General features: G+C 43.3%; 1 protein-coding gene and 1 long non-coding RNA gene across 3 annotated transcripts; one reads left to right on the forward strand and one right to left on the reverse strand.

Annotated features, from left to right (window-relative positions):
* Nucleotides 1-8,221: 8,221 nt before the first annotated feature.
* Nucleotides 8,222-49,894, reverse strand: SLC35B4 (solute carrier family 35 member B4). Of its 2 annotated transcripts, XM_039243973.1 has the most exons (10): nt 49,670-49,894; nt 42,783-42,896; nt 23,896-23,998; nt 22,390-22,439; nt 19,519-19,600; nt 19,242-19,302; nt 17,550-17,659; nt 16,207-16,282; nt 12,977-13,052; nt 8,222-12,130 (listed from the first exon to the last, which is right to left on the reverse strand). In XM_039243973.1, exons 1-10 carry the CDS (start codon nt 49,744-49,746, stop codon nt 11,887-11,889), a joined length of 993 nt encoding a protein of 330 aa, XP_039099904.1. In that variant the 5' UTR covers nt 49,747-49,894; the 3' UTR covers nt 8,222-11,886. The 2 variants fall into 2 exon arrangements, with proteins under 2 accessions (XP_039099904.1, XP_039099913.1); XM_039243982.1 differs by lacking the exons at nt 22,390-22,439; nt 23,896-23,998.
* Nucleotides 49,895-63,342: 13,448 nt separating this feature from the next.
* LOC120239572 lies at nt 63,343-65,625 on the forward strand. The gene is made up of 3 exons (XR_005530465.1): nt 63,343-63,471; nt 63,671-63,798; nt 65,199-65,625. It is a non-coding gene; the product is annotated as an uncharacterized LOC120239572 (long non-coding RNA).
* Nucleotides 65,626-72,089: the final 6,464 nt, after the last annotated feature.

A 72,089-nucleotide genomic window follows, 5' to 3' on the forward strand; every position in this document is an offset into this window, starting at 1 on the left:
TCCAGAGATCTACATGTTTATTTTTGTGTCAGTATCATACTGCTTTGATTACTACAGGTTTGTAGTAGATCTTAAAATCTGGGATTGAGATACCACTAACTTTGTTGTTCTTTCTCAAGATTGCTTTGGCTATTCAGGGTTTTATGTGGATCCAAACAAATTTTACTATTATTTGTTCTAGTTTTGTGAAAGATGCTATTGGTATTTTGATAAAGATTATATTAAGTCAGTATATTGCTTTGGGCAGTATGGACATTTTAACAATACTGGTTCTTCCATTTCATCAGCATGGAATATCTTTCCATTTGTTTATAGCATCTTTAATATTTTCATCAATATTTTATAGTGTTCAGTTACCAAGCTTTCACCTCCTTGGTTAAGTTTATTCCTAGGTATTTTACTCCTCCTGATACAATTGTAAATGGGGTTGTTTTAATTTCTCTTTCTATTTCACTATTAGTGTACAGAAATGAAAGATTTCTGTATATTAATTTTATATACTGAGACATTACTGAATCTTTGATGGAGTCTTTTTTTAAGTTTATTTATTTTGAGAGGGGGAGAGAGAGAGAGAGAGAGCTAGCACAAGCAGGGGAGGGGTAGAGAGAGAATTCCTAGCAGGCTCCACACTGTCAGTACAGAGCCCGATGCAGGGCTCAGTCTCACAAATCAAGAGATAATGACCTGAGCCAAAATCAAGAGTCAAATGCTTAACTGACTGAGCCACCCAGGTGCCCTAGGGTTGCCTATATATAGTATTGTGTCATCTACAAATAGTTTAAGTTTTACTTCTTCTTTACCAATTTGGATGTCTTTTCTTTTTTTCTTGTCCGATTGCTATGGCTAGGACCTTTAGTACTATATTGAGTAAAAGTGATTAGAGTAGATAGCCACCCTTGTCTTGCTCCTGACCTTAAAGGAAAAGCTGTTAGCTGAAAGTTTTTTCTCATTATTTTTCAATGTTAGTTTATTTTTTAGAGAAGGGGTAGGGGTGTCAAAGGATCCAAAGCAGGCTCTGTGCTGACAGCAGACAGCCCAGTGCAGGACTTGAACTCATGAACTGAGTGACCATGACCTGAGCTGAAGTCAGATGCTTAACCAACTGAGCCAGCCAGGTGCCCCAACGCTGAGTATAATGTTATGTGTTTGTCATAATGGCTTTTTTTATACTAAGATAGGTTTCCTCTAAACCCACTCTGTTAAATCTCGTCAAACAAATACTTTTTCCCCCATCTCTTGAGATGGTCATATGGTTTTTATTCTTCATTTTGTTGAGGTCATGTATCACATTGACTGATTTGCAGATATTGAACCATACTTGCATCCTGGAATAAATTCCAGTTGATCATGAACGATTCTCTTAATGTATTGTTGAGTTTGGTTAATATTCTGTTGAGGCTTTTTTGTATGCTTTTTAGAGAGTGAGAGCATGCAAGGTGGGGAGAGGGGCAGAGAAAATCTTGATGTGTGACTCAATCCCACAACCCTGGGATCATGACATGAGCTGAAATCAAGAGTTGGACACTCAACTGACTGAGCCATCGGGTGCCCCTTTTGTTGAGAATTTTTGAATCTATGTTTATCAAGGATATTTGCCTACAGTTTTCTTGTAGCATCTGTGTCTGCTGGCATCAGGGTAATCCTGGCCTTGTAAAGTAAATTTGGAAGCTTTCTTTCCTCTTCTTTTTTTTTTTTGATTAGCTTGAGGAGAACTGGTATTAACTCTTCTTTAAATGTTTGCCAGAATTTACCTGTGAAGCTATCAGTTCCTGGATTTTTGAGAATTTTTTGGTTACCCCTTCAATTTCATGACTAGAAATTGGTCTGTTCAGATTTTCTATTTCTTCTAATGGACTTTTGGAAGACTATACTTCTAGGAATTTATCCATTTCTTCTAGGTTGTCCAACTTGCTGGTATAGATTTTTTGTAGCCTCTTATAATCCTTTGTAATTTTGTGATGTCATTTGTTACTTCTTCATTTCCGATTTTATTTAGGTTTTTTTTGATGAATGTGGCTAATGGTTTATCAATTATGTGTATCTCTTCAAAGAACCATCTCTTGGTTTCCTTAATCTTTTTTTATCTATTTAGTCTGAATTTCACTTATTTCCACTATGACCTTTATTATTTTCTTCATTCTACTAACTTTGGGCTTTGTTAATGTTCTTTTTGTAGTTCTTCAGGTGTTAGGTTAGATTTATTAATTTGAAATTTTTCTTGTTTCTTGAGGTAAGCTTCTAATGCTAAACCTCCCTTTTAGAAGTGTTTTCACTGTGTCCTAAAGATTTTGGGCTGTTGTGCTTTCATTTTCTCCATTTTTTAAATTTCAGTTTTGATTTCTTCACTGACCCACTGGTTAGTAAGTAACATGTTTAGGCTTCGTGTGCTTATGTTTTTTGCCATTCTTGTAATTTCTAGTTTCATACTGTTTCAGTCAGGAGTTGCTTGATATGATTTCAGTCTTCTTAAATGTATTGAGACGTTTGGTGGTGTAGTGTGATCTATTCTGGAGAATGTTCTATGTGTACTTAAAAAGTATATTGTTGTTTTTGGATGGACTGTTCTGTTCCTATGTGTAAAATCCATCTGGTCTAATGAGTCATTCAAAGCCACTTTTCCTGATTGATTTTCTGTCTGGATGATCTACTGAAGTAATTGGGATATTGTTCCCTACTCTTATTATTGTCAATTTCTTCCCTCTATGTCTGTTAATATTCGTTTTATTTATTTAGGTGCTCCCATGGTGTGTGAATAGTTATAAATGCCATACCCTCTTATTGGAGTGATCCTTTTATCATTATATAATGCCGGTCTCTTGTCCAGTCTTTGTTTTAAAGTCTATTTTGTCTAAATATTGCTATCCGTTCCCCCCCCCCATTTCATTTGCATGGAATATCCTTTTCCATCCCTTCACTTTCAGTCTGTAAGTGGTCTGAATTAAGTCTCTCGTAGGCAGCACTAGATGGGTCTGGTTGTTTTATCCATTCTGTCATCCTGTGTCTTTTGGTTGGAGCATTTATATTTAAGATAATTATTAACAGGTATGCACTTATTGCCATTTTGTTCATTGTTTTCTGGGTGTAGTTCTTTTTCCTTGTGATTGATGACTTTCTTTAGTGTTATGCTTGGCTTCCTTTTTATTTTGTGTATCTATTATAGATTTTGGTTTATGGTCACCATGAGGCTCAGATATAACATCCTAAGTATCTAAGTCATAATAACATCCTAAGTATTAAGTTGATGGTTGCTTAGGTTCAGACATATTCTAAAAGAACTTGTTTTATACCCCCTCCATGTTTTATGTATATATTGCCATATTTTACATCTTTTTCTAAGTCCCTATTTAGACATCATTTAACTCTTAGATATAATTGATTTTATGTATGTATTGTCATATTTTACATCTTTTTTAAAATTTGAGTCCCTATTTAGATTTAACTATTAGATATAATTGATTTTACTACTTTTGTCTTTTAATTTTACTCGCTTTATAAGTGATTATATACTATTACTGTATATTTGCTTTTACTTGTGTTTTCCCTTTCATAATTTTCTTCTAATTATGGTCTTTTCTTTCACACTTGAAGAATTCCCTTTAACATTTCTTGTAAGGCCAATTTAGTGGTGAAAATCTCCTTTACCTTTTGTCTGGGAATTTTTTTCTTTCCTCTCTTTCAATTTTGGGTGACAGTCTTGCCAACTGGAGTACTCTTGGTTGCAGATTTTTTCTTTTCAGCACTTTGAATGTAAATTTTCTGCTGAAAACAATCAGCCTTATGGGGGTTCTCTTGTACAGAACTCGTTGCTTCTCTCTGGCTCCTTTTAAGATTCTCTATCTGTAATCTTTGACATTTTAGTTATGTGTCTTGTATACTTCCTCAGGCTCATCTTGTTTGGGGCTCTGTGCCCCTTGGATCTGGATGTCTGTTCTCTTCTCCAGGTTAGGTAAGTTTTCTGACCCTTTCTGAGGGCCCCAATAATGTGAATGTTAGTATGCTTCATGTTGTTCCACATACCCTTTATCTAACCTCAAATTTTTTTTTTTTTTTTTTGCTGTCCAAGTTGGGTGACTTCCATTAGCCTGTCTTCTAGATCACTGATCCATTCTCCTACATTCTCTAACTTGCTGCTGATTCCTTCTAGTATATTTTTCATTTGTTATTGTATTCTTCCACTCTGATTGGTTCTTTATATTTTCTCTTTGTTGAACTTCTCACCGAGTTCATCCACTCTTCTGTCTAGTCCACTGAACATTTCTTTGAATTCCTTACCAGGTAGATTGTTTATCTCCAATTTCATTTAGCTCTTTTTCTGATGCTTTCATTTAGAGCATGTTCCTCATTTTATTTCTATGAATTAGGTAGAAGAGCTACTTCTTTTCTAAACTTGAAGAAATTGCCTCACATAGGGATATCCAGTATAGACTATGTGTCTGGCCATTCTGGTTGGCTGGAGCTGTAGCCACACCATAGGTGTGGATGAGGGCTCTGCAGGACGCAGTGCAAAGTCCCACAGCAGTACCTGCAAGGGGTGCCCCAGGAGTCATGTTCTCCCAGGATGTCCTGCCCCTGTGTTACCTTGAACTGTAGTCAGTGCTGTCTGGGTCTACCCAGTGTGTGCTGAGGGCCAGGGCCCACTGGAGCCAGGATCCTAGCCCTGTCTGCACTATCAAAATGGAGGAGTGTAAACAAACAGTGGCAGGCCCCCTACTGCTTGGTGGAGACCTAGTTCCCCTATATTGTAGTTGCCCTTTTAAATCACTGCTTTTTATCTACATCCCAGATAAATCTGCTCACAGCCCCTCAATTTTATCTGTTGACAGTTAGGGATGGGGGTTCCCAGTTGTTATCGTGTGTCTCTCTCTCTCTCTCGCTGTTCTGTGTGTTCCCTCCACCCTCTGTTGTGCAGACGCTGTCTAGTCAGCCCTCAGTTCTCCAGGAGGAACTGCTCTATATGTAGATACAGATTCACTGTGTCCTGGCAGAAGGTGAGATCAAGGTTTGCCTATTTCACAAACTTCACTATTTAGGTAACACTTTAGTGCTAAGTGAAAATCCAAATTAATGAGCTAAAGTTACCCAAGATAAGGGAAACAATTCTGTGTACAAGGAAATTGTTTTCAGTAAGGAAATGGTATGAGGAATGGAAATACATGTTTGCTGAAGGACAAAACCTTAATGTACAAAAGATGGTTGTAGGTTTTTAGAAAAGAATAAAAATTTTGTTTATTACGGGTACCTTAGTTAAACATGTGACTTTGGCTCAGGTCGTGATTTCATGGTTTGTGAGTTTGAGCCCCATGTTGGGTTCTGTGCTAACAGCTGGGAGCCTGCTTCAGATTCTGTGTCTCCCTCTTGCTCTCAAAAATAAACATTATCAACATTAAAAACAAGTTTTTATAATTTTTTATGAAAAGCAAACCAATAATTAGAAAAATGGTCTTCAATGTCAAGAGAGAAGTTTTGCTCACAATTATGTAACCTTCTGTATTGGCCTATAAAATCTTTCATTGTCACTTTGGTTAAACATTTCATAGTAATCTGTGGTCCTATTTAATAAAATGTACAAACTTCCCCAAACCAAATTCTAAAAAGTCTTTTCATCACAATCTAACCAAAATATACCAGACAGCCCATGGCATATCTCAAAACATTTAGTTACTAAACCCTCTCAGATCACATTTATGAAACTCCTAGAAACCAGGTTATGTCCTATTATGTTATGATCTTGAAATGCTGTGTGTCACAGAAATAACCAAATTTGTCAACTGCATTGTAATGAACTCTAATCAGATCTTTAGCCATGAGCATTTTTAAGTCTTCTGTCATTTACAATACCTATAACTTAGATGTGGTTATAAAGTCTCCTGCAAATGTGTTTCATCTGCACTGATACTCCTGGAAAGCAGTCTGAGTACAGGTTTCTGATAAGATCACACAAATGAACTGGATAAGAATTTCCAGAACTAATGAAAAGACTAGATTTAAGCAAAACAAGAGTAACATGAGACTGAATGAACTGAAGATTATAATTTTTAAGACTTCTGTTGAAACATTTTTTTAAAAAAATGGTTTTTCCAGATTAAAAGATTTTTTTCTCTTAAGATAACTATAACTTACAGTAATTTGATAAAGTATACCTTTGTGAAACAAAACATTTATCTTTTTCTCCCTACTGATCCCTTCAAAAGTCAAAAATACTCTGTATTCTTTTATTTTCTTAATACAGTAAAACCTTGGATTGTGAGTGACTTGTTCTGTGAGTGTTCCGCAAGGCAGGCAAACATTTCCTATAAATTTTAACTTGAAAAATGAGTGACGTCTTACAATACAAGGAGTACATGACACCTAACGTCACAACCCAGCCGACGGTTCTTGGAATTCGCCTTAACATACAAGTGCTTTGGATTACAAGCATGTTTCTGGAATGAATTATGCTCGCAAACCAAGGTTTTACTGTACATTCACCTGCATAAGTTGAAGAAGAATACCAGGACACAATTAGAAACACTGGTTATATGACCAAGGCTTTGACTGGAATGTCATATTTGAAGGAGACCTGCCTAAATCAGATATAAGCAGATCGCGTCACCGACCATGATTGGCTATATGGACCAATAAAGCCCCTTGGAAAAACAGCCTGATACCTTGCTTACAGGGTTCTCATCAGACTTACCAGGTGAACAGAGAAGGTCACTTCTGGGCAGGTTCAAGGACCTGCACCTTGAGAAATTAACCCAAATCTACATGTGCTACAGGCAAAGACTGTGGCAATGACCTTGAGAGGCTGTTAAAGTTCAGTCTGCAAAGAGTGTTTAGGATTAATTGCTATTCTTGATGCACTTATGTAAATAATCAGACCAAGTTTTTAAAAACTATACTTATTTGGCAAACAACTAAATTTTAATTGGGCTACCTTTGGTAAAAAAGAATGGGATTATAAAGAGAAAAATAGTTTTAACATACCTTTGTGAATATTATATTCTAATACTTTTCATTATAAACTGGACGAGGTCCTGATTTCTCCTGGTTTTCTCTAATACCTGGCTACTACTCTCCAAATCAACATTTTTGGTTTTTTCCCCCTCATCTTTTTACTTGGAATAATTTGATACCTAAAACTGCCCTTTCTCTGGAAGCCCTGCAAACTGAATATAAACAACTTCATGTAAACTTCAGAAAATCACAACAGCTCATATGTAGACATTCTCCATGCCTGGTGCTCTGTGGGCTACTCAAAAAAAAAAAAAAGTCACAGACACTGAAGTAAAAACCAAGAATATATGTCAGTCTGCCACTGCCTGCCATCCAGAAGTCCACTTGACTGGCTACCCTCAGAAACTGGTTTATGATCTGATCTAATCATTAACCATTGCTTTGGTTCCAGAGAAATGGCTTTTATTCATTACCTGATTTGAACCACAAGACTACCTTTGAGAATACATCACCACCTCCTGAAATGAATTTAACTAAACTGACCTATTGTCAAGAACTCAAAGACTGAACAGCCTACCAGCTCAACTTTTATTTTTTTTGAGAGAGAAAGAGAAAATCTTAAGCAGGCTCCATGTCCAGCACAGAGCTTGATCTCATGACCATGAATGAGATCATGACCTGAGCTGAAGTCAAGACCTGGACGTCAACTGAGCCACCCAGGTGCCCCACCTCCCCAATTCAACTTTTAATGTGTGAAACTTCCCAGGAAGTTTCAGGAGGGAAATGTAGGGGCCAAGAACAGGCCACCTTAATGTCCCCCAATGGCATACTGGTCATTGTGAATTGAAGCTACGTGGGAAACAGTCAGGGCAAGGACACTCAGACCCTCCTCTGCCCTTTTGAAAGAAATTTCTCACATGAAAGATACCCTTCCTGCTCTAAGAACTAAAATGACATCTTTATTTAAAGTTTATTTATTTACTTTGAGAGGCAGAGGGGTGAGAGAATCCCAAGCAGACTCCACACTGTCAGCACAGAGCCCACTGCAGGGCTCAAACTCATGAACTGTGAGGCCATGACTTGAGCCAAAATCAAGAGTCAAATGCTTAACCAACAAGCCACCCAGGCACCTCAAAAGACAAGCCAAGATGGGTGCCTGGGTGATTCAGTCAGTTGAGCATTCAACTTTGGCCTAGGTCATGATCTTGCAGTTCGTGGGTTCAAGCACTGTGTCGGGCTCTGTGCTGACAGCTAAGAGCCTGCTTCGGATTCTGTGTCTCCCTCTCTACCTCTCCCTGCTCGGACTCTTTCTCTCTCAAAAATAATAAAAATTAAGGAAAAAAAAAAACAAGCTGTAGAAACAAACCTTGTTATATTTTTACTAATCTACAACTGCATCCTCAAACCTTCCTAATGCTCCCAAACATTCATTCTCTTTTCCTATAGATTCCTGACAGTTACCGTCTAAAATGTATATATTTTTAAATGCCTGCTTTGGCCTTTTGTTCTTATTGGTACCGTGCGCACAAAACAAAACTGATTTTTCTCCTGTTAATCTGTCTCACGTAAATTTAATTTCTAGTCCAGCTGGAAGAACCTTGGACAGAGGAAAATTTCTTCCTCCCCTTCACTCTAACAGACCAACTGGTCCACCCATGGGCAGGCCCACCACACTAACTCAAGGGCTTTGAATAACTCCTGAGGTGTCCTACCTCCCCCTCCCCACAGGCATTTGGCACTGCTGAATAACGTCAGCTCAAGGTGGGGTGAAAAGAGCAGGCAAAGTTATTTTCCAAACGTAGAAGGGAATGGTAGTTAAGATTCTCAGTCCCAGTTCGAGGTAATAAAATACAGAAACATTTTTACATTAACCCTTATGTTCAGACTTAACTATTCATGTACTCACATAGGGGCCAGATATTTTCACACTCCAAGTATCAATGCTGCTAACAATGTTTAACAAAATACATGTTACACAGATACAAACACCTTGTAAAAATCCACAAAAACATCTGAGAGGCCCCAGAGAATAGAGGCATAAACAGATACAAGTATTGCTCAGGAGAAAATTACACAAGTGAACAGAGGCTGGAAAAACAGGGCAGAAGAAGTGCTCAAGAAATGACCCCAAGATATAAGAATCCTTTAAAAATGTCAGTTAATCTTCCCAGAAGAATACAACACTGTAGCATTTCATTTGGGATAACCGGTCAGGAAGAAAGGGGGAGAGAATGAGATTATGTTCCAATACTTTAAAACTTGATAGAAACTTACCAAGTACATTAACGGTTGTTTTTGTTGGATGAAAAGGTAAATAAAGGATCAAAAATAAATAAGAAATGAAAAAGACCGCACTTACAATGTGACAACAGAATTGTGGTAAAGGTTACACAGACACTGCATTAATCTAATTCAGATATCTACCATTTCCTTTTACTTTATATACCAGTCAAGGCGTTAAATGGGTACCTAGGTAGGTGTGTGCACGCGCGCACGCGTACGTACACACACACACACACACACTACACTTTCTCACTAGTGTCATCCTGTTTGATCTTTGCTCTAACAGAGATTTCGATGTTTTAAACACCAATCTCTTTTGTAAACAAACTATCTGTGGGGCACAAAGTTACACAGTCTTAACCCAGAGAAAGAAGCATTTAAATAGACACTTCTCCAGTCACATTGGTCTGGTTGCCCCCTTAATACAAGTTGAAATTAATTTCAACCTGGATTGAAAAGCCAGTTATCTAATGGAAATAAATGGTCAAAAAGAAAGTTTCTAATGAAAGTAGTAACTAGTGTCCATTAGACCTATTTTTTACACTCCGGCCACAAAAAAATCAACTCACAGGGCATTTCAGACGTTCTGTTCTTATAGGTGTTCTGTTCTACTGCGTGAGTGCCCTAATCTGTCCATTTATAACCCCTTGTTAATAAAACCAGCAGAGGGGTTCGGGCTGAGAGGAACATACACTTTCTAAAACCAGAATCTAAAACACAACAGACCCAGTTTTAAATGCTCTCTGGGTCCACCAATACATTTCAATTACTAAAAATCTCCATCAACATAGAAAGGATGAACTAAGGTTCCAGGCTGTTAGGAATCCAGATACAATACAAGCAATCCAATCGCCCCAGGGGCAGGTTCTTCTATTAAGTGATTTTTTTTTAATTTTAGTTTTTTGTTTTTTTGTTTTTTTTTTTTTACAAAAGTAGCTTTTATTTTTGTTTTTAAGAGGATATTTAACACATGCTGTTTATAGCACCGCCAGTCTGAGGAACTCTACGTATTTCAAAGAAAATGCCTTTTGATTCTATGAATAGGTTCATACCAAATTCACCATCTTTTAGAATAAACTATTATCAGCACTGGAAAGCCGTCCATGTCCAGAGCAACAAATCAGTCTGAAAACCCTGTGACTCAGATGGAGGAACAATATCCCATTTTATGGAACGAATGAGGCAGCTTAAGTTACTTCCCCAGAGCAACCCGGAGGTTCTAAAACACTCCTCTCAGGCCCCTCAGAGAACAGCTGCACAAAGAGAAGGAAAGACGCCACACCTCGGAGTGGGCCCAGGGGGCCCGGAGAGCCACATCGCAATCTACGAACACAATCTGCGTCCAGAAAAAAATGGAAGGCCTTTGTGTGCACAAAAGAGAGGAGCGTGTGCTCGCGTGATGTTAATGAAGGTCTGGGGCTGAGGGAAGAACAAGGAAATAAAAGCACACTTTCATGCTCTTCTCCTATATTATCACACAAACTACAGGAATGCGCACACCCCCCCACACATGCTACATTCACATCGTTCCTCTTCCTCAAAATTACCCCAGGGAGGAAAACGACACCTCTGATGTGATCAGCTGAAGGGGGGCACATTTCTACACAGTAGAACATGTTACCTCCCAAGCCTCCGCAAATGCCCATCAAGAACATTAAGGTACCTCACAGGAAAACAAAAAAAATTCACTTCAGTTGTGATTTGACCTGATTTATCCACCACACCCACCACATATTAGTCTACGGACCAGGCCTCTCTCAGACTGACCGGCAGAGCTGAGACTCTCTGGTGTAGATGCCTTTCACTGAAGGCCCCCGGCTCTGCCCGGAGGGGAGCGGTGGCTCTGTGGGAGCTGACCAGCGCCAGCTGCTCCCCACCGTCCTGGCGCCGCCATCACCTCTCTGAGCTAACGGGCTTCACACAGAAGGGTGATGGAGAATGTCTCTCCCTATTCATACACCTCTCCTTCTCATTAACTTTGTGCCACAGAGATATGCTGCAGGTCTGTCGTAAGCACAGAAAATAAGACTTTTGCGTAGGGGGGAAAAGTAAAAAGCTGTGGAAAAGGATTCCCCTCAGTCCCGCTCCGGTGCTGGCAGGGCTCCGCTCACCGGGACAACGGCTTCCTTCCCAGGCCAAAGTCGCGGCTCTCTCCATCCACGGGGCCACTCAGTTGTTCCTGGCGATGATCCCTGGAGCGTCTGACCGGCTTTACGCGCTGCTGGGGTTGGGAGCGGGGGAGGGGAAGCGTGACAGGAAGAACAGGGAGGAGGCCACAGGATCATCACGACTATGCGGCAGAGAATCATCGGAATAGCGACAGGGCAAAATCTCGCCTGAGACCACGGATATAAAACTAGTAGCTCTGGGGACTCGGAAGTCAATAAAGAAGTAGCAATACTAAATATTCTGGTAAACAAACAACAAACCAGCTGGCTGTTCAACAGCGGAGAACTGTTCTGATTTCTATTCCAGGGTTGTGGGGTCTCCATTCGGAGTCCACAAACGGTCGGCAGAGCCGTAAGAAATCGGAGAAGTCCCTCGTTCTGGGGATTCTCTGGTACATGGTTGGTTCAATACTTCAGCATGAATGCAAGCGAAGTGCTGGCCAGACCTTCACCAGACCCTGGCACATCCCGAGCCCGGTCTCTCTGTTCCAGGCGGACCTCAGTTCTTCTTGTCCCTCTGAGGCTGGCTTTTGGTGGTCCCCATGCTGTTCCACACCTCTGTGTACATCAGGGTCCCAATGAAGACAAACAGGGTACCCAGCCAGTGCCACAGAGTGAAAGGGTTCTGGAAGTACAAGATGGAAAAGATGAGGCTGACAAACTTGCGGAGGGTCACAACCAAGGTGACGGTGAGGGAGGCGCACTCTGTGGTGAGAATGAAGACACCCCGGATGCACACATACCTGGAGTGGCGGGTTAAGGCGGTTTTCTGTAGACTATCGAGAGAACAGCAGAGAGAACCTTCTGGCATGGTTTACATGTTCATATTCTAAGAACCAGAAAACGTGGGGAGGGTTATGGCTGCTCTGAGGCTCTTCCTTAGCCGAACAGCCTGCGGAATGAATGTCCTACCATCCGTTTGTGGATCCTAACTTCCAACTGCCTGAAGGCCTGAATCCTGGTTCTGAATTCTCCACACAGTTTAGTGAGGGTCCCCTCCCACGTAGTGACAGAAGGGAACACTTTCAGGAAAGGCCAACAAACCTACTTTACGGGACCTGGCCCCCGGCCCTCTACCCGCTCATCCAAAGAGGAACGCTGCGGGCACATCTCTGAGGTGACCTCAGAGGAATGAGACTGAGCTCCCTCTTTTCACGGTTTCAAAGACTTAACGATTTTTATAACGTACTTAAGGTCATTCAAGAGAGCCGTTTAAAAAATTAGGCTTTCATTAGTTTGAAATTTCATGCAGAACTGTGTGGCAGCTTGTGAAATATCCTAGGCTACTGACACCCCCGGGAGAAGTGAGAGCGTCCGTGTCACACACTAACACGTCACTCCCCATTCATTTCTCTGCTCCAGCCAGAGCAATTCCTGCCTGGCGCCCAGTGGCTGGCGGACCCCCCGCGGCGCTCCCGTCTCTTTGGCCTTCCCCAGGGGCACAGACTGGAGGGGCGTCTCTGTCTCCTGCAGTACAGGACAGATCCGGGCGGAAATGAAACGCATGTCACCGCACCCTGAGGGGAACAAGCCTTCTTGTGGCAAAATAACACCGAGAAGAGCGTGCGGCAGAGCGGGGCAAAGGATACTGAGTGACGACATTCATGAGGAGGTAGAACCACATGATGGGCACTGTCACACCAACGAATGGAACTTGGTACAATTCTGCAAAGATTAAAAGGGGACACAGTCATATTTTTGACAGCTTAAGTCTTCATCTTTTTGGACAAAGTAATACAAGACGGAATGTAATGGAGACAGCGACATTATTTCCCTGCAGACAGACTGGAACCGTACACCATTTTACTTGCCTTGATACCAGGCTACACCAGTCTCAGGGGTCATTACGTTGGTTTCTTAAATTATAATTTATTTTTTATTTGAGAGCAAGCAAGCATGCAGGTGAAGGGAGAGGAGGAGGGGAAGAGAGAGAATCTTAGGCATTAAATTATAATTATTTTAATTGTAAAATAAACTCTTTACCATTCACCCGAATAGGACCCCACTTTACAAAGAAAGACTGAAGTACGGAGAAGTTAACAATGATGTGGTCTCAACCGACCATCAACACAAGAATAAAGACAGCCAGTCTTTATTCAGATACCATTTGGAAATATAGTCAATCCTAGTAGTGATCAGAGAATTCAAAATTAAATAAGGCTCCACCATTTTATATTAAAACAGCGATTAAGAATTTATAAAATCCTGGGAGGCCTGGATGGCTTGGTCGGCTAAGCATCCGACTCTTGATTTTGGCTCAGGTCATGGTTTTGGGGTTGTGAGATCAAGCCCTGTGTCAGTTCTGCACGGAGTGTGGAGCCCACCTGGGATTCATTCTCAGTCTCAGTCTCATTCTCATTTTCTTTCTCTCTCTCTCTCTCTCCCCTTGTCTGTGCCCGTTTGCATGTGTGAACACCCTCTCTCTCTCAAAATAAACCACCATTAAGAAAAAGTGATAAATCCTCATCTGGAGAAGTGGCAGTGGAACTAGCAGCCACTGGGCTGGCAGCAGTAGCAATTGGTGCATTTTTTTTAAAAAAATCAATTTCATACTAATTCTTAAGGGACAATAAAAGTATTTATATGTATTCTTAGGAATTAATCCCCCTTAATTAAAAAGACGAAAAAAAGGTCTCCATTGAGTACAGTACTATTTATAATAAGGAAACACTGAATCAATCTAAATGGCCAATCTTAGAGCACGGGCTATGTACGGCCAAGGAGCTTTAACTAAATAAAGCATTACACATTCGATTAAAAAAAATCATGATTATATACAGTCATATAAAAAAGAAGGCAAGTGAAAAAGTATAAAATTATATCCACACAAGGATGACACTACGTAAGAATATATATAAACAATACCTGGAAGGAGACTGGGAAAATGAAATTAGCTGATGTGTCAGGCAATGGAATGGTAACTCTTCTTCCGTTAAATACATTCTTATGTTAGTTTTATGTATTGAGGTTTGCACAGTAAATATTTGGGAGGAAAAAAATAATCAAGATCAAAGAGTGTCTTTTTAAATTTCCAATTTTGTAGTTTAACATTTTTTAATGTTTTTATTTACTTTGAGAGAGACAGCAAGCAGGGGAGAGGCAGAGAAAGAGAGAGAGAGAAACCCAAGCAGGCTCTGTGCTGTCAGCATGGAGCCTGATGTGGGACTTGAACTCACAAACCTGAGCCAAAATCAGGAGCCGGACGCTTAACCGACTGAGTCACCCAGGTGCCCCTTCATCGCTTTTCTGAAACTGCTAAGTTGTTTGCAGGGTTTCAATTATACAGAATAACTTTGGAAATTCGAACAGCAATGTTGAGATCTGGTTAGTAAATGAACCTTTTCTTCCACAAAAAAAAAAAATAAAAAGCTGTATGTGTAAAGATAATTTGTTATAACTGGATGTCTGGACTAGCGGGAAATCCCCGTAATCTGGTATTCTACTACCTCTGAAACACTTAGTATGTACTGAAATGAAAAGAAAGTTAACAAGTATTATTACTGTTTAATAACTTCAGAGATTTGCTATATCAATTTGCTGGGAAAAGAGTCCATCAGTAGGACTTAAAATATTTAGGTGGATTTTTGGTTCTTAGCAAATCCAAGGATAACAGGCTCATCTGAGAAAAACTCAAAGCAGGCAAGAGGTAAAAGCATATACTTAACTCAGGTATGACTCTGAAGAAGCTGAAGGCAGACTCTAAAAACCCTTTTATATAAATACCCATCCCTGTGACTTCTAGAAGAGCGCTCCAAGAACTAAATCAAATCAAACCCAAGGAATTTAATAATATGTTTATTTTGATAGCTTTTTGCTGTGTGGGGACTCTCAAGAGACCTTAAAAATCATTGTGACAAAAATGGCTACATGTCAATTAGTATCTTCAAAAAAAAAGAAAAGTCAGAAGTGTTTAATTCAGAGCCTTAAAACCTTTGACACGTTGCCTTCATTACACACTTCTGTGGGCACGAGGGGCAGCCGAAAGGGCAAACTCAAACAGAAAGCAGTCACAGTCACAACTTCACGACGCACGTTCAGACTTCAGACCGCCAACGAGCCTACGAGGCGCACACTGCCACTCTACAAAATGTCCTTACCGCTTCAGGTAGGAGCCATGTAAAGCCTTGACTTTACAACTGTGTATCTGTTCCCGTGTGTTCATTTGTCTGTATAACGCCCTGTCTTTTAGTATTTACATCAGATAAGTAATTTCTTTCAAGTTAGTTGGCAATTTATAGCTAGTTTATTAAATAGCCACTTTAACAAGGAATAGCTAACTTACCCTGCAGACATTTGAACTAATTTTGCTTATTCCTGCTGCCTACCTTCCTTGTACCTTGGGAAAATGCCCCCTCATGGCTTTTGTTTCCCCTGGCTCCCAGGTGGCTAGGCGAGGGCCGGGTCTGCGAGCAGGTCCGCCTTCACCAGCAGAGAAAGGTGTGCAGGAACAGAGCTGGATTGTTGCCCGGTGCCTCACAGTCCCACTCCCACAGTGTGTTATTGCTGCATCTCTGTGTCCTCAAAACATCAAACATGCCATGTGCAAATGCAAACACACAAATTCCAAAGCAAAGCAGGAAGTTTGAAGATATTCTCTTACATCGTTTGCAAATAACGGAGAAGCACCTGTAAAAGCTTTTGCTGCTGCAGCTGCTCATGAACAGCACTATATTCCTGGAAGGCGGAACGGGGGTGGTTTCGAACAGGGTGGGGATTTGGAGAGAGGATCGTGAAAAGCAGCAGTGGTCAAGTCAACAGGAAAACTGAGAGCTGGTCCCAGAAACGGTCAAGCAATTCTCCTGGAGACCCCCTCACTCACCAGACTTATTGAACAGAACCGCATGGTCATAAATGTCGGAAGCCAGGAAGACGAAACCCGGGAGCGGAAGGGCGTGCTATGGGAAGGAAGATCTCGTGTAAATTGAAAAGCAAACACATCTCAGAACATTTAGAGCGGCTTTACAGTGACTTGAAGTTTTACAAGGTATTTGACAAGCAGTATCAAGAAAAGCAACTGGGGCTCGCTGAATTAAAATATTTGTACCCAGTGCCTCTGCCCATGTGACACTGAATGGCATGCTGTCAACCCCAAACCGCAGCTCTTGCCCTTATGGGAAGGAGTCAGATGATCATCAAGCACCAAACAAAAAACTGGAGCTGGCATCCTTCCCTCAACAAAAGGGAAATTTTAACTCACAGTCATCTTGTCCCTAGGATTTGCTACGTTTTGCTACTTTTGACAATGGCTGAGCAAATACAAGGATTTAAGGGTTATAAAGATCTTGCACAGGCAGATTGCAGGGAGTTTTGAGATTTGAGGACAATACAAGGCCAGGGGAAAATAAAATGAAGATAAGAATAGAAAGGGGTTGAATGGGACCCAACAGGTCAGCACAGCTGAACGCGCTTGACGAGAAGCCACCACAGTAAGGAATCATGGCTAACATTACAGGCACTTACTCTGAGCTGGGCACTATTCTGAGACAGAGATGTGAACTGGAGAGAATGTTCCTTATGTTTTAAATTCCCAGACGCATACTCCAGCTCCAGTTACATATCTCAAACTGACTGTCTGCAACTTTAGTACAGAAAGCTGGCAGTGAAGAAGGAATCTCTCAATACTGGCCCCGAAGGCGTCCCTACCAGCTGGAACCATGCGGGGCTGCACTTTGGATGCCATCTCCACAGCAGAGACGGTGGAGGAAGAGTACAGTCAGAGGGGGCGCAAGCTCAGCAGTTCCCCCCCACCCCACCGACAAAAAAAGCGGAAGCACAGAGAATTTGCTAATGAAACTCTGCATCAAGTAAAGAGAGCATTGGGAGGGACACCCCCCTGCCCCTCATTGCAAACATCCCCCCTGGCATGTTGTTTTGGGGACTCATTTTCCTGTTCCAAGTTTCCTTATTGCTTTTAATTTGATTTCACCCACATGAACGGCGGGGGGGTCGGGGGGGGGGGGTTCCTGGCTGGCACACAGGCTAGGTTCACACCAACTGACCGTGATCACCTCATGTAAAGAGCCGTGGCTCAGAACACCCGTGAGTAGCCTATTAAAAGTTCTTGGTCCTTCAACTACCATCAGAAAGATGTGTATTTCATTTGAAATGACATATTACAACTCAGTGCTTTTTAACCTTCCCCAGGTTCAAGATATTGCTTACATTATAAAACAAAGCCTCCTTGGAGTGCTTCCCAAATTGTTTGTACAGGGTCTCCTGGAAAATACCCATCCTCGCTGACATTAGAAGAGCAAACGTCAGCGCCCCAATACCTGAAAAACAAAAAGTGGGTTTTAAGAGATTGGATTTGCTCATTTCCAGACATCTTCCTAAGGAACACAGATTGTTTAGAGTTCTCCATATATTACAAACTAGTTGTAGAACACATACAAAATTTTTAAAAGAAATAAAAATCAACCACAATATTACCACCCAGTCCTTAACAGCTTGCTCTATCTCCCTATATCCATTTATGTATTTTATGCAAAAGCAGGATCATAATGAGTATTACAATTTTGTATCTTGCTTTCTTCATGATCTTTTTCTTGATTTTCCTTCAAGTCATTTATTAAAAATTTTTCAAAGGTATGAGTTAATGGCTCCACATTATTGTATCACATGAATGGACCATACTTGAATGTATTCTAACATGAGAATCATGAGCTTACTTCCAATTACTTTACCATTAAAATCAATGTCCATCTTTCTACATAAATCTATATTCCTGGAAGGCGGAACGGGGGTGGTTTCGAACAGGGTGGGGATAAATCTTTTAACAAAATATTGATTATTTCCTTAGGGTAAACTTTCCAAAATGGAATTACAGGCTCGAAAGTTGTAGAGAGTTTAAAAACTCAACACACATTTTTCTCGAAAGGCCGTGTCAGCTTCTACCATTAACAGGTTATACAAAAATGGTGGCCTTACCGCACCCTCAGCAGCAATGAGAATAATCATTTACTTATCCTGCCAATTCAATAGACCAAAAATTAAAAAGGACTGCATTTCGGTTACAATCAATTTGCATTTCTTTGATTCCAAGATTACTGAGGCCGAACAGACAAGGACCAGACACTAATTTTTTCCCTGTGAATTGTGTGTTCATATCCTTTGCAAATTTTTTCCTGTCGGATAGTGTTTTTCTAATAGGTCATAAAGATCTATGTTCAGAGCAACAACCTAAAGGGGTAGTGTTTCAAAGCTGAAGCAGGGAGAACAGAGTCCTTCCATTGCTGTTTCTCTTCCACTTGGTCTCAGTCCGGTACTGTGCCACGTGGCTAGGCAGGGAAGAGTTTCACCTCCGTGTCCTCCAACGTGAGGTCAGAGCTCTGCAGGGGTTGGCTCATCACTTCCACAAAGTGTATTACTTGTGTTTTTAATTCCCCGGGAGACTCTGCTCATCAGTCAGGTTTGGGAACGCTCATTAGGGAGCAGCTAACTTATGAAGAGCATGAATCTGAAATTCAGAAATGAGTCCCTTGGAAATTTCAAGAGTCAACTGCTGTAACATGCCCTTCATCTGTGGAAGTTTCTGTTCGGCAGACAGATCGTGAAGTAATGGAGGACACTGTAGGCAGTGGTCCCCGAGGGTGTGACAGGCAGCCAGAAACCATTCCGGTGGCAGCCATGGAAACACAGATCCATGTCGTAGAACATGCTACCCTGAACATGGACGTGGTCTTTTTTTCACGTTCTGAACACCAAAATTTAGAGATAGATGACCCCGGCTGCCTCTCTCCTCTGTGGCATAATCTGTTTAGCCAAAGCTTCTTGCCAAGAAACCTGTCCCTTAGGAGAAAACTCAGCAAACAAAGCTGCAGAGATAATTAGCTTTATTGTAATTACTGTACTTGCCTAGTAACCATCTTAGAAATGCCTGGAATCCATCATTCTCACTGGAGCTGGACTGGGAGGTCTAGGAAATAAGAAAAATACATGGTACAGAGACGAGAACTACATGCAAGGTGCCCTGGCACAAAGGAAGTATCTGTGTTACCCTCTCACCTCCACTCTGGCCTTGCAGACTCGGATCTTTCTATTGCATAAGCATTTAAATTTATTGCATCAATGATAAGTACCTGCGCCCCCACGGCAAGCAGTGAGTGTAAATGATTTGTGAAGTGATTCTTACCACCTGCTTTGCTGACATGAAAGTGCAAATGAATATCCCCACAGACACCAGGGCAATGGAGGTATATTTGAATATGCTGTACCTGCGGAAACAAGAACCAGAACACCTTAGGAAGAGAGCACAGAGCTGAATTTCCACACGATGTTCACAGTCAGGTGGGGCCTAAGAGTACAAATTACCAAAATAGGGCCGAGGGGATCCCTTCCCCGCAGACTTCCCATGTAAGTTAAGTCCATGTGTGAAAGAATCAGGATGCTGGCTGGTGTCTAAACAATACCCTATCTTAGTGCTGCTTAAAACAGTTTCCATTGGTTAGTGGACTGATAGATTGTTTCATCAGAAAACAGAAACAAAGACACAGACCAGACAGAACATTCCATTCTGTTCCAGAGTTCAAATGAAAGCCCAGCTGAGATCTTAACTGTCACCTGTTTCTCCTGTCTCCTGGGGGGCCCAGACCTGAGTGTCAAGAGACACACTACGTAAGAGGAAGAATGGATTATCAGCGCCAAGTAAGGGGGAGGGGGGGGGATGGGAGGGAGAGGGGGAGAGAGGAGAGGAAGGTGGGGGGAGAGGGGGCGAGAGGCAAAGAGGGGGGGCAAGGGACGAAGAGGGGGGCATGGGGCGAAGAGGGGGGAAGGGGAGGGGCGAGGAGTGGGGGAGTGGAGGGGGCGAGGAGGGGGGAATCTTAAGCAGCTAAGTATGGAGACTGACTCGGCTCAATTCCACAAGCCTGGGATCATGATCTGAGCCGAAATCAATATTTGGACACCCAACCGACTAAGTCACCCAGGTGCCCCTCAAATGTTTTTAAACACTGGCACAGCTGGATATAGGGAGGACTGTGACACTAACAGCACTACCAGCATAAGAACAGTGGCATTTCATATTAACTGGAACAACATCGTTAATATCCATCTTGGGCTCTTAGTGATAAAGCAAAAGGATTCGGGCAAGAATGAAAAGAAATTAAACTTACAGGAGGAACCATCAGAGGTTTTCTAGTCAAATACTTTGTACAGTTCTGGTCACATCACCCATAAATGGCCAAAGGTACTGGCTAAGAAGCAGCTCGAGGGGCCAAGGGCACATTGCTAGAGGGGAGGGCGGGGTGAGGAAATGGGTCCTGGAGGAGGCAGATGTAAAATTAAGGGAGCTCTTCAGTCTGGAAAGATCAAGATAGGGAAAGGTTTGGAACTGTGGCCTAAAAATTCATGAAAATTAATAAGTATAGGCTTGGTCTTCAACTCCTAGAAAGAGGAACACACTATGAACTTAAGAGGCTCTACTCAAGATAAACAAGAGGTGATACTAACTTACTAAGTCATGATATTAGATAGTTGCCTTGGGGAAATTCCTGCTGTCTGGGGAACACACACCAAGGAGTGCCAAAGAGGCTTACTTGGATAGATTCACGATGACAGACCCAGAATAAAGTCTTAAGGGAAACCGAGATGTAGGAGAAAGGCCCTTGACATTTCGGAGCACTGTCAGGAGAATACATTCCTTTTATAACGTGGCTTTTGTACCCCTGTTAAGAGCAAAATCAAAGATTGAAAGGACGGCAGGTCTGTCCCAACGTGAATTCTACACTGTCAGGAAGTATGGCAGTCACTTCAATGTAACGAACCCGACCAGTATACATGAATGTCTACCGGGAGAGAACAGAGAAATCAGTCACGATAATACCTTATCTGGGGGACATAGAAGCCTCAGAAGATAACGGTTCACGATATGGAGCCTATCACGACAGGACGACGATCCTTCTCGTGACACAGCCCTAATTACTTAAAAACCCCAGATTCCCATAGAGAGTTCTAATACTGGGGTCTCAGACAGAAAGGCTGGCATGAGCTCGTACAGTTGTGGTCTTAACAGCGAGGGTGAACTTTCCCTGAGAAATGTTCCAGACTGAATGTGCCGACTCACCCCAGTGCCCCTCCTCCTTGGGGGTTAAGGGGTAAGGCTCAGAACAAAAGTGGAAGACAAATACTTTGAGAAAGCATCCCAGGGCCTTCTGATACTTCCCAACCACATCCCAGAGAGAGCCGCTGGCAACAGCCACCTGGAACAGTCCTGAAACTTGCCATTCTAGCTTCTTGGCCATTTGGGCCTTTGTTAGGAATTTTCTTTTTTTTTTAAATGGTGATTTAATTTTGAGAGAGAGAGAGACAGACAGACACAGAGCAGGGGTGGGGGAAGGGCAGAGAGCGGGGGAGACACAGAATCTGAAACAGGCTCCAGGCTCTGAGCTGTCAGCACAGAGCCCAACACGGGGCTTGAACCCACAAACTGCAAGATCTGACCTGACCTGAAGTCGGACACTCAACAACTGAGCCGCCCAGGCACCCCAGGAATTTTCTTCCCAATACGGATGATCACACTGTACTTATAAACACCTTCTATGACACCAGTGTCCCATCACTTCCGGGAAGCTGAAAATGTTCTGTACTTGGGTTCTCCACCATGGTCACCACTGGCCACGCGGGGCAATAGGTACTTAAAATGTAACTACCGGGACCAAGACACTGAGTATTTCATTAAACATAAATGCAAAGAGACCCACGTAGCTAGCAGAGACCATGCAGGAGTGAAGTTCTAGATCAACAGGCTTTGTAGGTTACTCTGATACTAAAGACTCAATGACGACAAGAGTTCTACACAGAGAAAGTGCTGCTCCAAACCGACAGGTGGGGCCCTTACCTGGTCCACGGCCTCAAGATGCAGGTCACTGTCAGAGAGAGAGAGCTGAGAGACAGAGAAGATGATCAAGAGCTAACTTGTCATCGCTACGAGAAAAGGAATCCAGCTGATGGATGGGGCTCAGGACACACCCTTCCTACACATAGAATACGAAAGTGTATTGTTTACCTTTTCTTCAAAATGATAATTCCTAGGATCATGTTGGCAATTAGAGAGCCCTGTAAAAGGAGACAACAGAGTTTTAGTGCCCTGGGAAAGAAAATATTTCCAGATAAATATAAACATGGACACGCAAGCAAAAGAGCCAAGGAGGAAGAGATCAGGATGAACAGTTAATAAGGCTCACTTGTTCTTATAATAGCAAAGAGTACAAGCCACACAAATCTGTTATGTAAAATAATAAAACGTTTCAAAGATAACAACAAGAAAAATGATCAATTCTCTAAATATCGGTCAGAGCGGAAACTAAGGCTTAGCAGAAATCAATTATATTGTAGACTTACTTTTGTGAAATTTTCCATCTAAATTATGACAGTTTTAATAAGCTCTCCTCACCCTCAGTTTTAAATAATGAAAGAAGTCATGCAGGGATCTCTTTCTCTTCTTTGGAAAGAAGGTGATCAATCAGCAAGTCTTTACTAAAAGTCTATTACATGCCCAATGCTTTGAAGGTCACCTACATAATTATACTTAGTGCTGAAAAGTCCCTTTGGGGACAGCACCTTCGATCTCACAAAAATCTCAGACTACGCAGACATGTTAGAATTCCAATGATCACACATCTTGCATTTTTCTATAGTTCTTTTAATTATTTTTTGGTGTTTTATTTACTTCTGAGAGAGAGAGAGAGAGAGAGAGAGAGCGAGCGAGCGAGCAGGGGAGGGTCAGACAGGGAGGGAGATACAGAATCTGAAGCAGGCTCCAGGCTCTGAGGTAGCTGTCAGCACAGAGCCCGATGCAGGGCTTGAACCCACAAACCGTGAGATCATGACCTGACTAAACCACCCAGGCGCCTCGCATTTTTCTACAGTTCTAACTACACTCTCTTTGAAGTCTCTCCCGTTCTTCAGGGAGCATTCTTGTCTTATTTATATATGAACTACATGCAGATCTCCCACCAAACAGGAGAAAAAGAAAACATCTGCTGCTTTGGGAGAAACCCTACCTTCATCAAGAATTTTCCTTTATTTAGTTGTCTCAAATCTCTTGTTTAAAAATATAAATATATACATTTAAAATATTATATTTAAATATTAAAAAATATTTAATATTTAAAAAAATATATATCAGAAAAGGGAGGTATCTCTTTTATGTACTAAGAGTCAATGTAATTTTATGAAAGATACCAAAATTGATGAAAAATAAGTAACATTCATAGCAGGTCTGAATATAAAATCAACCAGATGAAAGAAATTAAACATAAAATCTGTGTCACAGGGACATTTTAGCTCCTTTTATTGATCATTCTTAAGACTTCAGAGGGTAAGAATGAATTGTCCGCCTTTTACCTTACTTCGCAGATGAAAGCCAGCCTTTGCTCACCTATCCAGGACACCTATTCTTGTAATCTAGACTTTTCTTACTACAAGACCTTTATAGTTCTGCCAAGTGTTTGGTCTCCCCTCTTGGCTTCATCTTCTGGAGGAGCATACGCGGGGAGCCGGCAGCACTTACGGATCTAAATATCATGTGCAGAGGCATGGCGATGTTGAGATTCAGGGCATAGTTGTTCACCACGCTGACCGTGAAGAACATGGTGACCATCACGGCGTAGTACCTGAAATGTGGAGATCACAGCACATCACACCAAATCTACTTTAAGGAGATCGAGTGTAGAAGGAAATAAATCTTTTTGGGTAGAAAGGTTTTGTTTTAGTTCCTCTTTGTTAAAAGACTGTATCACTACTACAATGTGAAGTCAATACTAAGTGCATATAAAAATACATCACCAAGCCAGACTAACACAGAAAAAGTGTGCATTACAGAGTATGTGTCAAGGGATACTGTTTTCATCTTTTTCTTTTTTTTTTTTTTTATGTTTTATTTATTTCTAGGAGAGAGAGAGACAGCGTGAGCAGGGGAGGGTCAGAGAGAGAGGGAGTCACAGACCGAAAGAGGCTCCAGGCTCTGAACTGGCAGTCAGCACAGAGCCCGACGCGGGGCCCGAACCCACAACCGCGAGATCATGACCTAAGCGAAAGTCGGACGCTTAACCGACTAAGCCACCCAGGCGCCCCATGTTTTCATCTTTTTCAAGGACACTAAGTATTTTTAAAGCAATTTAAAACTAGGGTTCAAAAAATTTTTATCTGATGGGGTGCCTGGGTCGCTTAGTTGGCTAGGCATCTGGCTGCTGATTTTGGCTCAGGTCTTGATCTCACAGTTCGTGGGTTCGAGCCCCATATCAGGCTCTGGGCTGACAGCACGGAGCCTGCTTGGGATCCTCTCTTCCTCTCTGCCATTCCTCTGCTTGAGTACACACACACTCAAAATAAGCATTTTAGAAAATGTTATCTGATAGACATCAATAGATTTTTTTTAAGTGAATGCATAATCATGATCAGTTCCTTGTATGTAATGGTCAATTTTCTCAACTGTTCCCTCTACACACTTGTTTCTATTATTAATTTTCACTACTCTTTTCTGAAGTAAAGATTTGCTAAATTAAGGACGACTGTTAAGATTATCTCACAATCCGAACCATTAATCCTCCAGATTAATGAGGATATTATTTGACTGGCATAGATCTGTATTTAAAATCAGGGTCTCTGTTTTTGACAGTTTATAGGTCTTTAAATAATAATAAAAGCAAAACCTAAAAAATAAAAGAAAAAAGTTCAATAACCCTAATCATGTAGAAAGATCAAGGGATAAATACAAACGAATGAAAATGAATGAATAAGTGAATTGAATTCAATGAAGAACTTTGCTCTTGTATGCCCTATTTTTATCTAGAAAATACTTCAAATGCCGTTCATCCACATCAGGTTAAGCCATATAAAACTGCCATTTTTTTGGTAGGTCAAAAGGGTTGAAAAGCAACAATTTCATATGATTCAACCTAATACATTCAAAAAGAAAATATTTAAAATAAATGACTACAGAATGCATGGCAAAGGAAAATAAGTGGTTCCCTATCTTCAGGGAATGTTGAAAGTCTGAGCACAGATCCCGCCCTTCTCATCCTTGCACGTGTGCGTTAAGAACCACGGCACGGAAGCCTCCAGGTATCTTGGACGGGAGTCTACTTGCTACAGGTTAGACACAGAGCTGTATGCCCTACAAGCAGCCGTGCCAGGGCTAAGTTAGCACAGTCTGGAGAGTTTTAGTTTCATGATGAATGCAGGACACAGTGTTGCGCACCCACAGTTACTGGGGATCAAACGATAACCATGGGCCCCCAATGGCGCCACATAGGATAAGGGCCCAAGTCGGTAAACCAAGACTTAATTCCTAACCCAACGGCAATTTTGATCCCCCAAGCATGTAACCTTTAACCAGTCAATGTGGAATTCCCTGGGATTCTACTCCCCTTCTACTCCCCTTAGGAGGCAACCTTGCCTAAACAGCACACATCTCGCTAATAAAGTCCTTTCTTTTTAAATTTTTATTTCTTTTTTAAAGTTTATTTTGAGAGAGCAAGAGTGCATAAGCGCGGGAGGGGCAGAGAAAGGGAGAGAGAGAATATCTCAAGTAGTCTCCACGCTGTCAGCACAGAGCCCTACATGGGGCTTGGATTCATGAGCTGGGAGATCATGACCTAAGTCAAAACCAAGAGTCGGATGCTTAACTGACTGAGGCACCCAAGCATCCCTTCTTTCTTTTTTTAAAATGCCCTCTCTCTGAGGGCACCTGGATGGCTCAATCGGTTAAGCATCTGACTCTTGATCTGGGCTCAGGTCACGATCTTGTGGTACATGGGACTGAGTCCCCTATTGGGCTCTGTAGTGACAGCTAGGCCTCCTCCACTCTCTGTCAAAATAAATAAATAAACTTTTTTTTTTTTAAAGAATGCCTTCTCTCTGCCTTTAAAAACCATTCTCTTGTTTACTTGGTGGAGCTCCCCTCTATCTGCTAGATAGAATGCCCATTCATGAAGAGTCTAAGAAAGCCTATTAAATCTTCAAATTTACTTGGTTAAATTCTTATTCTAAACACATTTGGTAGCAGCGTCAGGATCCAAAGGGAAATTCTGATAGTGTTCAGGGACAGGCAGAAACACAGGTATGGGGCCCTGAGAGCCCTTTTGAGTTTCCTCTTTCTCGCCATTTCCAGGGGCAATTGGTAAGTCCCTCTTGGTTTCAGCTCTGCTCTTTCTGCATTTGAGCTGCCAATCTAAGTAGCTTTCCAGTCCAGAGTTCACAGGTCTACACTGACAGGAGGATCTAACAGCGCACTAGTCCTTAGCGCTTGGTTCCATCTGCAATTCCACATTGCATTCCCTTCTCCGGTTCCTGTCCACACCCCCCATTTACCAGGGTTTGGGGGGTTCATCCTTTACTCATGTCCAGTCCATAGTCTCCCTGAATGGAGTCTGCTGGTTTGGTCCACGATGGGCATTGCTGGTAAGAGTAACATCTTTTGCTGACTCCTGGTGTGTTAAGGTACACGTCTTTGTCGTTTTGTATAAATAAAAGCTTAGACTGAGGTTCCTTAAATTCAACAGCCCACCACCTTCTGGCACACCTGCCTATATGAGGTCTAAAAACTATGGTGCTGGAAGCTGTGAAAAGCTACAAAAATGGCGATACTTAAGAATGGCCATGATGGAGAATGTTCCAATTAGATAAGGCTATTTAAGAAACGTACTTCAAAGAAACGATTCCCAAGTTAAACATAATGGGATATCTATTCTAAATGGCAAGCAGAAGCCTCCAAAAGGTTTCAAAATTCCAAACGTATCATTAAAAAGATTCAGTGTAAAAAGCTAGTGAAAGTGAGAAAAGGCACTTAAAACAAGGCTGTAAGACCAGTGTAACCCTACTGTTCCCCTCTATCCTTTGAGTATTCATTCTGGTCAGCCTCTCTATGAATTGCCTTTCACTCTAAAGAGACTATTAAGCAGTCACTTGTAGAATAAGACCAATTGAGGCTACCGGTGATACTTTCCAGGTATCTTTCACTCTGTGATCAAAGGCCAAACTGGGGCGCCTGGGTGGCTCAGTCGGTTAAGCATCCGACTTCGGCTCAGGTCATGATCTCACTGGTTTATGGCTTTGAGTCCCGTGTTGGGCTCTGTGCTGACTGCCAGCTCAGAGCCTGGAGACTGTTTCAGATTCTGTGTCTCCCTCTCTCTCTGGCCCTCCCCTGCTCATGCTATCTCTCTCTTGCTCTTGAAAATAAATTAAAAAAACATTTTTTTTAAAGGCCAAACTAAAGGCTATACTTGAATATTTTTTTAATGTTTATTTTTGAGAGAGAGACAAAAAGCGGGGGAGGGGCAAAGAGAGAGACAGAGACAGAATCTGAAGCAGGTTCCAGGCTCTGAGCTGTCAGCACAGAGCCTGATGCAGAGCTTGAACTCATCAACTGCAAGATCGTGACCTGTGCCAAAGTCAGATGCTTAACCAACTGAGCCACTCAGGTGACCCTTTACTTGAATAATTTCTTATTCTGGGGAGGATCCTCAAGAGCTTTTGTAAGTTTATTACTTTCTGAGCCCAGGTGGGAGAGGAAAATAAAAATCTGATTGTTTCTTCCTTTCCAAATTCAGTTCCATTGGTTACCAATCCTTTCTCCTGGATCCTTTCTCCAGTAAAAACAGCTATTTTCCCTACTGGTCTCCTTTTACATCCTAAGAACTTGACCTGGCTTTCTATCTGCAGGGGGCCTGCAGGCAGTTAGTTGATTCTTTCTTTGCCTGTTGTTGAGAGTGACTCTAGATCCTTTGAAGACCGTATCTTTCACACCCTTTCTGAGGACCCCTCTTGGGCCCATGAGGTTGTTTAATACTCCCAGAATTATTTTACTGTTTGCCCTGACAAAATATTTGAGAAGATTTAGTAACTTTATAATCAAGAATTGGTTGCTGAGGGGCGCCTGGGTGGCTCAGTCGGTTAAGCGTCCGACTTTCGCTTAGGTCATGATCTCGCAGTTCGTGGGTTTGAGCCCTGCATCGGGCTCTGTGCTGACTGCCAGCTCAGAGCCTGAAGCCTGTTTCAGTCTGTGACTCCCTCTCTCTCTGACCCTCCCCTGCTCACGCTGTCTCTCTCTCCTAGAAATAAATAAAACATTAAAAAAAAAAAAAAAAAAGAATTGGTTGCTGATATTCAGAGTCCGAAAGCAATCTTTTTGCCAAGGCCTTCTCCCCCAGGCTATTAGGAACCCAGAGAGAAAGAAGACATTCTTTTTTTTTTAACTTTTAAAAAGTAATCTCTGTACCCAGGAGCTGGAACTCACAACCTGTGATCAAGGGTCACACACTACCAACTAAGCAAGTCAGGCACCCTAAAAGAAGACATTCTTTTTTTTTTTTTTAAGTTTGTTTATTTATTTATTTTGAGAGAGATGGAGAGAGTGAGCAGAGAGACAGGAAGATAAAGAATCCCAAGCAGGCTCTGCACTGTCAGCACAGAGCCCTAGATAGGGCTCGAAGTAACAGACCATGACATCAAAAACCAAGAGTCTGATGCTTAACCAACTAAGCCACCCAACCACCTAGAGAAGATATTCTTATAAGTAGATGGGTGTGTCAGTCCTTTGATATCATTTGACAATCCAATTCTTTGTGGAATTAATAGCTGTTCTTGTTTTATAAAGCCAGTCCTTCACAAGACTAGAGCTGTGGTTCCAAAACTATTCAAGGACTACCAATCATTTTTACCAATCCCCAAGCCTCCCCTCGCTCAAAAGCCTTATGAGTATAAAAATTCTGGCTTTAAGGGAACAAAAATCCTAGTAGAAGCTTTCAGTCCTTCTCTGTGCCTTTAAGATGTAAATGTCCAATGTTCTAGTGGTCTTCTCTAGGAAATTCTATCCGGTCCATCACTTTAAAATGCAAATTTCAAGTGGGATGCCTGGGTGGCTCAACAGTTAAGCTTCTGACTTCAGCTCAGCTCATGATCTAGCAGTGAATTCGAGCCCGGTGGTCGGGCTCTGTGCTGACAGCCAGCTCAGAGCCTGGAGCCTGTTTCGGATTCTGTGTCTCCCTCTCTCTCTGACCCTCCCCTGCTCACGCTGTCTCTCTCTCTCAGAAATAAAACAAACAAACAAAATTAATAGCTTAGGATAATGGCTGACTTTGTCTAATGTTTAATACAGCTTTTACAGGTAATCAAAACATAGTTATCGGGGCACCTTGCTCCTTCAGTTGGTGGAGCAAGAGATTGATCTCAGGGTCAAGTTCAAACCCCACATTGGGTTTAGAGCTTAAAAAAAAAAAACATAGTTATTAAGGACAAGTAAATTAAACAAAGTAAACAAGATAAAAATCGTAAAAATTTTTTAAGTTTATAAATGGGCTTTTCTCTGATATTTATGTCTACATATTGTTTTCCCAATTTTGGGGGGGGTAGCCTAAAACGTTAAAGTTTTGCCAAGTTCGGTTAAATGATGAGTTAAGTTAAAATCATTAAGAATCTAGATCATTTCCGGAAGGAGGAAGTGATGAGGGGGCAAAAGGTAAGCGGACACCGAGCAAACCACACACCCCCATCCCTAGGTGTGATGTGTGTGACATTCCTTGGGTACTCCTGGCTGCCCAAGAACAAAGCAAAGGACAGAAAACACACGGTTACACTGACAGAGTCTCCATCAGTTTACAAATATCTTGGCAAATTACCAGAAAAAAGCAATTTTATCAATAGCCTGATCTCTAGGAACTCCCTACTGCCATAAGGAGACAGATGCTTTCCTGTAGGGAAAAACCACCTTAGCTTGACAAAGGCTGGGCCTCCAATAATTATCTTTAGCATATGGAAAATCCCTTTACAAAGCTTCCTCTGGACTTCACCCCTCCTAACTCCATCGCATGTAACCGCTCTTCACAAGCCCAGTTGTTGCAACTCTTTCTGCCCACCGGCCCTGTCCCTGCTTTATTTAATAAAATCACCTTTGTGCACAGAAGACATCTTCAAGAATTCTTTCTTGACCGTCAGCTCTGAACCCCACCATCACTCCGAAACCCCACCGGGAGGATCTAGGCTCACCTCATACTAGGTAATTATCAAATTGCCCCAGATACCCCAAAATCGGCCTGAAGACTAACAAAACAAACTCCACAACTAAAGGCAGAGAAGAGGCCACATCAGAGAAGGTAGGAAGTGCGGATATAAGGTTTGGGAGAGACATGAATCCAGGCCACTGGGGGGGGGGGGGTGCTGTGGTCACAGAGAAGGACAAGAGACACACTAACTCGTGGGAGAGCATGAGGAAGACAAATCCCCACAGCAATTGGCTTGGAAAGTGAGAGGGGCTGAGGGGCTGAATTCCGTGAGTTCTTGCAACCAGTGGGGCTTAATTAAAGCCTGGAGTTCTAAAGGTCAGCAGGCTTGGCTCCCACAGAGCCCCGAGGCACTGGGGCTGCTCTTAGACACAAGGCAGGGCAAGCGGCCTGAGGACGTACAATAAGTTCACTGTGATTTGAAGAGCGCCTGGGGCGCACAGTGCTGAGGTTAGTGCTCCTCTCAGACTTGCCCCAGAGAGGCAGTAACAGAGAGACCGCTCCTGGGGTACAAAGGTACAAAGGAACTGGCAGGAGCTTCCCCTCCTGCCCCTCAGCGTAAGCACAGAACCACATCCAGGAACCAGCCCAGCACCCACACTCGCTACCTAACCTGCTGATGAGGCTGGAACCGCCGGTCTCGGTTACGCTTGCCTCAGACCCAGCAAGGCGGGTCCCCAGAAGGTCAGCCAAAACCCCCGTCCGCAGCACTTAGCTGCCCTGGAAGTTTGGCGGGGGCCTTGGTTCCAGCAGCAGAGGCGAAGGGTTATCATTTCACAAGCAGACCAGCGCACAACTAGTTAAAACACACGACATTCACGCCAGAGACAAAACACTGCCCACGACAGGCAAAGAGAGGCTCTGCGGAGGTCTGAGGGATGGAGCAGCCAGGACACAACAGCAGAGCACATGCGCACACATGGGAGACACTCCCTGAAGCGGCAGGCCCCTGGCACAGGGGACACCAGGCTGCAGGGCACTGTAAGACCTCTTCTTCAGAAGGCCATCACCCTCAAGAACAAGAGACACAGCTGACCTTCCTAACCCGGAGAAACAGGTACAGAGGCTTAGACAAAATGAGAAGACAGAGGAAGCTGTCCCAAATGACAGGTCAAGGTCATGGACAGAGATCTAAATGAAACAGATATAAGTAATATGACTGATAAAGAAATGACCATAAAATCAGTCTTCAAGATCTAGACTTGTAGACAGAGTAACGGAAAGTAATCATACTGAACAACAAAATTATGCAAAATGAGAACAGACTTAGGGAACTTAGTGACTCCATTAAACATGAATGCATTTACATCCCAGGATTCCCACAAGAAGGAGAGAGAAAAGAGGGTAGAAAATTTATTTGCAGAGATAACTGAAAAGTTCCCTAATCGGAGGACGGAAACAGAAAACCAGATCCAGGAGGCACAGAAAACCCCTAACAAAATCAACAAAGGGAGAGCCACACCAACACATATTATATTAAAACAGCAAAACATTAACCAAGAAAAATAATTTTAAAGCAGAAAGATATCAAATCAAATCAGCAAGACAAAAGAAGACAGTTACACATAAGGGAAACCCCAAAGGCTACTGGGATTTTTCAGCAGAAACTTTCCAAGCCAGAAAGGGATGGCATGATATATTCAAAGTGCTAAACGGGAAAAATATGCAGCCAAGAATACTCTATCCAGTAAGGCTGTCACTCAAAATAAAGAGTTTCTCAAACAACACTAAAGGAATTTGTGAGCACTAAACCAGCCCTCCAAGAAATAATGGGACTCTGAGTGGAAAGACCAAAAGTGACAGGATGAAGACAGGAAACACAAAATCATTAAAAATGAATATTTTGGGGGGGGAGAGGGGTAAAGAATCAGCCAAGGAACTCACAGAATAAAAAGATGCAAAATACAACACCACGTACCTAAAATGTGGGGAGGAGAGGAGTAAAGAATAGGTTCAAACTTAAACTATCAACTTAATATGGACTGCTATATGCAGAAAAGGTTATATACAAACCTAATGGTAATCACAAATCAAAACCCACTAATAAATATGCAAAGAATAAAGAAAAAGAAATCCAAATATATCACTAAAGAAAATCAGCAAACCGAGAAAGACAAGAAAGGATCGTAGAAAATCTTCAGAAACAAGAAGACAGATAATAAAATGGCAATAAATACAGATCTATCATAATTACTTTGAATGTAAATGGACTAAATGCTTCAATCAAAAGACACAGGGTGACAAAATGAATAAAAAAATAAGACCCATCTATGTGCCACCTACTCACTTTAGGCCTAAAGACATCCACACATCAAAAGTGGGGGGATGGAGAAACATTTGTCATGAACATAAATGTCAAAAGAAAGCTGGAATAGTAACACTTATGTTGGACAACCTAAACTTTAAAACGAAGACTATAAAACAAAAACTATAATAAATTGAGATAAAGAAGAACACTAAGTAATAACAACAATAATAATAATGACAACCCAACAAGATCTAACAATTATAAGTATTTATGCACCCAACATGGCAGCACCCAAATGCATAAAACTGTTAATAACAAACACAAAGGAACTGATAGTAATACAATAATAGTCGGTGCCTTTAACACCCCCCCCCCTTATATGAATAGATCATCTAAACAGAAAACTGGGAAGGAAACAATCGCTTTCAATGACACACTGGAACAGATGGATTTAGCAGACATATCCCAAACATTCCATCCTAAAATAGCAAAATACATTCTTCCCAAGTACACATGGAACATTCTCCAGAACAGATCACATACTAAGCCACAAAATAAGGCTCAACAAATTCAAAAAGACTGGCATCATACCATGTATCTTTTCTGACCACAAGGCTATGAAACTATAAGTTAACCACATGAAAAAATCTGGAAAGATCACAAATAGGAGGCTTAAATAACATGCTACTAAACAATGAGTGGGTCAATTAGGAAATAAAAGAGGAAATTTAAAAAGTACACAAAAACAAGGGAAAACGAAAACACGATGGTTTAAAACCTTTGGGATGGGGCCCCTGAGTGGCTCAGTCAGGGTAAGCGACTGACTTCAGCTCAGGTCGTGATCTTGCAATTCGTAAATTTGAGCCCCACATCAGGCTCTTCTGCACTGACAGCTCAGAGCCTGGAATCTGCTTCAGATGCTGTGTTACCCTCTCTCTCTGCCCCTCTCCCGCTCTCTTTCTCTCTCAAAAATAAATATTAAAAGAAAATTTAGAAATAAGTAAATAAATAAAACCTTTGGGATGCAGCAAAGCAGTTCCAAGGAGGAAGTTTTTTTGTTTTTGTTTTTTAAGTTTATTTTTGGGACAGAGAATGAGTGAGCAAGCTCAGGGGAGTGGTAGAGAGAGAGGAAGACAGAGAATTCCAAGCAGGCTCTGTGCTGACCCACACAGGGCTCAATCTCAACAAACCAGAGTATCACAACCTGAGCTGAAATCAGGAGTCAGATGCTTAACCAACTGAACCAGGTGCCCTAAGAAGAAAGTTTATTGCAGTACAGGCCTACCTCAAGAAGAAAAATCTCAAACAATCCACCCTTATACCTAAAGGAGCTAGAAAAAGAACAAATGAAGCCTAAAGCCAGCAGGAAGAATGAAATAATATGTATTAGAGCAGAAATAAGGAATATAGAAACTAATTTAAATACATATATATACACACATATATGTGTGTATATATATGTATATATACACACATATATGTGTGTATATATACGTATATATACACACATATATGTGTGTATATATACGTATATATACACACATATATGTGTGTATATATACGTATATATACACTTTATGTATATGTATATATTTAAATCCATGAAACCGGGAGCTGGTTCTTTGAAACAATAAAATTAACAAAACCTCTAGCTAGACTTAAAAAGAGAAAGGAACCAAATAAAAATCACAAATGAGAGAGAAAAAATAACAGCCAACGTGACAGAAATACAAACAATTATAAGAGAATATTATGAAAAATTATATGCAAACAGATTGGACAACCTAGAAAAAAATGAATTAATTCCTAAAAACCTGTAAGTTACCAAAAGTGAAAAAGGAAGAAATAGAAAACTTGAACAGTCTGATACAAGAAATCGAATCAGTAATAAAATATCACCCAATAAACAAAAATCCAGGACCGGATGGCTTCACAGGCGAATTCTACCAAACACTTAAGAGTTAATACCTATTCTCAAGCTATTTTAAAAAAAAAAAAAGAAAAAAGAAAGGAAGGAAAAGTCCAAATTCATTCTATGAAGCTAGCATTACCCTGATACCAAAACTAGATAAAGACACCACCCCCCCCTCGCCGAAAGAGAGAGAACGAACAAACACACTACAGGCCAATAACTCTAATGAAAAATGCCAATATCTCAGATGCAAAAAGCCTCAATAAAATCCTAGTGAACCAAATCCAACAATCCAACAATCCATTAATAAAAAAAAAAAAGTCACTCACCAGGATCAAGTAGGATTCATTCCTGGGTTGCAAGGATAGTTCAAGATTCACAAATCAACCAACATGGCACATCACATCAATAAGAGAAAGGATGAGAACTATATGGTCATTTCAACAGATGCAGAAAAAGCACTGGACAAAGTACAACATCCATTCATGATAAAAAAAAAAAAAAAAACCCTCAAGTAGGTGTAGAGGGATCACACCTCAACATAATAAAGGTCATATATGAAAAGCCCACAGCTAAACTCCTTTTTTTTTTTAATATTTTATTTATTTCTAGGAGAGAGAGAGAGACAGCGTGAGCAGGGGAGGGTCAGAGAGAGAGGGAGTCACAGACTGAAACAGGCTCCAGGCTCTGAGCTGACAGTCAGCACAGAGCCCGACGCGGGGCTCAAACCCACGAACCGCGAGATCATGACCTAAGCGAAAGTCGGATGCTTAACCGACTAAGCCACCCAGGTGCCCCTAAACTCATCCTTAACTAGGAAAAACTGAGAACTTTTCCCCTAAGGTCAGGGGAAGGATATCCATCCCACCCTTTTTATTCAACACAGTACTGGAAGTCCCAGCCACAGCAATTAGACAACAAAAAGAAAAAAGCATCCAAATCGATAAGGAAGAAGTAAAACGTCATCACTATTTGCAGATAACAAGATACTCTATACAAAAAACCCTAAGAGACTCCATCAAAACACTGTTGGAACGGATACATGAATTCAGTAAAGTATCAGGATACAAAATCAATCTACAGAAATCTACCGCATTTCTATACATCAATAATGAAAGAGCAGAAAGAAAAATTAAGAAAACAATCCCATATACAATTGCGGCAATAGAAATAAGATACCTAGGAATAAACCCAACTAAAGAAGTGAAAGACCTGTATTCTAAAAACTATAAAGAAGAAAGAAATTGGAAGATGACACAAAAAGACATTCCATGCTCGTGGACTGGAAGACAAATATTGTTAAGATGTCCCTATTACCCAAACCAATCTACACGTTCAATGCAATCCCTGTCAAAATATGAAGAATATTTTTCACAAAACTAGAACTAACAATCCTGAAATTTGTATGGAACCACAAAAGACCCCTAATAGCCAAAATAATCTTGAAAAAGAAAAGACTGGAAGCATCACAATTCCAGACTTCAAGTTATATTACAAAGCTGTAGTGACCAAAACAGTATGATACTGGCACAAAAACAAACACATAGATCAGTGGCAATGGAACAGAATAGAAAATCCAGAAATGGACCCACAATTATCTGGTCAACTAATCTTTGACAAAGCTGGAAAGACTATCCAATGGGAAAAAGACAGTCTTTTCAACAAATGGTTTTGGGAAAACTGGACAGCAACATGCAAACGAATGAAACTAGACCACTTTTCTTACACCGTACGCAAAAATAAATTCAAAATGGATTAAGGACCTAAATGTGAGATCAGAAACCACAAAAATCCCAGAAGAGAGCACAGACAGTAACTTCTTTGACACTGGCTGCAGCAACTTTTCCCTAGACAGGCTCCCCAAGGCAAGGGAAACAAAAGCAAAAATAAACTATTGGTACTACATCAAAGTAAAAAGCTTCTGCACAGCAAAGGAATCAAACAACAAAACTAAAAGGCAATCTATGGGATGAGAGAAGATATTTGCGAATGACATCTGATACAGGGTTAGTATCCAAAATATATAAAGAACACATTAAACTCAACACCCCAAAAAACCCAAATAATCCAATTAAAAAATAGGCAGAAAACATGAACATTTTTCCAAAGAAGACATACAGATGGGCAATAGACAATGAAGACACTCAACGTCACAGATCATCAGGGAAATGCAAATAAAACTATAATGAGATATCACCTCACACTTGTTGGAATGGCTAAAGTCAACAATGCAAGAAACAAAGGTGTTGGTGAGGATGTGGAAAAAAAGAAACTCTTACACCATTGGTGGGAATGCAAACTGGTGCAGCCACTGTGGAAGACAGTAGGGAGGTTCCTCAAAAAGTTAAAAACAGAATTATTCTGTGATCCAGTAATTAAACTACTGAGTATTTACCCAAAGACTACAAAAACACTAACTCAAAGGGATACACGCACCCGGATGTTCACAGTAGCATTATTTATAATATGGAAGCAGCCCAAGTGTCCATCAATTAATGAACAGATAAAGAAGTCGTGTATACACACAATGGATTATTACTTAGCCATAAAAAAGAATGAAATTTTGCCATCTGTAACAACATGGGTGGAATTAGGTGGTATGATGCAAACTGAAGTAAGTCAGAGAAAGACCAATACCGTATGATTTCACTCATATGTGGAATTTAAGAAACAAAATAAATGAGCAAACAGGGGAGGGAGGGAGAGGGAGGGAGGGGGGAGGGGGAGGGGGAGGGGGGAGGGGGAGAAAGAAACAGACTCAACTACACAGAACAAACTGAGGGTTATCAGAGGGGAAGGGGGTGGAGGATGGGTGAACTAGGTGACGGGGATTAGGAGTGCATTGCTCATGAGGAGTACTGGGTAATCTACAGAATTGCTGAATCACTATATCGTACATGAAAAACATAACACTGTATGTTAACTGGAATTAAAATAAAAACTTAAAAAAAATCTAGATCATTTCCAAATAAGACAAAATAGTAGAACATTAATTACTAAACAGAAGTTTATCTAACTTTGGCTTCTTATTGCAGAGAAACTAAAAGACCTATGGATGTTAATACTCCATCGGAAAATTTTAAAAGGCATGTGCTTTTAAAATTTTGAAATGTATTCGTAAATTTACGAATTCAAAAAAAATGCGGGTAAAACTGACAATTTCACAATTACTTACCTCTTAGCTTTTACTAGAAATTAAGGTTTCTAAGGGTTAAGAACTCTAATTCACATATGTAATTAAGGCTACTAAAAATAATAAGGAAAACATCTCTGTATGGCAGGAAAGCAGGATGTGTTTTCAGGAGAAAAAGGTGTGAGAAATGGAGATGGTGTGGCTGGGGCTCAGGTGTCCACAAGCATCCGCCTGCCGGGGTCCCACACAGACCAGGCTCGGCCACTCGCCATTGAGGGAATCCAAAGGCAGAGAGGCGAGGGGTGGTGGCACAAGGAATTTATTTCAGCAAGGGCAACACCAGGAAGACAGGGCACTAGCATCTGAGACACTATACCTCCCAAGTGCTGAAAATACTCTCAGGTTTATATAAAGAAAAAGTGGGGCAAAGCGGGTGAGTGGGTGCAGTTGGGAGTCACACTGGGTCACTCTAGCCTGGAGTCAATCATGGACAGGGTCTGGCTGGCTCAGGTCGGTCCTTCTTGCTTGAGGGGGTAGTTTCGGTTCCTTTCAACACTTTGCCTGCTGACTCTTCAGCCCGAGCCAAGAGACAAGTTAGAAAGAACCCAGCTAGAATCCGAGGTCAAAATGGAGGCAGCAGAAGTCCTCTTTCAATACAGTTTTTGTTAAGGGGAAAAGAAATAATTTTGTCCTAAAAGGAGGCTGGTTGTTTATAGAGGGGGAAAAAAAAACACACACAAAACATAGGACAAAATTGGAATATAGGGGGGAAAACGTTGTAGAAGGTTTGTGAAAAAAGAATCTTTAAACAGGAATTTTCATGTGTGGTCAAGCTGGTTAAGATTAAAATAAAGGTATTTTAAAAAATGAGTTTTACGGGTGTCTCTGGGGCCGTGGGTTAAGTGTTTGACTCTTGATTTACACTTAGGTCATGATCTCAAGGTTTGTGCGATCAAGCCCTATATATAGAGCATGGAGCCGGCTTGAGATTCTCACTCTTCCTCTCTCTCTCTGCCTCTCCCCTGCTCTCTCTCAAAATAGACAAACATTTTTTTTTTTAATTTTTTTTTTTTAAATGTTTTATTTATTTCTAGGAGAGAGAGAGAGACAGCGTGAGCAGGGGAGGGTCAGAGAGAGAGGGAGTCACAGACTGAAACAGGCTCCAGGCTCTGAGCTGGCAGTCAGCACAGAGCCCGACGCGGGGCTCGAACCCACAAACCGTGAGATCATGACCTAAGCGAAAGTCGGACGCTTAACCGACTAAGCCACCCAGGCGCCCCTAGACAAACATTTTTAAAAGGGAGTTATAAGCTAGTACTAAATAAGAATTTGATTTTCTCTCTGTTAAAAGGACAAAGTTTTCTTGGACTTTTGATCTGATTTAGGTCAGACTGTAAAAATTTCTTTTACCTTTTAAGTATTGGGTTTTGTAATAATATCTGATCTTATTTAGGGAAGTGATTCAAACCCTTTTTAAAATATCTTTGTCTAACTTTCTACATGAAGTCCTTTTAGCTTAAAATATACCAAAGTGTTTGCTAAATGAATTAGGCTTATTTGAGATGTATATTACATGGAAACCATGGTCAGAAGTAACCCTAAGCTTTTATATCGTATTTGTTAAGACTGTGGCCCGTGTGGATAAAGTCATTCTGCTTCCGGAAAATGGCCCCTCACTGCCAGACTTTTGCCATCCTCATTTCCTGGTAACATGGCAACCTCTGAAATTTAAACCACCTTTTATTTCAGGATAGAAAAACAATCTCACTGTGCACCTAACTTTTCACAAACAAAATAAGACCTCTCACGTGTCAATTCCCCTAAATTTACACTGTTGAGTTAAAGAGTGCCTACCAGAAGATATTCATGATTCAGAATTCACTCCTTTTGACAAGCCCCTATTTCCTGGATTAGGGATGGATACAGGAGGCTATGATCAAGAACTGCTCCTTCATTCTTAAAATTACTGCAAAACCTGTTAAAGCAATAGCAGCTCAACAAATACCCTTAAACTCTCTGGCCAAAGCTCTCCCTGATAATGGAATAACTTGTCATTACCTACTGGCTGACCAAGGAGGTGTCCATGCTGTGGCGAACACCACCAGCTATGTCTGGACTGACACTTCTGGGGACAGTGAAACTCAATTACGTAAGATCCAGAACAAGTTGCTTGGCTTAAGAAGGTGACTTGCTCCACGGGGTCTTTCTTTGATTTATGTGATTTTGATGGATTGGGGTCTTGGGCACCCATGACTCTAAAGTACGCTCCTGGGGTGCCTGGGTAGCTCAGTTGGTTGAGCATTCGACTTCGGCTCAGGTCATGATCTCATAGTTCGTGGATTCGAGCCCTGCGTCAGGTGCTGTGCTGAAAGCTCAGAGCCTGGAGCCTGCTTCAGGTTCTGGGTCTCCTCCTCTCTCTCTCTCTGCCCCTCCCTTGCTTGTGCTCTCATTCTCGCTCTCAAAAGTGAATAAACATCAAAAAAATTTTCTTAAAGTAAAGTGCACTCCATTTACTGGGATTTATCCTGCTTATAGTAATGATAATCATCTCTCTGCTGTGTTGGATCTTTCAAAAGCTTTAAATCCATGTAGGCATTAACCACCAAGCAAACGATCTCCCTACAACTGGAACATCTAAGTAACAAAGAAAATAACCGACTTAAGGAGTGTGAAGCTCTGACCTGTGAATATCATGGAGGTTAAGGTCTTAACCTTAACCTATGGATGCCACTAAAGGAACAATAAAAACTTCAAGATCTTCAGAGTGGTCTAAGGCCTTCAATTTTTATCACATATCTCATCTGAGAGTCTGATCAAAAGGGCATAATTTGTTAAAAAGAAAATGGCAGGCCCGAAATGGTGCCACTTATGGACCTGAGTCAGTGAACTGAGGATTCCTAACGCAACGGCAATTTCAACCCTCCACCCCTCTCCACCCCCCGGAATGTAACCCTTTATCAGTCTACACAGAATTTCCTGGCCAATACTAGGGGGTTTTCTTTTTTTTTTTTTTTTTTTTATATTTTATTTATTTCTAGGAGAGAGACAGAGAGAGACAACGTGAGCAGGGGAGGGTCAGAGAGAGAGGGAGACACAGACCCTGAAACAGGCTCCAGGCTCTGAGCTGGCAGTCAGCACAGAGCCCGACGCGGGGCTCGAACCCACAAACCGCGAGATCACGACCTAAGCGAAAGTCAGACACTCAACCGACTAAGCCACCCAGGCGCCCCACTAGGGGGTTTTCTGATGGACCCCTTCTGCTCGCCTGAAGAGACCACCTTGCCTAAGCAATTCATACCTTGCTAATAATCTTTCTTCTTCTTTAATGTCCTCTGACTTTAAAAGCTTTTCTCAGTGGATTTACCTAGTTGGATTTTTCAAATTTACTTAGTTGAATTTTTTTTTTAACACTGAGAATAGCTATTTCAAGTTTCTAAATAATATACTATTGATGATTTCACAAGGTTTCTTGCCAAATTTTCTTAGTCCTATCTTGAAAAGATGTCATTTGGAGATAAAGAGTTCATCAAGGTCTTTTAGAGAGTGAATTCTAAGTATTCCACATTCCCGTCTACATAGCACAGCCTAGAAACTGCTCCTGGCAATGAAGGATGCACCCATGAGGTCAATATTTTGATTGTAGCTTCTCAGAAAATAAAACAGCCAGTACAATGGACACACGTGGAAGTATGACTGTTAGGGCAAGATCAAAGGGCAGGTTAGGCAGCTGGGCTCCCCTCTGAACCCACTGGTGACCCCTGAGTGTTGGCGGGGGGGCGCAGAGTCATAATACAAGGTAGGAAATCAAAATACAGGGATGGAGGGGCGGGAGACAGGGCCAGCCAGTGAGGACACCATTTATAAAAGTTAACGATGAGGGCGAATGTGTTCCTGACCTGTGCTAGCGTCAGCCAGAGTGAAAAGAGATAGTGGGGGAAAGGGGGAAAGAGTCAGAGGAATCAAAAATGCTGGGGCCCCTACGGTGATAATAAATGTTGGTCTTGGGAGCAGAAAGTTTCCTGTAGCTATTGAAGCCAATGGAAAACAACGTGTTCAGAGTACTTAGCATTACACTGGGAAACTTAAAGTACAGTATTAGTAAGAAACTTCAGCCAGATTCTCTGTAGCCCGCTACTCAGGAATGCTGCAAAGAACACCGACAAGAACCAGTCCTCCCATACATCCACACCGGAAAATCCCTGTCAGGGGAATTAAGTGACAGGATACTACTACAGACTTACAATCGGATGCATTACACCTCTCAGCAAGGGTGCTGAATTTTCAATACACTGTTTATTAGAAGAACTGTCCTGTTTTCTATTTGGCCCCTGTGAGCACAGGTATGCAAATCTGGACTAAGGGGCAGAGGTCTGGAATCAACAATGTTGCCTTAGCTTACTGTTCATGTTCTTGTAATTGAGGGGAAGTTCATGAAACAGAAAATCAACCATTCTAAAGTGAACAATTCAGTGGCATTCAGTATTCATGAGGCTGCGTAACCACCACTTCTGTTTATTTCCCTAAGTATCTGATAACTTTACCAACATGAGGACAGCATACACAACTATTAAGAAAAAATTTGTGATCACACTAAACCTTTAACCATATACTACACACACACACACACACACACACACAGTATTGTTTCCACCATAACTATTTTCTGTCACAGAAGGAATTTTATTCTTAAATTTTTTTTTTAACATTTATTTATTTTTGAGAGACAGACAGAGCATGAGCAGCAGAGCGGTAGAGAGAGAGAGACACAGAATCGGTAGCAGGCTCCAGGCTGTCAGCACAGAGCCTGATGCGGGGCTCAAACCCACTAACCATGAGATCATGACCTTAGCTGAAGTTGGACGCTCAACTGACTGAGCCACCCAGTCTCCCCAGAGAATTTTATTCTAAAAATAGTCTCCCTGGAGTTTCATAACATAGTAAATTCAGAAAATGAGTTACCATTATTATTCTCCCAATATCTTTGACACATATCTTCTACAAGGAAGCCTCATACTCCTTTGATCTAGGTACCAGAAAGTTCTGAACTTCTTTAAAAAAACAAAAAACAAAAAAACCGAAGGTGGAAAGAGACTGCAAAATGACGTACCTTATTGGGATGGCTGGCCGCTTCCTTCCCAAATCAGCTTCAAAGAGGAAGCCTTCCACGGCAATAAATAAAAACTGCGCAAATGTCACAATGTTCCCGCATCCTGGATGTTTCCTGTGTAGTAAACAACAAAAAGGTAAATAAGGTACAAAAAGCTGCAATAAAGGGCATCAAGCCTTGCTATACTGATAGCTCAGAATAACAGGGAGGACTGATTTCTATCACCCACTGTCCTTCATCTCCAGTTTCACATCCTGTGGGTCGCACACAGCCATCGACAGAGCTCACAGAGAGGGTCAAGGTTATTTCGCTCTTCCCTGGTTGCAGCAGGCCAGGAGTAAGAGTCCGTCTGATACATTCATTCTTAGAACTATGATACAACTTTCCTAGCAAGCTGTAGGAAGCTGATCGTCCATGGGGTCCTCGGTGAACCACGAGGACTTTAGGCAGGACCCCAATCAGCTTCAGCAGCAAAGTCCAAGCCCAGAAATAAGCTGAGGCCTTCCGGAGTGTTGACACAGCTCCCCATCTGGGAACCACCAAGACCACTGGTAATGGAAGACGTGCACCTGCGACCGGTGACTGGGCCATCGCCTGAGATAAGGTCCCCATGGGACAACTGGTTCTTGGGGCGGGGAGATTCATACTCTTTTTCAAAGTTATCAGGCACAGATATGCATACAGCACATGAACCGGTATACAACACATCTGTGGAGGAGTGACTAGGAAAAAAACGGTCTACAGACAAAGCATCTTTGGCAAGAGTTAGGAGAGATAAGGGGCGGTTATGAAGAAGACTGAAGAACACTGCTATCATCTCCTGTTCTCCACAACCCTGAACACAAATATATCAGGTACTCGACAAATGGTAGAACTGAATCGAATCTCTTCAGTGATCCATGGAAGGGTGGAGGAATCTTCCACAGCGACTGTTAGGAACATATTTAGAAGACAGAAAAAGAAAATTCTTCTGACTTCCCTCTTGAAACACTGCGAAATATGGGGACTTAAAAGGTTTGTGGTTTTGAGTCTGTCCTCTCAGGTTCTGCTCCGTCACTGGGAGAAGTACGAAGCGAACATTTCTCTGTTTCCCTGAAGCTTCCAGATGTCTCATATGACCAGGATTTTTCAGACTTCATATTCCGTGTTCTCATCTTGACCAAGAACATTTATTTACCAGAGGCTACTGATTAGAGGGATTCTTGTATTGCACATATACTCTTACAGTGAACATAACGCTACTTATGAAAAACCACCCCCATTCTCTCTTGGTGGTTTTAAGATTAAACAGCAAGGCCAAGTAGACAAGTTCTTAAATATGCCCAACAGGCGTAAAACAGACAATCCCTGACATGAATGAGCCACTCTCGTGCAGAGCTCTGCTTTACCGTCTGACACAGAACCGCTGCGCCTCTTCAGTCTCTACTGTCTATGGGTGTCCCAGAGAACTCTTGCTGGATGTTCCACAATTTCCTTTAGCATTTATGTTCGAGGGACAGGGCTAAACATGCACAAAACCGGAAATAATCACATAAGACCTTGACCTCACTTGAAGAGCTCATTAGAACCATGAGCCGAAATAGGGGTGACAGGACAAGGTACTTCAGCTCTAGATAGTTCCTGGCACAGTGCTTTTCAACTCTAGGCTGCTCTTTAAAGTCCCACGTGCCTGAGGAGTCTCACTCCCCACCCCCAGTTCTGCTTAGACCGCTCTGGGGTGGGGCCCTGGAACATGGACTTTCCAAAGCTTTCCACTTGATTCCAGTGTGAAGCCAGAGTTGAGAACCACTAGTGTAGGGGACAGGGAGGAAGATGTGGGGGGAGGCGTGTGTGTGTGTGCGCACCTATGTAAGATGTGCAGGTAACTCTCACAGGCTCTCGCCGAGTTGAGAACCACTGTACTCCACGGTGGCGAAAAGAACACAATGACTGGGGCGCCTGGGGGGCTCAGTTGGCAAAGTGTCCGACTTTGGCTCATGTCAGGATCTCACAGTTTGTTGAGTTCGAGCCCCGCATCGGGCTCTGTGCTAACAGCTCAGAGCCTGCAGCCTGCTTTGGATTCTCCGTCTCCCTCATCCTCTGCCCCTCCTCCACTCATGCTCTGTCTGTCTCTCTCTCAAATTAAAAAAAACACACATGAGAAAAAGTACACAAGGACATGCAGGAACCAGGTCTCCACCACTTACTGCGTGAGAGTGGAAGGTTATTCCCCTACGTCTTGTTTCCTTATCTTTAAAATGGGAACAGTGTTCGTTCCTATCTCACTGGTTTATACACAAGCCAGTCCCTGAAACGCACCTAACAGCATGCCACAGAGGGAAAAAGGCCCTAGGATCTCGCGCACCGAAGGCCTTCAATCAAAGTATAGTTCATTCTTTTAAAAAGGCATTTATCTTGACCAATTTTTCCACTTATAAAAATGCAAGTGACAGGGGCGCCTGGGTGGCTTAGTCGGTTAAGCGTCCGACTTTCGCTTAGGTCATGATCTCGCGGTTCGTGGGTTCGAGCCCCGCGTCCGGCTCTGTGCTGACTGCCAGCTCGGAGCCTGGAGCCTGTTTCAGAGTCTGTCACTCCCTCTCTCTCTGACCCTCCCCTGCTCACGCTGTCTCTCTCTTTCTCTCTCTCTCCTAGAAATAAATAAAACATTTAAAAATAAAAAATAAAAAAAATGCAAGTGACATAGTTTGAATTTTGTAGTGAGGATTCAACGAGAGACTATACATCAAGGGCCAAACACAAGACCCAAAAGGGGCTCATCAAGCTTCCTTGCTTCCTCCTGTTTTCTCTTTACCGCTAGATTAGGCCGTTCCGCCCTTCCCCGGCTGTAGCAGCCATTTCAATTACAGACCAGTTAGGGAGGGGCACCTGGGTGGCCCCGCTGGGGAAGCCACCGACTGCGGCTGGGCTCAGTTCACAGGCTCCTGGCCTGTGGGTTGGAGACCTGCCTCGGGCTCTCTGCTGTCCCACAAAGCCCACTTCTGATCTTGTCTCCCTCTCGGCCCTGCCCCCTTTCTCACTCTCTCTCAAAATAAACAAACATTTAAAAACAAAAGGACAATTATGGAGAATGTACCGTGTGTAAAATTCGGTGCTAGGGAGCTCCCAACGTGAAGGAGATCTGACCCCTGAACCCTTAAGGACATGACAGTGTATATGGAATGTACATGGCATATGAAACACTAACGGCCTGGTGTCACACAGGGCAGGTCAGAGGACGGACGGTGTCCAATTCACCTTGGCGCCTGCACTCTCGGGGCGCAGCATCTGGCCTTCGCTCAAGGAGCTGAATGAATGGGAGGGTGCTTCACTTTAAGCAAATAGGACCTAAAATATTAGTACTGTAAAAAGAAACCATTTATTTCAAAAAATGACTTTGCAAGTGAATTCCTCACAGGCCTTTGGAGAGAGCATCATGATTTTGAATTTTTGAATTTTATCTGTATTTTACAGAGGTAGTTATTATTGGGCCCATTTCATTGCTGACGACACTGAGGGCTTCGTGGCACCGAGTCTCCCAGGGCCACATGGCAAATAAATGGTGTGTGCAGACTCCCTTAAGGTATTGTTCACAATTCAGTAGTTTTTAGTATATTTAAAATCGTGCAGCCATTACCATTTTAGGGCACTTTCAAAAGAAAGCCCATAACCATTAGGAGTCACTCCCCACTGCCCGCTCCCCCTAACCCTTGACAACCCTATTCTACTTTGCTATTTCCACAGGATTTTTATTTTTTTTTTTTAATTTTTTTTTTTTTTTTTTATTTCTAGGAGAGAGAGAGAGAGACAGCATGAGCAGGGGAGGGTCAGAGAGAGAGGGAGTCACAGACTGAAACAGGCTCCAGGCTCCGAGCTGGCAGTCAGCACAGAGCCCGACGCGGGGCCCGAACCCACGAACCGCGAGATCACGACCCAAGCGAAAGTCGGACGCTCAACCGACTAAGCCACCCAGGCGCCCCTCCACAGGATTTTTAAATCTCCCTAATGTACTCACATAATTAAAGAAAAAAATCAACTTAGCGTTTTGGGGAACACACAGCTATCAATGGAACTATTTGTTTTAACTTGAATAATTCTTTTTTTTTCCATTTTAAAACTTCAGCATTAAAAACTTGGATCCTTTTCCCCAAATCACTTGTTCTCTTGGACTTTATTCCTTAGAAATTATAATCACCAAATGCAGTTTCTCTGACTTTGAATTCTCTTTGGCAAGAAGTCAAAGTTTGACTTCGAAGACAAGCAACTCTGAAGAGAACAAAATCTATGCCTTTTGTATTTCTTATTCTAGATTTGGGAAACGTCCTTAAGTCAATACTACGCACTTGACTGTAAATTAAAATGGAAAAAAGAAAATGTGTCAGACTTTTCCTGACCTAAGGCACGCAATACCTTGCCTAGCTAGTTAGCTGAGATGTGCACATCCTATTTCCAAGCTCTTTCAGCAGGGAGATGAAGGCATCCATCCATTCATTCATTCCTTCATATCTGTTCTGTACACTGCGTGATGCTTTCTACTTTATCATAGGTCCCAATTATAGATATAAAAATCAGAAAGAAAAACCTAGATTTATTTTCTAATTTGGGGAAGATGGATAAAATGCTTGCTTTTTCCTAGCTTTCCATTTGTATTTAGTGTTCTACTAGCCTCTTGATTAGGGCACATAATGGTTCCAAGGAAGCCGTAGAAGAAGGAGAGTTCCTGCTGTATAAAAATTTATGAGCTTTCCACTGTGATGTCCCAAGATAAAGCCAAAAATTATGAGGACGCCAAACCAACAAAGAATCTTAAAGACCATCTGGTTCACTCAGCTCTTTCTTTATTGATCTCTGGCATGGTAAGCTGTGAGTTGCCCAAGCTGAAATCAGGAAAAAGCTGCTATGAGGTCTGATGTACGCCACCCGCTAAATTAATAAATATACCCCTCACCGCTTTATGAAAACCCGTTACTCTATGCAAAGAGCCAGATTTACAAAAAAGGTAAATAAGGATTTATTTATAAATTATTCAGAGTGTTCTACATAGAAGCTCCTACAACTCACAGACACATTAGATTTATCCACCACTTTTCAGGAGTAGCTCATAAAGCAAGTTTACCTGTACTGAAAAGTTAGAAAGGGGAAGTCAGAGTGCCTCAAGTACTTTGCACGTGCATCTCATTTAATCCTTCAAATCCCTGTGGGGCTGGGAGAGCCACCACCAGCCTCTTAAAGTTCGAAGAATAGACTCAGGAGGTGAAGTAATTTCGCCACGAGCTCTCACTTAATAATGAGGACCTTCAGTTGCTACAGATTCTGACGTCATACAGCCTTTGGTAGAATTTTAATTCAATGGCATATTCAACATAACTATTACACTGTTATTCTCTGACCTTCATTTCCATGGCTGGCCTGATTTTATCATCTTCATATTTTTAAGTCAATTTCCAAAGTGACCTTACTTTGAAGTATGTAAGATTGACAACTAGATACATTTTTGTTTCCATTTTTAAACCTCTCTCCACCTACTCCCCAAAGAAGTGACAGATCTTTATCAACACTTTCTGCATAAGCTTTCAAGCTCTTTAACAGCAAAAATTAACCCACACTGTAAGTAAACGGATTGCTTCAGAATGACAAATCGATGGGATCATGAAAATAAAGTACATTTCCAGTAGCCTCCACATGAGAAACTGATCAAAATTCTGTGGGCTGCTCAAACTAAAAAATAACAGGGAGGCTGCAAAAGGTACTGGGCTAGCGTTTAAGTATCCTGAATTCTAGTTCTGGCTCTGCCACTTAAAAGTTACAGTAGGGGCACCTAGGTGGCTCAGCCAGCTGAGCTTCCGACTGTGGCTCAGGTCTTGATCTCACATTCGTAAGTTCGAGCCCCACGTCAGGCTCTGTGCGGACAGCTCATAGCCTGGAGCCTGCTTCGGATTCTGTCTCCCTCGCTCTGTGCCCCTCCCCAATTCGCACTCTGCATCTCTCTCTCTCAAAAATAAATAAACATTAAAAAAAAGTTAAAGTAAAAGACCACCTAACTTCTTGGCACCTGTCTCACCTTCAGTGAAAGAAATAATTCCTGTCCTGTTTGGTACACAAGAATATTTGGATGATCAGTAGAGATGTATGGGTTCAGAAATAGGGCCACAGATATTTTATTTTACAGAAATAGGGAGAGATTTTGCAGAAAAGGGAGACCCCCAGAACCAAGACTTGAGATTTTTAGTGCTGAGCCTTTTCTAGTCTACCTGTCGTTGTCTTTTCTGTAACAACAGTTTCTATCCACTGACCTTTGCCCATTACTCAACATTATTTGAGTGCCACCTCAATAAAGCTAACCTAGTTTCCTTCTGGGAACGTGTCATAATCATTCTTAAAGTTCCGCCTCCAAATGCATGCTTCTCAATGTAAAGACTGTAACGTCTTAAAGCTGGAATTACTCCCTCTGGTCAAGTGGACGGGCTCTCTGAATAAGAATCCACTCTCCTACATCACTGGGAGGTATGCCTGGGTCCGGGACTCATAACCACCTCTAAAGCCAATAAAACAAACGTTCTGGGGGGCACATTAAAGAAACTTTCTTTGCAGTGAGTACAGAATCAGACTGCTTTAGAAGTCAAAAAGCTTTGCCCAAGTCAAACGCGTGGCGTTCACAGGATGGAGAAGAGGTGGAGGAACCCTGGCTTCCAGGGTTCTGCCACGAGCTTCCTGCCGACCTTGGCCCCGTCACGAGAGAAACTGCAGGTTTCAGTCCCCCAGGGGGTGAGGACAGCACCCCGAGCGCTCCCCTCCGAGGGATGCTGTGCAACTGGCTGGCGGGAGAGGGGGCAGCGCGCGGGACCACAGAGCGGTCATCCCCCCGCCCCCGCGCGCCGCCAGCGGCGACGCGGCCCGCGAAGGTCACTTACCGGGCCAGGAGCTCCAAGAAGATCACGTTACTGCAGCAGCCTGCGAACACCAGGCCCACCGCGAAAGCCGGGCGCATGGCCGGTGCCGGAGAAGGAGAGCGAGCGAGCCCGCTTATACCGCCAGCCTAAGAAGCCGGGCTGCTGCGTCCGCCGCGGCACAGAACATCCCCACGGACCCACAGCGCGGCTCTCCTCCCGGGGCCGCCACCGACGCTGCCGGCTGAGGAGCTGTAGTTCGCAGTCAACTCCAGCCCCATTCAAACGAGGGGGCGTCCCGGTCCGGGCCAGACTACACATCCCAGGATGCCGCGCGCCCTTACGCCCGGCTGACGTTCCCGCCTCAAAGTTCTTCCGCCAGAGAAGAGGGTGGGATATGATGCCCGTCAAGCCTCGCGCGATAGGAGGCCGCGGGGCTTTCTGGGAAGTGAAGTTCCGATGCTGTCAACGTGGTTTCTTGCGAGACCGCCCAGGGTTCGGGAAGAGACTCGACCAACGCAGTAACAACAAACCCGAAGCTGACGCCACTATAGCTACAGACCTGTGATTGATTGATTGTCAGAGGTGTTGCCATCTGAAACAATTCTCCTGAATTGAGTGAAAGTAGAAACCTCTGTGAACTTGATTGTCTATGGGATAGAATCTTGGCTGAGCCCCTAATCAGCTCCACTATCTCAGGCAACTTCTTTGAGCCTGCGTCTCATCCTAGATAAAGATGGGAACAGTAATGCCTATCTTACCTGGTTGTTGTGAGGTGCCACAATCACAATCACCCGTGGATCTTAAGTGCAGACTATGATTCACTAGAACTGTGATGTGTCCTGAGATTCTGCATTTCTAGCATGTTCTCAGTTCATGCTGATGCTACTGGTCTGTGGACCGCACTTTGAAGAACAGGCGCCCATAAAACAGATGACTCTGGAGACCTCTCTATCTCACCCCTTCCAATGGTTCAGGGACTTCCTGCCAGCCAACCTGTCTTTAGTCTCCTCCTTCCTCATAGCTTATGGCTGTTCTCAAACTTATTTTTGTTTTTCATCTTGCCACCAAATATCTTAAAGAATAATCTAAATTCAGAGTTTCTGCTTTTTACTCTGACCAAAGCCAGATTATTGAAGGTAGTCTCATTCAGACCCCTCAAATGACCTCTTAATTATCAAAACCGCCCACCACAGTCTTCCTTTACTCGATCTTGAAGTGGCTTTTGACAATCTCCATCCTCTTGATATTCTCTTCTCCATCTGCTTATAAGACATGAGTCTCTTTTTTCTACTTCTCTGACTTATGTCTTTTGGTTTTGTTTGCAAGCTCTTCCTCCTCTGCCCCAAGTCTTCCAAAATTCCATTATGTGTCCCTCTTCTAGTTGTGCTAAACACTTTCTACTGGTGATGTCATCTCTAATCTCAACCATCATTGTATGTAACTGTGAGTCTCTGTGTGTATATGTGGACATGTACAGCCCCAATTTCCTGTATGCCTTAAATAAAACTGCTTATTTGACTTCTTCACCAACATATCTTTGTAAGCTCTTCAGCTGAAGCATGTGCATAGTTCATTATCTATGTCCCATAAAGCCCCTTATTTCTATTAGGGACATTATCCACACCTATTCTCTTTGGGCAAAAACCTGAAAATTTTTCAGTCTTCCTCTCCCTCCCACCACACATTTATTTGACCTCTACTTCCTGTCAATTCTACCTCACAAGTATCTCCAGATTCCAGCCTCTGCATCCACTCATCCTCCTGTGAAAGCCTCCAAACACATCTTGGTACCTTCAGCCTCTGCCTTCTTCAACCCATCCTCCATGCCGTCCCCAGACTGTGTTTCAAAACCAAACTCAAACTCTGTGTCACACTGCTATTCCAAGCCGTCTCTTCCAGTTGCCTAGTACTGTGTAATAAACCACCCTGAAATGTAGCGATTCATGATGTACTATAAGAGCTGAAAAATTCTTTCTTACAGTTCTCTATGTTGATTACGTGAAACACATTCTCCATTGGGATTTCTGATGCAGTTGTGGTCAGATGTCAGCTAAAGTTGGAATCACCTGAAAGCTTGACTGTGCTGAGGAACACTGCTTCCCACATGGTGTCTCTTAGGCTGTGCTTCCTCACCATAGTGTGGACTCAGGATAGCCGGGTTTATTATAGGATGACTGGGACCCCCTTGAATCAAGTTTTCCAAGAAATCAAGGCAGAAGCCACAGTGGCCTCAGAAGTCACACAGTGTCACTTATACCAGATTCTCTTGGTTTCATTGGCCAACCCAGATTCACTGCCAGGCCTAACAAAGGCTTCAAGTATGGCGGGGGGGTGGGGAGGGGGTGGGCAGGGGCGGTGGACAGAAGGGCATCTCTGAAGACTAGCTATATAGCACTTGTAGGCTCCTTGTGTAAAACTCACACTTGTAGAAGGTACACAAACATGTCACAATCAAGCCTCAGTTCACCTCTGTGGTTTCATCTCTTGCCATGCTTTCCAGTGCTATCTGGAATCCTGCCACATTAAACACTCTCTATTCTCTACATTTACAGTGACTTTCAAAATTCACATCTCTGCACATGCTGTTCTGTCTGCTCGGAATAGCCTTACCCTTTTCTCTTTGGCCACCTCCTACTCATTCTTTTATGGAGGACACTGGAGCGAGTAGATACTTCTACACTGTGCAGAGGGAAGGTCCCCTTTCAGATACCACTTTTCTTTTTAAAAAAAAATTTTTTAATGTTTATTTTTGAGAGAGAAAGAGACAGAGCATGAACAGGGGAGAGCCAGAGAAAGACGGAGACACAGAATCCAAAGTAGCTCCAGGCTCTGAGCCCAGTGTGGGCCTCGAACCCACGAACCATGAGATCATAAGCTGAGCTGACGCTTAACCGACTGAGCCACCCAGGTGCCCACAAAACACCACTTTTCTGTGTGTAGCTTTTTCCATTCTTGGCTCCCTCCTCTATCTGCTGCACTCCATCCATACCTAAACTAATCCATGAATCACATTGTATTATAGTTGTCATTTTCATATCTGTCTCCTCTGTAGAACATGCCCTTTGTGGACAGAGACAGGAATAACTAATTTATTTCTAGAGCCTTAGCACTATATACAGTGATTGGCATATAATATGTTCATAAATTTTCGTTGAATGAGTGAGCCTGACTTTATTATTTGAGTCAAATAATTTATACCTCATAAATTCAATAAATATGTATGTGTTTATTACATATTTTTATTAAATAGATAATACTTTTCAGCATGACTAATTTTCAAACATCAAAAATGCACTGCTCAATTAATTTGCATCAACAATGATATGGATAACTGATACCTTGGCCAAGAAATTGAACATTACCCACATCCCAGAAGCTCCTTGTTCCCCTCCAGGAATAACCACTTTTCTTGCTCTCTAGCACCAGAATTCGTTTTACCTGTGTTTAAACTTCACAGAAACGGAATCACATACATGTTTTCTTTTGTTTCTGCTTCTTTCACTCAACATTATATTTCTATTTGTTTGTGTTGTCGCATGTTTTTGTAGTTTTTTTATTCTCATTGCTCCATAGCATTCCTTTCCATGAATATGCCACAAATTAGTTATCTCTTCTCCTTACTGGACATTTGGGCTATCATGTATAGTGCTACCATAGAATTTCTCATGCATAGCTTATGATGAACTATTAAGCACACATTTCTGTTTGATAGGAGTATATTAATCAAGGTCTAGTCAAGAGACAGGAATCATCACACAGTAATGAACAGGGAAAGTTTAATGTAAAGAATTAATAACCAGTAACAGAATTCGTACTATAAGGAATTAAGAAACTCCTAAGATTATACAAATAGCAGCTATTACCTAGAACTGAGGCAGATAACCCAAGGAAGGAACAATTTGGAAGAGGGCTTTATGAGAGCCAAATTGAGATTCAGGCCTTATTGAAGAGGGTGTGGTTATGGCCAGAGGGGATAACCACACCCTCTTCAATATGCTCATTACACCCCACCCTCTGGGGTCCAGTTGGATCGCGGGCCAGCTCCTCAGGAAGCAGCCGTTGGGGGCATTGTCCTTTCTAGGAAGCTGGCTGGGGATCTGGCAGAACTCTCTAGTAACCGCCACCTGTAAGGGAACTGCGTAATTGACTGAGATGAGCGCCACAGGACGTCCCCACTGCTGCAGGAACAGGAAGAGAGAGGAAAATGCCAGAACCAGGAAGACAAACCGCCTCCTCCCTCACCGCTCCTGCAGCTCCCCTGTGACAAAGGTCCACATAGGGCCACCTGGCAGAGGACAAATGTCCCCAGGATCCAACTCCAGCACCACGTGCAAAGCGATGAAGAGAGAACTTGGAGCTGAGAGGCTGTAAGTGACCAGCCGGGACACCCCAGGGCTTTTTTAGGGGCCATTTCAATGTCAATGTTTTAATCGTTTCCTCGCAAAACCAAAGCTGTACAGTATCAGCAAGGCTTCATCTCCCAGACTTTTTCTTCTTTTTCCCCTGAGTTCAAAACTCCAGCATCCTAGAATGAACAGAGTTTCTCAGACAGCAGCTGGGCTCAACGTGTTAAACCTTCACACAACCCTCTTCCCTCGTGAAGAAGGACCTGTCGCTTTGGGAACGTTCGTCATCTCTGCCCCCTTGTCTGTCAGCAGGAAACGCTGTCAAGGTTGTTTTAAAAACCATTTTTTCCTTCTGGTTCCAGCCACTCAGACATATTTTGAATCATTTATACAATCCACTTAACCAAGTTGTTGACAAAAAAATTAAGTAAGATGACTCCCGTGGGGATACTGCTTGACAAGGGTCCTCAAGTTGATAATCCTACGAAGATTTGTCACTTGATTTTTTGAAACCCGCTTTCCATATGTATCACACGAGGATGATTTCCTCCTCTCTATATCGCATAAATCTTCAGATGCTTGGAGCTGTGTCCTGGAAAGACACACTATAAATATACTTAAGGTGTTACTTATAAAGTCAAAATATTTCTGTTGCCTGTTTCAGAGGCCCGATTCAAGCAATGCCCCAGTGTGTTGATAAACGTGTGCAGTCTAGCATCTTCAAGGACACTATTCAAGGACAGAGTTCTTTTTCAGAGCACCACATTTAGACACATGGAGTTTTGGAGTTTGGGCCAGGAAAGCAGCCTTCCTGACCAGAATGGTAGCGGCAAAGGTCGAGGACTGTTTTATTAGATAGTATCTTCTACATCCAGATATGTTCGGCTCATTGCAGATGTTTAGTAAGTAATAGTTGGCTGGTAGGAAGGGAGGAAGGTAAAGGGAAAGGAAGGAAGGAATGCGGGGCTGGAGGGACAGACAGAGGGACAAATGGAGGGTAGGTGGAAGAAAGAAGGAGCTTCAGTAAAACCAGCTCCTTTTTAGGGAACTCTTATTTTTTTACAATTTTTTTTTTTTGGTTTTATTTATTTTTGAGAGCAAGAGAAACAGAGCACGGGCAGGGGAGGGGCAGAGAGAGAGGGAGACACAGAATCCGAAACAGGCTCCAGGCTCTGAGCTAGCTGTCAGCACAGAGCCCGACGCGGGGCTCGAACCCACAAACTGTGAGATCATGACCTGAGCGGAAGTCGGACGCCCAACTGACTGAGCCACGCAGGCGCCTCAGGGAACTCATACACAACAAGAGAGCGGGTGCAAGTGCGACCTGCCGTGGGAGAAACAACTAAGTGAAATCATCACCCGAAGTGCCTTAGTGCCGCTGAGCGCCAGTGCGTAGTGTCTGGGGCCTTGGGCGAGCTCCCGAATGGCAGGGATCTTGTCTACTTCCTCCACGTGCCTCGCAGTTTCCTCCTCCATCTCTGTTTACATTGATATTTGTGAAATTGTCTCCTTGAACCGAGGTAGAGATTCTAGCAAGGAGGACAGGGCGCTGTGAGACCACCGCGCTTTCTACCTGGTGCAACAGGTCTCAGGGTTACGCACTGTGCCTCCCTCCCCCCGCTCCAGCTGGCATGACGGATAATATTTTATTTTATTTATTTTTTTTTACAAATAGTTTATTGTCAACTTGGTTTCCATATAACACCCAGTGCTCATCCCCAAAGTGCCCTCCTCCGTGCCCATCCCCCCCTCCCCCCCACATCCATCAGTCCTCAGTTTTTGTCAGCATTCAATAGTCTCTCATGGTTTGCCTCTCCCTCTTTCCCCCACCATTTCCCCCCTTCTTCTCCCCCATGGTCCTCCATTAAGTTCCTCCTAATCCTCCTATACGTGCAAACATAAGGTATCTGTCCTTCTCTGCCTGACTTATTTCGCTCAGCATAACACCCTCAAGGTCCATCCATGTCGCTACACATGGCCAGATTTCATTGTTTCTCATTGCCATGTAGTATTCCATGGTATAGATAAACCACATCTTCTTGATCCATTCGTCCGTTGATGGACACTTAGGCTCTTTCCACGTTTTGGCTATTGTGATGGATAATATTTTAAGGGGAAAAAAACAAACCTGTGGGCTCATTTAGTTTCTGTTTCCTTACACGGTTCTGTCACCTTTTGCCCCCCTGAGGCATTAAGCGCCTGTGAAGCTGTCACTCACCCATGTGCGGAGACGTGCTTTGATTTGTTCCAAGAGGTGAACGCAGTACATCACAGTGTCTGACGGTTTTTTTAATGTATATATTGTGAAATCCTTTTGCAATGTCTTTTTTAATTTTTTTAAAAAATTTTTTTTAATTTTTGAGAAACAGGGAGGAGCTGGAGGGGCAGAGAGAGAAGGAGATGGAGGATCCGAAGCAGGCTCTGTGCTGACAGCAGAGAATCTGATGCGGGGCTCGAACCCACAAACCGTGAGATCATGCCTGAGCCGAAGTCAGACATTTTAAGCGACTGAGTCACCCAGGTGCCAGCTATTTCAGCTTATACACACTTGCACACATAACTCATCTGTCCCTCTGTCAACTATGTAAGGTAGATAGGGATTATTATTCCTAGGAGAAAATTTGAGGGTCAAAAGGGTTAAAAATATTTTCTAAGGCTCACCCTGCTATCCAGATGGTTCCCTGGACTGTCTCCCCTCACCATGCCATGAGGGCAAGGATAATGTTCTTGGTATTTTTGTGTATCCGGGTCCCCAAAACAGTGCCTAGGTTACAAGAGTCACTCATAAGTATTTGTTCGGTGAATGAATTATTGAATAAATAAAGGGGTGAGTGAATAGATTCCTGTATTCCTTTTTTGAATTCTCCTCTCTGTTTTCTGCACTTTTACTTTTGTCTTCTTTTGCAGTGTTGCTCTCTTTACATTCAGCGCATCGGCTTTTAGCCACTGTCCCTCCCAACCCTCAAACCTGAGAAACCTGACTGACTGAGCATGTGATTGGGTTTAAAAGCGTGTAAGGAATGAAGAGCTCTTTGTGATTCAGGTTCATAGCTTTAGAGCATAATCTTTCTGACAGGTGTTTTGTGAATTCAAAGACATATTTTATTCTCTTTCTGGTTCTTGGGATCTGCATGGAGTTATCAGTCAGCTGACTTCTAGGTCAGAAAGTTATTGCTGTCTTGTAAGTCTATAAAAATTAATTAAGAGTCGAGTTATGTGCTCAACACACACATGGGAAGTATGGGGGTTATACATCACAAAGCCTGCAAAGGTAAGAGCTTAATATGTATTTGTTGATTGATAAAGGAAACGGGCACAGAATAGTTCTGCTGCCCTTAATAATAATAGTTAACATATGGAGCACTTAATGCTGGGAACTTTACTAAAATTATCTCATTTAATCTTCATAAAACTCCAGTGAGATAGGCACCATTATTATGTCCATTTTATAGAGGAGGAAATTGGGCTTAGAGAGATTAAGAGCCCTTTTCCATGTGATATAAAGTTGTGAGCTTGGCCAACACCCAGATGTATCTGATACTAGTCACTGCTCTGCTCCACTGACCCAGGATATTTTCAGTTTCATCAGAGAGACAGGATAAACACACATGAAGCTACCAACACTTCTCAAAATAGTCGAGCTCATGACCCAGCCCCTGGGACTTCTCTCCCACTCACCCACCCCTCTTTTCTGTGGAGCCACACTGCTCTCCAGCCACACTGAGTTCCATGCTGTCCCTGCAGTATACTGAGAACATACCTGCCCCAGGGCCTTTGCACCTGCCGTTCCTTCGACAATCACCCTCATTCCATTAAGTTCTGTGCTTAGATGCTACTTCCTCAGAGAGACATTTCCTTACCTCTGCATGTGAAGTAACATCCTCTGACAGATTTTCTGGCCTTATCCTGCTTTATTTTCTTTATTTTACCATTACCTAACATGATATTAGCTTTTTTTTTTTATAGATTTATTTTATTTCTGCGTCTTCCACTAGAGAGTAGACTCCAGAAATCCAGGGGCTTTGTATGTGCCTCCAGCAACTAGAACCATGCCTGGCACAGAGCCGCACTCAATATACACCTGCCAAATGAACAAATTACTTTATTATATGGCAATTATCTTTAAGATGATTTATAAATATCGAACAGCAGTTCCATGTCGGGCATTTTGCCAGATGCTTTACATAATACTATCTCATATGTTCCTTTGCCACACCCTGGTGAGAGAAGCATTTTCTTCTCATTTTACAGACACAGGTAAGAAAACGGAAATTCAGGGAAGTCGAGCAATGTGCTCCTGGGCCCACTGGCTGAGTTGGGATCTGGATGAGCTCTTTCTTGCGACGGATTACGTCCTGAGAGTTCATTTCTTATGGCTCAGCTTTCTTGCAGACTCTATAGTCTATTATCTGCAAAGCTTTTAGCAGACAGTAGTTTCTCTTTCGTTTTGCACCGATGGTATTTCAACAAGTCCTGACAGGACAGGGAAGAAGAATGGATCCCGGGCTTTTCAAGCTCTGGCCTAACCTCTAAAGCCCAGCCTCACAAGGGTCAGGTCATGGGGCAGCTCTTCATCCAGGACCATATTATCTCTGGGCTGCTTTAGATCCCCCAGCTTTCTTTCAGCCATGACAGATGGCTTAGAAAGGACAAATAACTGGGGCACCTGGGTGGCTCAGTCGGTTGAATCCCCAACTCTTGATTTCGGCTCAGGTCACGATCCTGGAGGTTGTGGGATCCAGCCCCACATCCAGCTCCGTGCTGAGTGCAGAGCCTGCTTAAGATCTTTCTCTGTGCCCCTCTCCTCCACTTGTGCTCTCTCTCTAAAATAAAAAAGGAATTTTTTTAAGGCAAACGTTTAAAAGGGAAACAGAACAAACAACCCAGAGCAACTCCACAGCAGAGAAGATTTTGTGTCGCTGCCCACCTCTCTGACCCAAGGAAAGCCTATTCCTACACAGAATGTTTTCCAAAGTTTTCAATGACGTGGCAACAGATTCCCTGTCCCCGCCCCCAAGTCGTCATTGGTGCAGCCAGCCTTACTGGCCGTCACAGCTCTGATGGCTGGCCGTTGCGTCATGCCCTCTGAAAGTGGAGGGTCCGTCCCTGATCTCCTGTTGGAGAATAATCATACTCTGAACGAGTTCCCGGGAGATTCCACCTGTAACAAGCCTACCCCATTCACTTTAGCTTGTTCTTAGGGAAAGGGGTGAGGGAAGGCGGGTCTTTCAGGCAAAACCAAAACCACTCAGAATTAATACCAACTATTAATACCCACGGCGGCTTGGGTTTTTGTTACAAATAGAACTTTTGACATTTCTTTATTAACAAACTATGGAACATCATGGCTGCTTTTTGTCATTGTTCCAGAGTCAGCATTGGCTCCCCCCACTCCGGGTCCCCAATACCCATAATTGTGTGGAGCAGCATGGAGGTGTTACAGAGGAGGGGATGGATTTGAGGAAAGGAAGTTCCAGATTGCTCAGCGTCAAGACTGTGGGGGTGGCAGCTGAGAAAGGGAAGCTGCGACACATCCCGAGATGGCAAGTGCAGAGGGGGTAGCCCTGGCTAAGGTGTGTGCACAAGTGCGGCTCCTCCGGCCACAGGACGGCTGTGCAGCCCTGACGCAGGTACGCGAGGGGAGCCTCGTTATCAGCGCTGAGCAGTTGCCAAAACGCACAGAAGTTCAGAGAGGTTGATAGTTAACTCAAGGTCACACTTCAGTTCTGCTTCTCTGTTTATAAGCCTTCATTAAGCTCCTACGTCTTTACAGGAAAACCCCAAACTTCCTTCTAGGGCCTTCCACACTGTGTCTTCCCAGCCCTATTTCACGCCTGCTGCCATTTGCACCAGAACCTGGGTTATGAGAACCGCCTGGGCCTCCCTGAGTGTGAACATGACAACCTTCACTTTGCATCTGCTGAGGTCTCCAGTGCCTTTAGGACTACCTGGCAAAGGTCTGCTCACAGCTTCAGTTCTGCTCGGGTATGGACTCCTCTCCTAAGGTACTCCCCCCACCCTCCTCCTGAGTTGGGGCTGCATCTTCAAAGCTTCTATAGCACGCTGTGTTTCATCCACCACACGCTGCAATTCGCAGTGAACACAACTCTGGTCGTTTCCAGACTGGCACTCTTCAGTGGCTTCCCATTGACCATAGAATATGATGCAGAGCCTGGCATCTGATTGACCGCCCTCTTGCTGTGAACCACTACCCCAACCTCTTCTTCTGGAACACTACTGCCCAGTTTGGTAGCTACCAGCCCCATGTGGCTATGAATTCAAATTTAAATAGAAGGAAGTATTCTTCACTTTCTATCTAGAACCATAATCCCTGATAGAGGCTCCTTTCCCATGAATATAGCTCAGGCCATGTTTCAATAATAATAATGTTCTTCCCTTTGTCTCTTCAGGCCTACCTAGGGTAGGTAATTGCTGGTCCCTGTAAGTTTGACTATCCTTCATCGGTTCTCTTATCTCTGCACATTTCAGCGGGAAGTCCTCCCTTAATACTCTGTTTAGTTAACTCGTTGAGTGTGTCATCTGTTTCCCTCTGGAATCCTGAAAAAGATAGCATCAAATTATGCTCCATCTTTGGGATCTACCTGTCCCCCAACTTAATGCAGCCATTGGTTTTGTTGGCAAGATACCATAGACCAAGAGTTGGCAGATTCCAGATGGGAGAGACAATGTAGATCCATCCACTGCCTGTTTTTGTCAGTAAAATTTTATTGGGCCTCAGCCATGCTACAGCGGCAACGATGAGTAGTTGTGACAAAGGCTAAAATAAAACTGTATGGCCCTTTACAGAATGTTATATACCTCCTCTAGACTTATCTCATACTGGAATTACTCTTTGTATCCACAAGCTTATGAAAGGCACCCAGCCTTGGCACATGATGAGCTCGTTCCTGTCTCCAGTGCTGTTCAGCAAACATTTCACTGAGTACACAAGAGTGTGTAGCTCAGACCACAGGGAATGGCATCAGACAGACCTCGAATCAAGTCTCAGCTCTGACATCTACTGAGTGACCGTGGACAGATTTTTAGAATTCTCTAAACTGACCCTAATTTCTTAATCTATAAAAAGCGAATCATAATACTATCTTTTTCTCTCCTAGACTTGTGACGAGAAATGAATAAGACGATATGATGTAAAATGCTTAACCCAGGACCTGGTGCATCGTGAATGCTTCAAAACTGTTAGCCACTGTGCACCAGGTTCTGTGCTAGGAAAGGTGGGAAGATAAAGACATTAAAGATATAGTCTTGTGGGGCGCCTGGGTGGCTCAGTTGGTGAAGCGTCTGACTTCGGCTCCGGTCATGATCTCACGGTTTGTGGGTTTGAGCTCCGCGTCGGGCTCTGTGCTGACAGCTCAGAGCCTGGAGCCTGCTTCAGATTCTGTATCTCCCACTCTCTCTGACCCTCCCCTGCTCACGCTATGTCTCTCTCTCTCTCTCTCTCCTAGAAATAAATAAAGCATTTATTTCTAGGAGAGAGAGAGAGAGAAAGAGAGAGAGAGAGAGAGAGAGAGAGAGAGAGACAGCCTGAGCAGTCCCAGGTCTGCCCTTTCTAGTACCAGCTGGGCAAACTGCAGAATCCCATGCTTGGGAGAATGGCCTTCATTAATGTCACTGGCCTGTTCTCATCCTATCAGGTGGTAGAAGGTCCCTGCTCCGTTAAAGGTGATTTGTGCCCTATTTGGAAGTTATTATTTCAAGACCACCAACATCCATTGGTTCGAGTAGAAAGACACAGCTCCTCTGGAATGTTTCTTACCTTCTGTTGACCTGGGACCCTGTGATTCATCTGCTGCGCAGCTTTCAGACCAGCATATCATCAAAAAAGATCTCTGCATACTTATTGGCATTCCATAGGAATCTTAGTGACAACACGGAGCTGATGGAAGGGTCTTATGCATCATGAATATGAATATCATCATTCAAATTGCTCTGGTGGATGTCGAAGATAAAAGGAAATGTTTTATTTTGTGTTCATTAAGCACTAGAGGGTATGTTTCCCCTGGATGCCAACTCATTATATCTGTAATGGTTAATGGGAGTTAAGTTCCAACATCACATCAAGGGGGGAAAACGATCCCTCAAGTATTTGGAAACTCCTTCTTCCAAATTACAGATCAAAGCTGGGTTATGAACTTCTAGGCTGTTTTACTAATGGATTTGACTAACTGTATTCTTTGCAGCTTTCTCCCCTTCAAACACTAACTTTCCCTAAGTAGAGATGATTATGAAATTTTGTAAGCATGAGATATTATGAGGTCTATCAGAGTCAGGTCCCCCTGAGAGGCCTCCCCCCACCCAGGGGAGAAAAACTAAGACTGAATAAATGAGCTAAGTATCAGGGACTTCGCTTATGCGCCTCTCACTTCCATTTCACGAAGCCCCAATGAGATGCTTCTGTTTCATATATGAGGAAACTGAGGCCCGTGAGGTGATGTAACCTACCCAAAGTGCATGGCTTACAGAAGAATGAGGCCACATGCTCCATGATACCCAGTTTAAAAATACATTCTAGAGGGGTGCCTGGGTGGCTCAGTTGGTTAAACCCAGGACTTCGGCTCAGGTCGTGATTTCGTGGTTCCTGAGTTCGAGCCCCGCATCCGGCTCTGTGTTGACAGCTCAGAGCCTGGAGCCTGCTTTGGATTGTGTCTCCCTCTCTCTCTGCCCCTCCCCTACTCACACTCTGTCTCTCAAGAATAAATAAATGTTAAAAAATTTTTTTAAAAAACACATTCTAGGGGAACCTGGGTGGCTCAGTCACAGATAAGCATTCGACTCTTGGTTTTTGCCCAGGTCATGATCTCACAGTTTCGTGAGTTCGAGTCTGATGTCAGGCTCCACGCTGGCCGCGCAGAGCCTGCTTAGGATTCTGTCTCTTCTCTCTCTGCCTCTCCTCCACTCGCACTGCCTCTGTCTCTCTAAAATAAATAAAAAAAATAAACTGAAAATAAAATTAAGAAAATAAAAAATAAAAGCATTCTAATCTCCTTTTTGGGGCCATCTCCCCAGTCCCTGGCACGTTCCTACTCCACAAGCGTTATCCAAGGTTGACCTGGGCAAATCACGTGAGAGAAACGCGAGCTAACAAAATTGCCAGAGAGGTGTGACCGACCCGTAGGAACGCATGCAAGCTGTCTGCGCATGCGTTTTCTCTCCTTCGCTAAACTTGCCAGTGAGAGATGCGTTTAGTCCCAGGTCACGGCGGTGAGCGGCTAGGAAGGCGCCCTCTCTGTGACCGGGGAGAGGAAAGAGCATGGGCAGAAAGGACAGGGTGTGGCGAAGACAAGACTAACTGCTGTGTCTTGCCCTCCGCAGGCTCCTGGGACCGGACCTTCCTCCATGTGTCCCGTCTCACTCAGGAGGAACCTTCCAGTGACTTCCAGAAGGAGAGAAACCCCGGAAAGCTCAGGCCCCAGGCAGGTTTTCATACCGGTGAAGACAAAGTGTCTCTGCTGTGAGGTGAAACCTGCTCTCTTGTTACTGAAGATAAAGGAGAAAATGAATCCCTTCCCTTTGTATCCCATCTTCCTGTGACTGCTTCCGGGCTCGAAATAGAACGGGGCCCAGCTTTGTAATCTTCCTCCCAGGACCCGTTTTCCGGGTCAGGGTAATAATTGGTGGTGTTCTCCTTTGTGTTCCCTTTGTATGATCCTGTCAGGGGTGAAATGTGGGACCCAGGAGGACAGGGAAATGGATCTGCTAACCAACACTTGGAGTTACGGACGACCCTGCTGAGACCCCACCTGGAAAGCTGTGCTCATCTCTGAGCCTCTAATGACCAGCCAGGTACAGACAAATGGGGTGAACGTTGGGGGAAAAGCGACCAGAGTGATGCAAGGGGAGAGCTGGATTTATGAAGAAAGATTAAAAGAGCTGAATACATAGAGCTCAGTAAATGATGTTCTTGGGGAACTTGGGGACCATCTACTTACACCTGAAGGTTGTAAACAGTCAGCAGAGCAAGAATTATTTTGGTTAGATCTAAGAAATATCACAGAGAGTAATGAAAAGAAATATATAATAAAAATGGACTGTAATTTTATACCCATTCCCATCCCAAGAAACCTCAAACCATTTTACGGCTTAGGATAATATACGCACCACGGTGGGGTGTATTCAGACTGTAAAGAGGCTTGTAATTTTGCTAAAGCCCTGGCAAAAATAATATTTAGTGAGAGGGTAATGGGCACTTTGTGTATTAAGAGCGCGGCCCTGGCTTGGCTTTGCCAGTAGTGTAGATGGGGAGCAGGACGGCTTTCTAGAAGTTAGGCCACTTACGAAGCTCCCTGTGGCCGTGCTCAGTGGCACACACAATTCGACTCCCATTAAAAAAAAAAAAAAAAAAAAAAAAGTAGAAGGATCTTCACGGTCAGAGAAATATGGGTCTCGGAAAACCGTAGAAGGCTGCTACAGCTCACTTCTTACCAAGTCTCAGGTTGTCAGCTACCTGATGGAGTCACACGGCAGCAGACTTTGTCCATCGTCACCTGCCCCTGTCCAGACTGGGAAAGCCTGAGGAGAGGGGTGTGATCTCCGTGTCTGTCTGGACCTCACCTTCGCAGTCCCTCTTTTAGGGGACAATCTTTGTCTCTTTTCTGACTGGGATACTGAGCAATGGTGAGCTTTTGTATTTTGCGGTTCTCTCTGCTTAGGATGCCACTTTCTCAAATGCCCACGTGGCTGGCATGGCTCACTTCCTCATTCATTCAGGTGTCTGCTCAAATGCCAAGTTCTTAGACGGCATCTGGCTGCCCTAAAATAGCAGCACCCTCCCCCATTTATCAACCTCCAGTCTCTAATACCTGAGCTATTGTTATATTATATTATATTATATTATATTATATTATATTATATTATATTAATTATATTATATATTATATTATATTATATTTTCTGTCACCTCTGACTAGAATGTAAACTGCTTATTTATTTTTATGTAAGGTGCTTAAAGACAGGGACTTAGCTGCTCTGTTTACTCCCAGCAACTGGATCACTTCCTGGCCACCCACAGCATCTCCTCAGAAAATTTTACCAAAGTGAGGTTGGTGCCTTGGTCATCTCAGAATAAGGGAACCTCATAAACTGCACGCGTAGTTTATGTCTGCAGCATGTTTTTAATCTCTTAAAATTCTTACCCTTTCAATAGTCCTATGAGATTTAATAGCGGTCTTCTCCCCAATTTACAGGTAGGAAAACTGAGGCACAAAATTACAACCTGAGAAAACTTTACATTGCAGGAGCTCCGTGTAAACCCAGAGCTCCTGAATTTTCAGACCATTCTTGGGGCCCTTGAGTACCTCCTGCCAGAGTCCAGTTTTACATCTATAAATTCCTTGCCTCCTATATTGCATAAACTTTCAGAAAGTTGTCAAGGGATTGCAAAGAAGCTCTTCACGTAGAATTGGAGAAGTATAGAAAGCAATGGTCTTATTCTAGGGAAATCTGTAAACCCAGGCCAACTTCCCTCTACTGCTAATTACAGGTTCCTGAAATCTCTGGTACAGGTTATTTGTACACTATGTAATTCAACTGGTTGTGCGCTTTGCTACTGCAAGTAGCTGAGAGAGCCGAAGAGGTGCTTTGCTGCTTTCCATCTGGTTAGGATTCTTAATGGCTGCACACATGGCTCGTAATGTGTTCTCCGACCCAGGTTTTCTTTTTTCTTTCTTTTAAAAAAAAAATTTTTTTTTTAAATTTATTTCTGAGAGAGAGAGAAGCATGACCAGGGGAGGGTCAGAGAGAGAGGGAGACACAGAATCTGAAGCAAGCTCCGGGCTCTGAGCTAGCTGTCAACACAGAGCCCGACGCGGGGCTCGAACCCACGAACTGTGAGATCATGACCTGAGCCAAAGTCGGATGCTTAACCGACTGAGCCACCCAGGTGTCCCCCGACCCACATCTTCAAAGATTGTCCTCAACTTGCAATTGCTGGTTCATCAGGAGGATTTGGAGCTTTCTTCCCTTGAGTCCTGTGTCGGCGTGTGTCGGCATCATTTTGGTTTTGTCATGAATACCAGGTCACCAACATGCTGGGGAGCCATCTGGGCCCGAAGGAGGCAGGCCCAGTCCTTGGCGGAGCCTCACAAGAGACTCATTGGAGCTTTGAGAAGCGGAGTCACAAGTGACAACTGTTGGTGCCTTGGGGAATGGGGCTGTCACATGGTACTCACTGTGTGGGAAGCCTCTGAAACCCCTTTTTCCCTTCGCAAGGATTTTGGGGGTGATCGCCTGGCCAAGGGCCATCCAGGGTGGACTGGCTGCGGACACAAGACTTCCATATTGTGAGGCTTCATGACAGAGAGGATATTTGGACCTGGCTTTTCCTCTCCCGTCTCCTGAATGGTGCCTTGTGTAGCCAGAGTGTTGATGCCTGGCTTTGTTTTTGTGGGCTTCCCTCTGCCCAGCTGCTCAGCAAGTAAGCTCACACCTCTTGGCTCTCCTTATGAGGGGCAGAGGAAGGATAAAAGAACAAAGATTCTGGGGCCCACTGACTTCCCTTAATTCTTCTCTCTGAGACACGACACCCCATCTCCTGATAGACCCAGATGTCCCTTGGGAAGGTCAAATTAGATAACGCTGTAAGAACACATAAAGCCAGGTCCCAGTGAAGAAGTACCTTTTTTTTTTTGAAAGAAAGTGTTAATAGAGCCACTCCAGATGCTCTGCAGACTTTCCAGACTAGGTGGGTAATGATTAAGCGGTTCCTCTTCTTTTTTTTAATGAAAGATTTTTCCCCCTTTCTTTTTAGTCTGTCATCTTGCAGTGAGAAGAATTCATTAACTGGGTGAACAAAGGGAGCCCATTTAGGCAATGTGCTTTTAGAAAGGAAGGAATTAGGTTCATTTGCAATTTGAGTCTATGTTTTGTAGGGGGGAAAATTACACACATTTATTTTGGCTCCCAAAATGGTGAATGGCAGCGTTGAATGCACAGTTGTTCAGTGTGATATGGGTACTCCAACTGACCGCTCAGGGCCAGTATTGACCTAGACCATAATGTCCTCAAAATGTGAATTCCCTCCTTTTGCAGAGAAATCCTATCTGACTTGCATGTCAGAGATCACGCTCATTCTTCCATTCTGAACACACCTGGGACATAAATACATCCAGGGATGGAAATGACAGGGTATGTATGGCGTTTTGAGCGATGCATGAATTGATGTTTTTAATTGAGCTCCTCGTGTGTGATTTGTTTCTGTGGAAGTGATTCTCTTAAGTGATTCTTCATCAAGCCTTAATTTATGAATGTGTAAGTTGGTCTAAAGGGTTAACAGGCTTTAACTTTAAGGTTAAACACTGCAGAAAGGGAAACTGTGGAGTTACAGGCGAGGTAGATGTTTGGAATCAGACGTACCTGGCTTTAAATCTGCTTCTTATTAGGTATTGTGACCTCACGCAAGTTGTTTAAAACCCTGAAGCTTCAGTTTCTTCATCTATAAAAGGGAATAATAGCACCTCGCTATTGTTTTTTTTAAATATATTTTTATTTATTTCTAGGAGAGAGAGAGAGACAGTGTGAGCAGGGGAGGGTCAGAGAGAGGGAGACACAGACTCTGAAATAGGCTCCAGGCTCTGAGCTGGCAGTCAACACAGAGCCCGACGCGGGGCTTGAACCCACGAACTGCGAGATCATGACCTAAGCGAAAGTCGGACGCTTAACCGACTAAGCCACCCAGGCGCCCCAGCACCTCGCTATTGTAACAAGAATTCAGCAGAGTCACATATGTTAAGCTCCTGGCACATGGACTGCACTCATTGAACTTCAATCTCTCTTTACCTTCCATCCACCTTGAAGCACATCTGATTAAGGGCAGAGTCAAGGTTAGTGAAGGAGGCTCTGTTAATGTACGAGAGAGCTGTTGCTAAGTACGCGTCCAGACACCCGCTCTCACGGTGGTCAGATCGCCCCCAGAGCCACGTGAGGTTTGGGGCTGCATGAGGGGCTCTGGGCAGCTGCTCACAGCACACCAACTTTGTTTTGAATCCAGATTCTTTAATGCCTTGTTCCTCTTTGGAGACGTGGTGTGACCTTGGAGAAATCAGCGTGGCCTGGGAGTGTGGAGCTGATGACCAGTGTGGCACTGCCAAACAGGCGTCTCTTCCGTGCTTTCTTCCCGGGTGGGGAATGTGCAAGCTTTCCTGGGTTCCCAGGGAGAGATGCGGGGCGCTCCACTGCGTTCCTGAAACTTCTGCAGAAATCCCTGCCCTCGCAGTGATGGTGGGGAGTGACCAGAGGCTCTGTGCAGCCCGTGACATGCCTGCCACACACAATCTCAGCGTGACTGGTGACCCTGCTTGCCTCCCAGAGTGAACTATACTTATCCCCCATGCTTTGGAAGGACACATGCCCGTTCTGTCTTGCAGCACAGTTCGAACACCTTGCCTTCCACCCTCTCCTACCTTCTCCTCCATCTTTTCAGATTCGCCTGGAGGTGTTCTCTTTAAAATCCAGTTTTGTTTAATGCACATGGGAAAAATCACTTCCCTCGAGCTCACGACCTCCACAGTCCTCAGAAATGCCGACAAATACCTGGGATGGCTCAAAACAACTGAGGAGGCTCCAAGAGCAGCTACCCAGTAGTGGGGGGGGGGTGGGGTGTGCTGGGGGTGGTGTGGGAGAGGGAAGGAGAGTGAGAGCCCGGAGGCTGGGAGAGGGTGAGGGGGATCATGGAATGCAGGGAGGTGGGGTTGTGGATGAGAGGTGGCTTAGGGGAGGGAGAGGTGTCATGATCCTGGGTGGGGAGCCCAGCTTTCCTTCAATTGTGTAACACAACTCTCTCTACCTCCTCGAGACTTTCAGGAAAGGCATATATTACCTTTCAAAACGTTGTATTTGTCTTTGTTTTTTGAATGCAGCCCTGCTGAGACTTGCCTTCAACCAAACAGCCCAGCTAAATTCAGGGGCCGGGAGTCGTCATTACGTATTCGATGGGCCCTGCACACCGGTTACACTGGCTGAACATTTCACATTCATTTCCTCGCCTATCCTTTGCCACAATCTTACATTTAGCCCCATTTCACAGAGTAAGAAACCAAGGCTTAGCAGGATTTAAAAGAAAAATTAAACAACAAATATTTCTTTCTCATAGTTCTACAGGCTGGGGAGGCCAAGATCAAGGTAGCAGCAAATTCAGTGAAGTCACACAGCTGGGAAGTGGTTGGTTAGAAGCTCGGGTGGGTTGGGCTCCAGAGTCCAGGCTCTCCCCCTCTTCCCTGCTCTCTCCCTTCTCTGTCATAGGATGTGCTGTGTTTTTGGAAGGCAGCCCTGCTCACCAAAAACGCTGTGCTGTGTCTTTGGACATCTCCCTAGCACTGGGCACAGCACAGAGTGGGTGCTCAGGATGTTTGTGGAGCAAGTGAATTGTTGGTGTAGCATCTACCCAGTTAATTCATGCAGTGCACCTGGGTGGAGCGAGATGGCAAGAATCAATCTTCTTTGGCTTTTAAATTCCGAAGGCTTCATAGGAATACATGTCTGGGTTCATAGTTACCCTCTCGAGTGAAGAATTCCACTGTTGAATTATTTCTTGGGAGACCTTCAGTGGCTCAGGGAAATGCCCATGCACTCAACACTTGGTAAGACGAACGTGGACAAAGAAAATCATCAGATCAGCAAATCCAAGTGTGGGTAGAGATGCCTGATTGTTATTCGGGGTCAGAAATGAAAGGACATCAGGTTCCTAGATTGAATATGTGGCCCAGAGCAGGCTTCAGATATATTTTTGATGGATTTTCAAGAAGGTATCTCACTTCATCAACAAAGTAGGGACAACAGAAACCATAGGTGGGGAAAACTTTACTCAGCCTTCTGAAGTCAGAGGGCAGAGTCTGGGAGAGACAAATGGAAACTCGGCACTGGAAGGAATTTTGAAGAGTCATCTAATCTGTACCCCTAAATCATCTGAAGCAGGTTCATTTTATTTTGAAAGACCCCCAGGGAAAGACACTCAAAAACCTCTTTTTTGGTGGAGCCATTACTGTGTTAACGGCTCTCACTCGCTGGAAATTTAATCCCCCTAATTTATCACCTGCCACAGCAAATGCAAGCTGATGGAGTCTATCTATTTTTCTAAGGATTTACGTCCCTCCCTGCTTTCCAAATGGGTGTGAGGCAACCCGCTGACGGAGTGGGCTCAGAGTTTTGGGAAAAGAGAATGTAAAAGAGCTGAGTGCTATGTGATATGCGGCCCTAAAGAAAGACCAAGGTGGGCTTCCGCAGGTGAAAATCCCGGCTGGACTCGGCCTCATCGGAACGAGCCAAGTGGCAGTGAGCAGAGAGAGAGACCAAGGGGCACAGTGAGAGAACCGTTTACAAGTTCCTTGAAACAGTCTAGAGAAAGAAAAAAGTGGCATAAAGTCAATGCTGACACAGTTGAAGGTTTGAGGATAGGCCAGTAGCGCCTTAGTGTGTACAAGCTGGGTCACAGAGGGTCCTCCGTGGCGTATGTGACTATGTGGGGAAGCTCACGTGAAATCCACCGCTCTTCTGGAGCTGATGGAGACATGACCTACAAAGACGCAAATTCCAGTGGTGGCGGGAAGACCCACTGAGAGAGGAAAGACTTGTGTTTCTCGTAGTGGCGGAAGTTAGGAGGACCCTGGCCACCGGAAGGGATGTTGGCTAAGCCAGGAGGGGCCTCTGCTGTGAGGAGGGAATGAGGCAGCACAACAGAAGACAGTGTCACCGTCCTTATGAAGGTACAACGCTGCCTTTAAGGCATCACTGCGTGAGGGTTTTTCATGCTGACAGGCTGAAAGAAAATGCAAATGTTGAAAGAAACTGAGCAAATGGAGGGAAAGTGGGCTCAGACGCGTTAGAAGCAATCTAGACTCTCTGAAAACACAGTGAGGGAAACTTGGAAGCTGAAATATTCCTTCCCTTCATTAAAAGGAAGATTTCTCTGATCACAGGGTTACTATTAATGCTATTATTACTACTACTAACTCAATATAATTAAACTGAGATCCGAGACGCTTTCCCAAGACCGACTACCAGAATGGATATCATTATACGTACATGCAGCAAATCCTGCACAATTCCTTCAGAGCCAGAAAACAAAAACTAGCAGAGAAGGAAAAGGAACCGTGAAAGGAAAGAGGACTGAGGGCTCCTCCTTGTGGACTTTTGTGTGCCCTGCAGCTAAGTGGGAAGTTGGATTTGGATGGGTGGGTGGGTGGGTGGGTGGATGGATGGATGAACAGATGGATGGATGGATGGATAGGTGGGTGGGTGGATGGATGGATAGATGGATGGATAGGTGGGTGGATGGATGGATAGATGGATGGATGGGTGGGTGGATGGATGGATAGATGGATGGATAGGTAGATGGATGATTAGGTAAAGGGTTAGGTGGATAAGTGGATGGATGAATGGATGGATGGATAGATGGATGGATAGGTAGATGGATGGATGGATGGGTGGAGGGATGGATGGGTGGATGATGGATGAGTAGGTGAGCAGATGGATGACTGGATGCATACAATTTAGAGTTAGAGTTTAGAGTAAAAAGGTGACTTGGAATAGGTGTAAAACAGGAAGGGGGCTGGAAGGAAAATGGGGATAAGATCATCATTAGCTATGTATAATATCTAATAAACACCTTCTGGCGTACTGACCAGAAGTGGGGGACAACCCACTCTTTCCTTGCTCTGTGACAGCCAGCCTGTCCAGTTTCCTCATTCCTTTCTAGCCATTTCCTCTCAGCCTTCCCAGCTGATTTCCTCTCCCTAAGTTCCTGATGTTGGAGTTGTCCAGACTCAGTGTTAGGCCCTGCTCTCATTTCGCTCTGCACGTTCTTCTTGGGTGGCCTTACCCACTCCCATGATTTACAAACCCTCTTGATCCTGGTGGCTCTCAGATGTGTCATTCTTGGCCAGATCTCTCTTGTGATTCGTACATACAGTGATATACACATACACAATTAACCACACTTCAGCTGTACTTTGAGGTCCCAGAGGCAGTTTCCTCGCCTGCCCTATCTGTTCCTCCAGAGCTCTGGTCTCAATACTGGCATCTGCATTCACCCAGCAGCTCAGATGGAAGTCTGGGGGAGCATTCTGAGTTCTACCCTTTACCCC

Source organism: Hyaena hyaena, unplaced genomic scaffold (genome assembly GCF_003009895.1).
Source record: "Hyaena hyaena isolate Hyena2069 unplaced genomic scaffold, ASM300989v1 scaffold_8, whole genome shotgun sequence".
NCBI classification, from domain to species: Eukaryota; Metazoa; Chordata; class Mammalia; order Carnivora; family Hyaenidae; genus Hyaena; species Hyaena hyaena.

What these genes read in the sequence shown, in the direction of transcription:
- SLC35B4 (XM_039243973.1), bottom strand. Translation starts at nt 49,746, where the DNA reads ATGCGCCCGGCTTTCGCGGTGGGCCTGGTGTTCGCAGGCTGCTGCAGT. An exon ending in TGCACATGATATTTAGATCC is followed by an intron (nt 22,440 to 23,895) that starts GTAAGTGCTGCC and finishes CTCCTTTTACAG; the next exon opens with GGCTCTCTAATTGCCAACAT. An exon ending in ATTATCATTTTGAAGAAAAG is followed by an intron (nt 19,601 to 22,389) that starts GTAAACAATACA and finishes TTGTTTCCGCAG; the next exon opens with GTACAGCATATTCAAATATA.